The sequence below is a fragment of the Nicotiana sylvestris genome, chromosome 9, assembly GCF_000393655.2.
Source record: "Nicotiana sylvestris chromosome 9, ASM39365v2, whole genome shotgun sequence".
Classification (NCBI taxonomy): Eukaryota; Viridiplantae; Streptophyta; class Magnoliopsida; order Solanales; family Solanaceae; genus Nicotiana; species Nicotiana sylvestris.
The window spans coordinates 177,286,286-177,358,374 of NC_091065.1; the positions used below are offsets into that span (position 1 = coordinate 177,286,286).

General features: G+C 36.1%; 3 protein-coding genes and 1 non-coding gene across 7 annotated transcripts; 2 read left to right on the forward strand and 2 right to left on the reverse strand.

Moving 5' to 3' along the window:
- Positions 1 to 14,589: 14,589 nt before the first annotated feature.
- Positions 14,590 to 14,750, reverse strand: LOC138878866 (U1 spliceosomal RNA). The gene has a single exon (XR_011402638.1). It is a non-coding gene; the product is annotated as a U1 spliceosomal RNA (small nuclear RNA).
- A 719-nt stretch (positions 14,751 to 15,469) lies between these two features.
- Positions 15,470 to 22,849, forward strand: LOC104244659 (probable metal-nicotianamine transporter YSL7). The gene is made up of 6 exons (XM_009800133.2): positions 15,470 to 15,979; positions 19,367 to 19,530; positions 20,698 to 20,795; positions 20,881 to 21,015; positions 21,147 to 21,336; positions 21,460 to 22,849. Exons 1-6 carry the CDS (start codon positions 15,535 to 15,537, stop codon positions 22,564 to 22,566), a joined length of 2,139 nt encoding a protein of 712 aa, XP_009798435.1. The 5' UTR covers positions 15,470 to 15,534; the 3' UTR covers positions 22,567 to 22,849.
- A 13,942-nt stretch (positions 22,850 to 36,791) lies between these two features.
- LOC104240059 (uncharacterized) lies at positions 36,792 to 43,568 on the forward strand. Of its 4 annotated transcripts, XR_011402290.1 has the most exons (12): positions 36,792 to 36,902; positions 36,996 to 37,047; positions 37,127 to 37,252; positions 38,215 to 38,787; positions 39,186 to 40,565; positions 40,651 to 40,975; positions 41,119 to 41,380; positions 41,474 to 41,690; positions 41,976 to 42,337; positions 42,614 to 42,760; positions 43,034 to 43,221; positions 43,345 to 43,568. XR_011402290.1 is itself a non-coding variant. In XM_070156272.1 (10 exons), exons 2-10 carry the CDS (start codon positions 37,136 to 37,138, stop codon positions 43,140 to 43,142), a joined length of 3,492 nt encoding a protein of 1,163 aa, XP_070012373.1. In that variant the 5' UTR covers positions 36,792 to 37,047; positions 37,127 to 37,135; the 3' UTR covers positions 43,143 to 43,568. The 4 variants fall into 4 exon arrangements, 1 of the variants encoding a protein (XP_070012373.1); XR_011402289.1 differs by having other exon boundaries at positions 36,792 to 37,047; positions 43,034 to 43,229; XR_011402288.1 differs by having other exon boundaries at positions 36,792 to 37,047.
- A 1,422-nt stretch (positions 43,569 to 44,990) lies between these two features.
- Positions 44,991 to 46,586, reverse strand: LOC138878644 (uncharacterized mitochondrial protein AtMg00810-like). The gene is made up of 3 exons (XM_070158334.1): positions 46,330 to 46,586; positions 46,130 to 46,224; positions 44,991 to 45,910 (listed from the first exon to the last, which is right to left on the reverse strand). The coding sequence occupies exons 1-3, from the start codon at positions 46,584 to 46,586 to the stop codon at positions 44,991 to 44,993; spliced, it is 1,272 nt and encodes a 423-aa protein (XP_070014435.1).
- Between the last annotated feature and the right edge of the window lie 25,503 nt (positions 46,587 to 72,089).

Sequence of the window (72,089 nt, forward strand, 5' to 3'; positions counted from 1 at the left end):
GTAGCGACGAGGCTAAGACCATACTACCAAATAACTTGTGCAATTATATAATATACATCGAAAAATAAAACAGAAATAAACAAGTAAACATGGGAGGGGGGTACATGCTGCAGGGTATACCAATATCAACAGTAAATCAAGAGTAACAGCACAAGAACAACTTAGATTTCGTAGAAAAACAATAAGAAATTTGTATCCAATCTATAAACACTTTGTATCAGCAATTTTTGCGACGCGCAACCCGATTCCAATATATATCAACACTATTGTGGCGTGCAACCCGATCTACACATAATATTGTTGCGGCGTGCAACCCGATCCACACATAATATTGTTGTGGCGTGCAACCTGATCCAAATATCTCATGTTGCAGCGTGCAACCCGATCCAAATATATCATTGTTGCAGCATGAAATCCGATCCACATATACAATCAATGACAATCATAGCTAAAGTCCCGACAAGGGATCAATAAAGGACTACACTATCCCGACAAGGGAATCGACAATATAAGTAACAACATCCTGGCAAGGGAGAAACAACTATAACCAAACTTGTTCCAACATCTAACTACCTCAGCTAATACCAATACTCAGTCATAAGTAATTTCCACGAGAATAATCACGATCCTTGCTCAATCAGAGAGTCATCAACTTAAGCATCTGTAGTATTATTTAAGAACATAATAAATTACAATTCAAGACTCACGGTCATGCTCGGCACCAACGTATAGATACTCGTCACCATGCCTATACGTCATACTCAACAAGAAACAAGTAGGAAATAGGAAACAACTCTTAATCCCTTAAGCTAAGGTTAGACCAAACACTTACCTCAAACTTCCACGGCCAACTCAAGCCTCAAACACCGCTTTTCCTTTTAAATTCGGGTCCAAATCAATTGTATCTAGACATAATCGACTTAATAACATCAATAAACGCTAAACAATCCACTTTCATAATTATAACTTCCCCATCATTCTTCCCAAAAATTCAAAAATTGACCCCGGGCCCGCTTGGTCAAAACACGAGGTTTGGACCAAAACCTGGTCACCCATTCACCCACGAGTTGTGACGACCCGGCCGGTCGTCTTAACAGTTAATGCCCTGATCCCCTATTAACTACTTTCCCCAAGTTTAATTTTGCTATTTTGATTTTCTGGGATATTCGGCTTAGAGTTTTGGAGAGTTTTGGGACACTTAGTCCCTAAATGAGAGCTTAAGTGTTGGGAAGTTAACCATAGTCAGAACAGTGTGAAGACGGCCTCGGAATGGAAATACGATGGTTCCATTAACTCCGTTGGGTGATTTTGGGGTTAGGAGCGTGTTCAGATTGTGTTTTAGAGGTCCGTAGCTAATTTAGGCTTGAAATGCCAAAAGTTGAATTTTGGAATTTTTCCGGTTCGATAGTGAGATTTTGATCCGAGGGTCGGAATGGAATTCAGAGATTTTCAATAGTTCTATTATGTCATTTGGGATGTGCGTGCAAAATTTCAGGTCATTCGGACGTGTTTTTGTTGGGTTTTTGATCGAAAGCAAAATTTGGAAGATTTTAGAAACTTAGGCTTGAATCCGATGTGTTTTGGTTGTTTTGATGTTGTTTGAAGTGTTTTGAAGATTTGTACAAGTTTGAATAAGGTTTTAGGAGATGTTGATGCCTTTGGTTGAGGTCTCAGGGGCCTCGGGGTGATTTCGGATGGTTAACGAGAAAATTTAGAAATTGTTGCTACTGCTGTATTTTTTATGCTTCTGGTATTTTCGCATCTGCGGTTTGGGGACCGCAGATGCAGCGCCGCAGAAGTGGCTAAGGGGCCGCATAAGCGGATTTTGGTCCTTTCTTCAGGAACCACAGAAGCGGTACCTCATCTGCGGATTTAGAGTCGCAGATGCGGAAGCTGGCTCGTTAAGTGAAAGTCGCAGATGCGACATGTGTTTCGCAGAAGCGGGACCGCATCGCAAATGCGGAAATCGCTGGGCAGAGCACATAAATAGTTGCCTTCGTAAATTTGAGGGATTCTTTCACCATTTTCATCCGGGTTTGAAGCTTTTGTGAGAGATTTTTGAGGAAAACAAAGGGGAATCACTTGGAGGTAATATCCTTGACTTCATAACTCGTTTTTATATGATTACAGACCTAATTAGTGGTGAGAAATTTGGGAAAAATGGTTAATTAAGGCTTGAGTTTAAGAGGCCTTTAAATGAAGATTTGAGGGGTCATTTGACTCTGATTTCAGTGTTCTTGTTATGTATAGACTCGTGAGAGTACGAGGTTTCTGAAAATGTGAATTAGACACGATTCCGAGATGTGGGCCCCAGGGGCATTTTGGTCATTTTATATAATTTCGCGTATTAGCTTAGAATTTAATTGTAGAATCAGTTACTTGAAGTGTTATTTACATTATGCAATTGAATTGGATATATTTGGGCCATTTGGAGTCGAGTAATCGTGGCAAAGAAGTGGTGTCGGATTGATTTTGAGCTGGTTCGAGGCTAGTGACTTGTCTAACCTTGTGTGGGGGACCTTCCCCTTAGGTTATGATATATTTGGTAATTGAAATGCCTTGTACGTGAGATGACGCATGCATACTTGAGCTAATTGTTGAAAATCCAGTTTTACTTTGAGTATTTCAATTGACTTCTTTTTTCCTGCTTTACTCTACTTGCGAATTTAGCCTGTTGTAGTTTAGAAACGCATGTTTAGTTGATTTAATTGTCTATTTGCTTAAACTGCCTTAATTGCATTACGTGAAGCATGTTAGGCTAGAATTAATTATTTACTTGGTACGAAATTTTGCATTTAATTGAGTATTTTTGTGTTGCTTCTATGTGTTTTAATTTGGGACTACGGGACGGCATCCCGGGAGATCTCCTGTACGCATTTATGATCTAGACTGAGGTGCAGGATACCAAGAGATCCCTGACACGTATATTGAGGATACCAAGAGATCCCTAGCATATATTGAGGATACCGAGAGATCCTCGGGATACCAAGAGATCCCTAGCATATATTGACAATACCGAGAGATCCTCGGGATACCAAGAGATCCCTAACATATATTGAGGATACCAAGAGATCCCTAGCATACAGTGAGGATACCAAAAGATCCTCGGGATACCAAGAGATCCCTGGCACGTATATTGAGGATACCAAGAGATTCTCGGGATACCAAGAGATCCCTAGCATATATTGCAGATATCAAGAGATCTTCAGGATACCAAGAGATCCCTAGCATATATTGAGGATACCAAGAGATCCTTGGGATACTAAGAGATCCCTAGCATACATTGAGGATACAGAGAGATCCTCGGAATACCAAGAGATCCCTGGCATATATTGAGGGTACTAAGAGATCCTCGGGATACTGAGAGATCCCCGATTATCATCCTTGTTATGAGTGGTACTTCCTGGTGTTTGCCATTATTTCTGTTTCCGTTATTGTACTCCTTATTATCCTGTGTAGATTTTTATTGTAAATTTTCAACTGTACTTCTTATCTTATACTGTCATGTCTCATATTCCCTATATTTATTTAATCTCAGTAGGGCCCTGACTTTCTTCATCACTACCCAACCGAGGTTAGGCTTGGCACTTACTGAGTACCGTTGTGGTGTACTCATGCCTCTTCTGTGCATGTTTTTCATGTGCAGATCCAGGTACTTCTACTCAGGCCTACCATCCTTGAGGGAGGCGACTGCTTAGAGACTTCGAGGTACATCTGCCGTGTCCGCAGACCGAGAAGTTCCTTTCTATTCCTGCTTTTAGTATTTAGCCCTTTTGCACTTCTGTTCTTATTAGACAAAATTCCGGAGTTAGAAATATGTAGTATTTCTTTTTCTTAGCTTGTGACTCGTGGGTTTTCGGGACTTGGATTTGGATATTGGTTTTAAGATCATCCCATTCCTATCAGTCCCGGAGGAATTTAGGACTATTATTCCTATAAGATGGAGGATTTTAGGCTGACTCTTAGGTTTAAAGGTAAAAAGGCTAAGGCGACATACAAAACACATAGGACTACATTTTGAGGGGAACATATAAACAATTAGAAGGCTCATATATATACCTCCGCAAACAATGCATATAAATAGCATGACTTAAACACAGTTAAGGTCTAATTTTTAAAATCCTAAAGCAGCATTTGAGTCATAACCATATTCATTACATAACTCAGAAAAGAAGTCCAAATCAGGCCTGCCTGCTGGTTGTTGTATGGTGTATGCCGAGCGGCACATTTAAACACTGTTATTGCCTTATTTCTGTTTTTAAATTGTTTATTTCCGCAAGTTTTGGTTATCTTCCTCAATTTAGGCTTACCTAGTCGTAGAGACTAGGTGCCGTCACGATGGTTCATGGAGGGCGAACCGGGGTCGTGACACGAGCCCGAATATATAATTATTTCCAAAACTCGACCCCAAAACGAGGTCTAAATCACAATTATATAGAAAGCCCTAACTCTACCCAAATCCCTAATTTTCTACCCTTAAGAATTTAATGGGTGTTAATGAAAATTGAAGAAAATGAGTCTAAGATTACATATCTATGAATTGGTGGTGAAATCCCCTTTCAAAAATCGCCCAATTTGGAATTTGGAAGAAGAAGTTATGAAATTTTGGCTAAATCCCATTTTGGTTCTGTTTTAAAATCAGTGGATAGGCCTTCATCGCGTTCGCGACAGGCCTGTTGCGTTCACGATGGGTCAGGCCAAATAAACCATCGCGTTCGCGACGCAAGGCTCGCGTTCGCGAAGCTTTAGCCCCCAGAGCCTTCGCGTTCGCGTTCGTGTGGACGCGTTCACGTAGGGTAAAATACCCCTCCCCCTGCCCAGGCCCATAAGCCTTCGCGTTCGCATTACCAGGCTCGCGTTCGCAAAGGGAAAACCCCCAAAGCTTTACGTTCGCGACCTGGGTCTCGCGTTCGCGTAGAAGGAAATCTCCTTTAGCCTAACTAACTCATCGCATTCGCGAGGGTCCTCCCGCGAACGCGAAGAAGGACATACTAGAACATCAGAAACTGAACAACCTGCAACTTTTTATGAGTTCAAAACCTTCCAAAACCCACTTGAAACTCACCCGAGCCCTCGGGGCTCCAACCCAAATAGGTACACTAACTCAAAAACATCATATGAACTTATCCGTGCGATCAAATCGCCAAAATAACCCCTTAAACAACGAATTAAACCTCAAAATCAATGAAATATTTCAAAACTTCTTAAAACATCAAATTTTGCATTTAAGGTCCGAATCACGTCAAATGACATCCGTTTCTTACCAAATTTCACAGACTTATCTTATTTCACATATAAGACCTGTACCAAGCTCCGGAACCAAAATGCGGGACCGATACCATCAAATTCTGAAAGCATTTAATTTCCAAAACTCATAGAAATTTTCAGAAAATAATTTTCTTTAAAAATTCATTTATCGGGCTTGGGACTTCGGAATTCGATTCCGAGCATACGCTCAAGTCCCATATTTTTCCACGGGCCCTCCGGGACCGTCAAATCACGAGTTCAAGTCCGCTTACCCGAAATGTTGACCAAAGTCAACTTAAATGCATTTTAAGTCAAAATTTTAACTTTTTTACAGATTTTCTCATAATAGCTTTTCGGTTACGTGCCCGGACAGCGCATGCAAATCGAGGTGATGCTGAAAGAGGTATTTAAGGCCTCGGAACGCAGAATTCATTTTAAAAAAATTAGTGATGACCTTTTGCACGAGAACACTCAAAGCACGGGAACACTCAAAGCACCCACCTGAATGTTGTGGCTGAGGAAACTGAGACTGACCCTGGCGACCTGAATGACCACCCCAAAAAATCTGGAGCAGCGGTGTAATGATAGAAGCTGGTGGTGCACTATTGGACTGCTGATCAGAATACTGCATGTGAGAACCACGATCACCTGAAGTGTCGTGAGAAACCTGAAGTGCTGACTGAAAGGTCCTGGGATGATGGCCTCTACCAAATGAATCCCTACCTCCAGACGAGGCACCACTGAATCTGCCTGAATGATGAGGCCTCTTGTCCGACCTATGACCATCTCCCTACGACAGAACTATCTCCACTCTCCTGGCCACATTGGCCGCTTCCTAGAAAGAAATCTCACTCCTTGTCTCCCTAGCCATCTAAAGACGAATCGGCTGAATAAGTACATCAATGAACCTACTCGCCCTCTCTCTCTCGGTGGGAAGTATGATAAGAGCATGACGAGCCAAGTCGATGAATCTGGTCTCATACTGGGTAACAATTATAGAACCCTGCTGGAGACGCTCAAACTGCCTCCGATAGGCCTCTCTCTGAGTGATGGGGAGAAACTTCTCCAGAAATAGCTGAGTAAACTGCTCCCAAGTCAAAACTGGTGATCCGACTGGTCTAGCCAAGAAATAATCTCTCCACCAAGTCTTGGCGGATCCAAACAAGCAAAAAGTAGCAAAATCGACCCCATTGGTCTCAACTATCCCCATGTTCCTGAGAACCTCGTGACAGCTGTCTAGATAATCCTGGGGATCCTCAGAAGATGTGCCGCTAAAAGTAGTAGTGAAGAGCTTGGTGAACCTATCCAATCTCCATAAAGCATCGGCAGACATAACTGCTCCATCACCGGTCTGAGCTACCACACCCGGCTGAACCGCTCTAACTAGATGAGCTACTAGAGTCTGAAACTGGGGAACCACCTGCTCCAAAGTGCGAGTAGCAGGAGTATGGGCTCCTCCTCCAGCCTGAGAGATGGCTGGTGCTACAGGAAGCAAACCTACTCGGGTGACACTCTCCATAAGGCCCACTAGATGGACCAGAGCATCCTGGAGTACCGGGGTAGCAATAATCCCCTCTAGGACCTGAACTGGGCCCACCGAAACTGCTGGGGCCGGAACCTCATTATCAAAATCAACCTAAGGCTCTACCGTTGGTGTTGCTGCTCTGGGTTGAGCTCTACCCCTGCCTCGGCCTCTAGCACGTCCTTGTCCTTGTGAGGCCCGTGAAAGATTTTTACTCTAAACCTGAAAGCTCGTAGTGGCAAATTAGGGATATGTGTTAGAGATGCGTAAATTAGGGTTCGGACCCTTTTGAACTGATCTATGCATTAAAAAGTCAAGGAATAATGTGTTCTAGAAAAGTGTGGTTCTGCGGGTCGAAAATGCGGTCGCATAACAGCTGTGTAAAACGCATAGTTGCCGCATAGTGAAGTAGTGTGTTGGCCAATTTGAGGTCAACTATGCGGCCAATTATGCGATCGCATAATCGATATGCGGGCCCCAAAGTCATTGCGTATTTCCCTTGGAATTTTGTGAAGGGCAGTTCTGCGGTGCATTATGTGACAGCAGAATGGGTATGCGGACCGCATTTCTGCTGCATACCTCGTCAGTGTGTTCAGGTTTTGGGGAGCATTTTTGTGGTCCATTATGCGCGCCACATGTCAACTTTGCGATCGCAAATGCGATCGTAGATCTAAGTCGGGGCTCCAATTAATTTTAAACCCGACCCCCTGTCGTTATATCCTGTGCAATAGCTCATTTTGAGCCTATTTCCTGACACTTTTAAAGTGAGAGAGATGGGGGGTCTAAGAGAGGGAAAGTGCTTCCCATCAAAAGTACTCCATGAATCCTTGTTAAATCACTGAAGATAATCAAGTGAGGGACCTAAATCTTCATCCCAAGAGGTAAGACTTCATCACCTCAGCTCTTATTCTTACACATAGCTACAAGGGGTCATTAGTGAGGTAATTCATGGAGATAAGGGGGATTGCATTGCATGCATGTGTTCTTGAAGAGTATGAGGAATTATAAATAAAGAGGCATGGGTAATGGGCTAGTGTAATCTTGCATAAAAGAACCATAAGGCCTTAATGAACACTAAATGCTCGATAAAATGCTCAAGAGAGCTTAGATTATGATCTTTTCTTGATTATGAGTTAAATTGTGCTATATTACTTAAATATATTGAAGTGCGAACATTCCGGAACGTTATAGGATTAAGGAAAGTTCGGTTGAGGTATGTATGGCTAAAACTCCATCTTTTAGAAATTGAGCTTTATCGGTGGTTGTGTGAATACGGTAAGATTAAAATTGAATTGTTATATTGATTGTTATTTCACTTGAACTAATGTTGCAACCTTATATGCGTGGAAAGTGTGTCTCAATATGATCAATATGTTATTCTTGATAACTTGAAAAGGGACAAGGACTATGAATCATGAATTGAAATGCTTTGACCTTAAATTGAAATTGAAGCTGTATATGTTGTGCCATCTATGTAAAGTCTCCTCTATGTCTATAATTTTAATTGCTCTTGTGTGCACTCATTATCCTAAATTACAAATCTAACATTGAACTAGGAATGATGTAAAATATGGCCTAGTGGCAAATATACGACATGATAGTTGTGGCCCCAAGTGCCTATGGAATGATATATGTGAAACAAAGATTGAATTGACATGATTGATGGATAAGGGAAACACCTTGGTAAGGAGGCCTAGCCCATCGGGCCGAGATCGGACGTCATGCCGCACACATGGTGGTAATATGTTGATATTGAACCCCGGATAAAAAGGGAAGTGAGATTGTGATTGAAGTGTATGTCTCAAATGAGGCAACCTAGCCGATCGGGTCGAGATCGGACTCCGCTCAAGATAGCGGTGGTATAGCGAACAAGGATGAATAACATGAAATGCCTCAAACTAAAGGCTATGGAAACATAATGTGAAAAATTGCATGATTCTTCTACATTGATAATGTTGTGATCGTTTAAAGCTATTGAGTTATACTTGTGATTTCTTTATGTTTGGTATGAAAATTCTTTCTATCTAGATGGTGTTTAGTTATACATACTAGTACTATTCTATGGTACTAACATCCCTTTTGCCGGCGGCGCTAAATTTTTAAATGAATATAGGTGGCTCCATTGCAGATAGTGTCGATCGCGCGTAGCGGAGTACCTTCTTCTCGAAGTCTTGGTGAGCCCCTTTATCCTTCAAGGGGTTATATTGCACATCTTTTGTTGTAGACTTCTACTTTTGAGGTATAGCCGGGGCCTTATTGTCGGCATTGTCATACTTGTCTTTTACATCCTTAGAGGCTCCATAGACATATGTGTGGGTTATGTACGGGCATTGGATGGGTCTACGAACTATGATGTAATTCTAATTCTCGCTTTCTAAAGTGTATTTGTATGGAATTTTGGAACTTATCGACGGTTTAATGTTGTGATTTAAAAATGAACTAACATTGTAGAATGCACTATCTTTCCTCGTCTAAATAAATGAATGAAAGCATGGTTTTCTTATTCGTATCGAGTTGGGTAGGAAGTGTTTGATAAGGCCTGCTCAGTTGGGATTGCTCGAGTGAGCGCTGGTTGCACCTCCCGAGGTTGGGGCGTGACAGGCCTCGCCCTCTACCCCTTGTTAGAGCTGCTGCTGGGGGCTCGGGCTGCTGATCGGTGGATGAGGAAGCGCGTGTTCTCGCCTCTGCGAAAGAACAAAGTAGAAATTCAATTAGCATTGAGAAACCAAACCGCACGACAAGAAAGAACAAATGTGAAGTTTTTCCTAACTCTGTAGCCTTTGGGGGATAAATACAGATGTCCCGTATAGATCCCTCAGACTCTACTAAGCTTGTCCGTGAATTGTGAGACTTATGTAACCTAGAGCTCTGATACCAACTTGTCATGACCTGAATTTCCCACCTTCAGGAGTCGTGATGGTGCCTACTCGTAGAAGCTAGGCAAGCCACGCAAATGAAGAATCACTAACCCTTTCATTTTACCCTTTTTTAATAATTGAGATTAACAGGTAATCAACATTGAATGTTAATGATAAATAAAACAAGAGGAAGACTTAAACTGATAAAATAACCAAAGCCAGTACTAGAATGCCAACATACGTCTCTACCCAAAATCCGGTATCAAAATATCACGGACTATATATGAGTACTACATACAAGTATATGAAAAAGGAAGTACAGTCTGTTTCGGATACAAGTGAAAACAGAGCAAATAATAAGATAGAAGAGAATGCGGGCCTGCGGATGCCTGCAAGACTACCTCGGGATCTCTAGCTGGACTGAAGGCAGCCACCCAAATGCTATTGTTCAAGAGCTGCTCCGGGATCTGCACATAGTACAGAGTGTAGTATCAGCACAATCCGACCCCATGTGTTGGTAAGTGCCTAGACTAACCTCGACGAAGTAGTGACGATGCTAGGACCAAACTATCAAATAACCTGTGCAGTTATATAATATACAACGGAAAATAAAACAGAAATACACAAGTAAATATATGAGGGGGGTACATGCTGCGGGGTATACCAATATAAACAACAAATCAAGGGTAACAGTACAAGAACAACTTAGATTTCACAGCAAAACAATAAGAAATTTGTATCCAATCTATAAACACTTTGTATCAGCAATTGTTGCGGCGCACAATCCGATCCCAATATATATCAACACTATTGCGGCGTGCAATGCGATCCATACATAATATTATTGTGGCGTGCAACCTGATCCAAATATATCATTATTGCGGCGTGCAACCCGATCCACACATAATATTATTGCGGCGTGCAACCCGATCCAAATATGTCATTGTTGCGGCGTGCAACCCGATCCAAATATCTCATTGTTGCAGCATGCAACCCGATCCAAATATATCATTATCGCGACGTGCAACCCGATCCACATATACAATCAACAATAATCATACCAAGAGTCCCGGCAAGGGATCAATAAAGGACTACATTATCCCGGCAAGGGAATCGACAGTATAAGTAACAACATCCCGGCAAGGGAGAAACAACTATACCAAACTTGTTCCAATATCTAACTACCTCAGCTAACACCAATACTCAGTCATAAGTAATTTTCACAAGAATAATCACGATCCTTGCTCAATACAGAGAGTCATCAACTTAAGCATCTGTAGTATTATTTAAGAACACAATAAATTATAATTCACGACTCACGATCATGCTCGACACCAACATATAGATACTCGTCCCCATGCCTATACATCGTACTCAACAAGAAACAAGTAGCAAATAGGACACAACTCCTAATCCCTTAAGCTAAGGTTAGACCAAACACTTACCTCGAACTTCCACGGCCAACTCAAGCTTCAAACACTGCTTTTTCTTTTGAATTCGGCTCCAAATCAATTGTATCTAGACATAATCGACTTAATAACATCAATAAACGCTAAAAAATCCAATTCCAATGCTTAATTATAGCTTTCCCATCATTCTTTCCAAAAAGTCAAAAATTGACCCGGGCCCACTTGGTCAAAACACGAGGTTCAGACTAAAACCCGATCACCCTTTCACCTACGAGCCCGAATATATAATTAGTTCCAAAATTTGACCCCAAAATGAGGTTAAATCACAATTATACAAAAAGCCCTAACTCTACCCAAATCCCTAATTTTCTACTCTTAAGAATATTATTTAAGCCAAAAATCTAATGGGTGTTAATGGAAATTGAAGAAAATGAGTCTAAGGTTACATTCCTATGAATTGGTGGTGAAATCCCCTTTCAAAAATCGCTCAATTTGGAGTTTGGAAGAAGAAGTTATGAAAGTTTGGCTAAATCCCGTTTTGGTTTTGTTTTAAAATCACTGGACAGGCCTTCATCGCGTTCGCGACAGGCCTCTCATGTTCGCGATAGGTCAAGCCAAATAAATCATCGCGTTCATGATGCAAGGCTCACGTTCGCGAAGCTTCATCCCCTAGAGCCTTCGCGTTCGCGTTCGTGTAGACGCGTTCGCGTAGGGTAAAATGCCCCTCCCCCTGCCTAGGCCCATAAGCCTTCGCGTTCGCGTTACCAGGCCCGCGTTCGCGAAGGGAAACCCCCCAAAGCTTCGCGTTCGCGACCTGGGTCTCGCATTCGCGTAGAAGGAAATCTCTTTCAGCCTGACTAACTCATTGCGTTCGCAAGGGTCCTCCCGCGAACGCGAAGAAGGACATACCAGAACATCAGAAACTGAGCAACCTGCAACTTTTAATGAGTTCAAAACCTTCCGAAACCAATACGAAACTCACCCGAGCCTTCGGGGCTCCAACCCAAACAGGTACACTAACTCAAAAACATCATATGAGCTTATCCGTGCGATCAAATCACCAAAATAACCCCTCAAACAACGAATTAAACCTCAAAATCAATGACATATTTCAAAACTTCTTAAAACATCAAATTTTGCATTTAAGGTCCGAATCACGTCAAATGACATCTGTTTCTTACCAAATTTCACAGACTTATCTTACTTCACATATAAGACTTGTACCGGGCTCCAAAACCAGAATACGGGCCCGATACCATCAAATTCTGAAAGCATTTCATTTCCAAAACTCATAGAAATTTTCAGAAAATAATTTTCTTTAAAAATTCATTTATCGGACTTGGGACCTCGGAATTCGATTCCGGGCATACGCCCAAGTCCCATATTTTTTCACGGACCCTCCGGGACCATCAAATCAAGAGTCCGGGTCTGCTTACCCAAAATGTTGACCTAAGTCAACTTAAATGCATTTTAAGTCAAAATTTCAACATTTTTACAGATTTTCACATAATAGCTTTCCGGCTACGCGCCCGGACTGCGCACACAAATCGAGGTGATGCTAAAAGAGGGTTTTAAAGCCTCGGAACGCAGAATTTATTTAAAAAAATAAGTGATGACCTTTTGGGTCATCAAGTTCAATTGTCAAATCCTAATAGGCGACCAACTATGTGTTCATGTCAAATATAATTGACCATTGAATGGCCTAAGAAACTCTTTTCTTCTTTCATTCAATTGTCCTGGCCAAGGTCTTAATTTGGTCGTTTATAATTCATGACAACATGGAGCTTAAATTCATTACCAAGAGTTGACAGATTCTATCTTGATCAATCACTAATTCTACAAGTATTTAATCGTACCCTATATCCTTTCAACTATCGTCTTAGGGCTATATGTGCCTGGTATCAAAGCACAATAAATAACTTGTCAATTACTAAGACGATCTCAGGTCAAAGGAAATTCTTACATCACATTCTTCAAGATAATATCCTATTGACAGTTTATGGTAATTCTAACCATTAGGAATTATCCAATGAGTCGGTTCAATGATCATATCTCTATATGCATCATCTATCTATGTGATTCAGTTAATGAGATCAACTAATCTTTATCCAATAAAGACGATCACATAAATATTGATCTAACTGGATTACTAATGTCCAAACTAATAATCCTATGATCAATAAAAAATTTAGATTAAATTATAAGAAACTTCACTCTCATTATCATGATCTCCATCACAATGTCAAGTCTCAAAATTTAATCAAGGACCTTATCAAGTTAATCAAACAATTAAAAATAACTATGATAAAAGAATATCAAATGCTATATATTTTTATATCAAATTACATTCACAAAAATATGTTCAAATCATCAAATATGATATTGGATCTTTGGCATATCTACTATATCCCTACCATAATGAACCGCTCAATTAATTTTGACCCTTCGGGGACAGTTAACTTGGAGTAGTACTAGGACATAGTAGGATAAACGAGATTCTTTCAGATTTCTTGCTGGAGTTCTTTAAATTAGAATTTTCGAATTCGTACATGAGAATAGAGAATTGATCTCCGATTAAAAATACTCCTTCATTAATGGATCATAAGCGACTAGAACCGAATTAATCTAGATTCCAAAAGGCTGCTGATGCACTAAGCTCTCATTATGCGCAGAATCTGAAAAAGGGTCGGACCATAAGGGTTTATTATATACAATCTTACCTTATATTTTTGTAAGGAGATATTTTCACGGCTCGAAACCCGTAACCTCATGGTCACATGACAGCAAATTATGCCAAGGCTCCCCAATCTAGTTTTCAGATATCTGATAATTATAAAAATCAAAATAAAAATGTTGGAGTACTGTTGGAGAATAGGGTTAAAAAGAATGAATATTTCGTCCTAGTTATTGAATCATCCTTCACATTAAAAAATTGTTTCTGAGAATAAACTTTCTTGAAAAGTACGAAGTTCAATTTTGGGGTAGCATGATTGGAATCTGGTCTTTTTGACAGTATGACTAATTGCAAGTTGCCTTCTGAACCAAAACCAACTTGTGGAGCCAATTTAGGGTCGGACGTAGTTTAGGAATATCGGGTTCAATTGAATCTAGACTTTCGACGATAACTATAAATTTATGCATAAAGTTTATTATAATCGTAAGAATAGTTAATATAAATTTATAACTTTAAAGTATAATAGATTTAATAATAAAAGTTTTAAATATTAAATTCATAAAGCTTAAATTTTGAATTGGAGCCGAATTTGGTCATTGGGTTAACTCACGCGGACCACCGCCAGCTTAATTGTCAACTCTCACTCTTCATAGAATCCTCAGAATCTCTATCTCAAGAGATTCACCTTTTTCCTCACTCCCCCATCATTGCTCACGTAATAGATATTATTGGCTCTAATAATTATGCTAAATCGCTGAATGCAATAGATTGTTAGCTTAATTATAATTAAATAATGTGTATGCTTTACTTCAATTTATATTCACTCTGTTTCATTTTATGTGACGGGGATATATTAAAGAGGTGAAACTACTTTTTTTAGTAAGGGTTGTGCGAACGCAAGTCTCTGCTGTCACAAATTATAACGTAAGCTCAATGACTTGGATCGATCTTAGGCGAGCACCTCTCTAAAGTACAATAGAGGTCACCAACCTAGGCCATGAGCCTTGTTGATTGCCCATTGACCCCGTCAAGGTAAGTAGTAAAACTACTTATTCTCTCTATCCATGTAGTTATTATTTGGAAAGTCAAAGAGAATTTTTCTTTGAACGTGATTTTTTCATATGTGTTGTGAATATTTTAAAATGTTAATTCTTCTGACTTATATTTTTTTTATGTAATTGCAAATACGTAATATATTTTAAAAAACTTAGAATTATAATTTTGTAAATTAAACAATTTGACCCTCGCATTCCGTATCTCTATCACATAAAGTGCACATAAAGTGAGACAAAAGGAGTAATTTTAATTTGAACTTGATATACCGTTTACGAGTTTTTCGAAATAATTTTATACATTTAAAAACTATATACTTAAAAAAATATTATAAGTCATAGTAGTGAATAAATTAAATATTTAAAAAAGTGTAATAAAAGAAAAACTTCTTTAACTCACCAATAATAATAGTGTCGTAAACTGAAACGATGAAAACAAAACCATCCACATCTCTATCAAGAAAGCGTTCAATTCAATATTTCATATAAAAACATTATAGTAATGCCATATGATAGTCATATTCAGAGCCAACCCCCCCCCCCCCAAACCCAATTCCTACCCACCCACAACCTGATAAGGACAACCATTTCCTTTAATTTGGACATGAAAAATACCTTATTGTATACAATATAGTCGGACCCACTTAGTAGCACGCATTATTATTCATATTTCTTTCTTCTTCAATAAATACCAATCCTCATTTCAAGAAAACAAAGCAAAATTAAACAACACCAAGAAAAGAGTATACTTTTCGTATACACCACAAAAACCATGGATAGATCCAATAATAGTGTCAATAGAAGAGAACCATATCCTTCTAATGAATACTCAACAAATAATACAAATTCTCAAGTTGATTTTCTTACCAAAAAAACCAATGAATCCCATTTAGAACAAGAAGAAGAATCTACACAATCTGTAGAAAGAATTTTTGAGTCAAAAGAAGTTCCAACATGGCAAAGTCAATTAACATTCAGAGCATTTTTTGTGAGCTTTATATTGGGAATTCTATTCACTTTCATTGTTATGAAATTAAATCTCACTACTGGAATTATCCCTTCTCTTAATGTTTCTGCTGGTCTTTTGGGGTTTTTCTTTGTCAAAACTTGGACTAAGTTTCTTGAGAAATCTGGTTGGCTAAAACAGCCATTTACTCGTCAAGAAAATACAGTTATTCAGACTTGTGTTGTTGCAACTTCTGGCATAGCCTTTAGTGGTAAGTAATTCTTTAGTTTAATTTCATCCTCTCTTTATCCTACTCAAAAAATTATGCAAGTTAAACATGATTAATTTTTATAAGACTCTGCTTTTTTGAGCAGATGGTCTATCAGAAACAACCTTTCTACCTTCGTAAGGTAGGGTAAGGCTGCGTACATACTCGTCTCTCTAAACCCCACTTATAAAATTACACTGAATTTGTTGTTATTGATGTTCCCGTAACTTTTACGAGATTTAACTGATAGTGTAATAATATTGTCAGTGTAGCTTAACCAACTTATTTTTCGAGTTACTTATAATTGTAATTGTCTTTTTAATTTACTAATATAATAATAGTACTACTATTATTAGTGTATAGCATAAATAAGGTCTGCGTACACATTATTCTCTCCAAAACCCACTAATAAAATTTTATTGGGTCGTTATTGTTCTATTACTGTATAGAAATAGTTAAACTTTTAGTTATATTCACCGACATGTATTAATTTTTTTTAATATTTTCTTATTATAACCTGGTCGGACCTAGTCAAGAAAGTATAATATATCGATGTAATTTTTTTTCTTCCTATAAGCGTTGTTTACTTGAGTGAAGGGTGTAGTAAAATTTTAATAGTAGCAAATAATCTGTCTTTTGTTTACGTTACTAATTTTACTTTGACGGTTACCTTTAATTATCTTTTAAGTGATTAGATTAAATTTAAAAGAGAAATCAGTTTAAGTTTGACTTCACAAAAGAGTTTGTTTAGCTGATGAGAGGTTTTTACTTAACGTGGAAATCACTTTCCATGAAGATGGGGTTGGAAATAAAGTTTGATTTGTATTTTTTGTCAAAGCATATGTTTATCTCATTTTGCTATTAAATGGAGAAAGAAACAAAGTGACATCGCCATTAATGCATGCTGTAATTTTGGAAATCTACTATGTCACTATTTGGTCCACGGGATATTTGTTTATTTCTCTTTAGGCTTCTTGCTTTGTGCTGGCTTTGTGGACTCCACAGTGTATAAAAATCACCGAATTTAGGCATCAGTATTTGTAAATATTAAATTTCAATATTCAAAATATAAAATATTCTAAAAAGAGTTTTTAAGTAAAATACATACAGCCAAACCTCTTTATAACAACCTCATTTGATAGAAATTATTTTGACTGTTATAACAAAGTGTTATTCTATAGAACATATATTATAACATAATATGAAAATTATTTCAATAAAAAACTTGACTTTTATAGTCAATGGATGTTATATATTGTTATAGAAAGGTCTAACTGTAATTATTTCACTTACGTTATTTTAGCTTGTTCAAGTGAAAAATATTTTAAATAAAATAATAATTTTTTACTACTAAAAATAATGTTTTTTTCATATGAAAGTCATGTCCGAAAATGAATTGTTTAAAAAAAAAAAATCAACTTTAAATTTCAAATAATATTTTCTTAAAATTTCTATCAAATATTATCCAAATACTTACTTTATCCTTTACGGGTGTGAAAATTAAAGGTGTGTGGGGTTCTATGGAGGTGGTCTCATCTCGTTAGGCTAAATGTCAATTTCTAGAATAGCCGTAAAAGCCCTTGTCATTATTCTTCTTTAATATTTTATCAATTTTGTTAAATTTTAATTTGATTGGACATAAATTTTTAGATTATATGTAAAAGGTACTTTTCATTCCTGTGGTCATAAATTAAATAAAATGTGTATAACAAGTAAAAGATTTACCCTTTCAATTTGCATGTCAAGTTAGTAAGTGACATTAAGAATGAAATGAAAATGTTAGAATCAAAATTTAATTTAAATTATAGAAATATAACATTCACTTTTAAGCAAAAAAGGTAAAACACTTTTACCTATATATCTTAATTTATTTAAAACTACTCTTATTACACTTTGCACTTGTACGTCCCTTTCTAAGATGACTTGTGATTTAAACTTTGCGATCAATTTCTGTATATAATATTAAAAAAATAATTAGGTTGATGAATTAGTATATTCTTGGATTCTGAAAAATAATAATTAATGAGTTTAGTCAATAGTGTGAATTATTGACTAATTTAAAAGTCATTGCAACAACTGGAGTGTCATTTACTTGACTTGTTGGACTAGTGTGATTACCATTTACGCAAGCTGGAAATTTGCTACACACATTATTTTAGATCTTTGTTATCATCCCCGCAAGTGGTGGGTCAACCTAATAATGTTGATCATCATTTTCCACAATTATATGCGTGATATTGTATACAATGGGATCCGGGAAAGATAATGTATATACAAACGCCTAGTATATTATTACAGTGTGAGTTTTGGGGAGGGTACTGTATATGCAAACCACCAGTATATTCTCACAGTGTGATGTGTGGGGAGGATAATGTATACGTAGACGTCCAGTATATTCTCACAGTGTGGAGTTTGGGAGGGTAGTGTATATGCAGACAACCAGTATATTCCCACAGTGTGAGGTCTGATAAGGGTAGTCTATACCTTATAGAGATAGAAGTTCTTTCCGATATGCTATATCCGAGATATATATAGTATATCCAGAAGAACTGCATATATAGGAGAATTATTATTGCTTTAGAATATTGGCAAAAAATAACCCTTTTGTCCATACTACTGACATGGCTAGATCCAGATTAAGGATCTTAATCTTAAGTTATATGTCCACTACTACTGCATAACAGCATGTCGAACGTTTAATATAAAACACACAAAGAAACTCGTATTTAAAATCATTTAATTATCTATAGTCCAACTCGAAAGAAGTCGTCGTGCTATGTCCACCGCTGAACTTCAATACTTGAAATACTTTTGAAATTTTCAAGATTTTTTTGAAGAGTATTTCAAGTGAAATAATGGTTGCTAAAATTGGAGAAATTGCTAAAATTGCTTAAAGAATTATATGACAATTTTATGCCTTCTGTAATGTTTCTTAAATTGTTTGTTATTGGAACCTAGGCTATAATCTCTACAAGTTTTTGAATTTTAATCAAGTATTTTCCTATTAGCTGATGAATTTAAAAAATAATTAAGAAGTCCAAACTATAAGATGGAAAAGAAGATTGCTCCCACTGATTTGAAATATGAGCAATAAATTTGTTGAATGTGTGAACAAAGCCCTATATGGAAAGTAAAAAAAAAAGTCAGTCCGCTCCATAAAGCATCATGCATTCACGCTAGCTCCGGGAAGGGCTACACCCAACCTCACACCATTGGATACTCTTAATGGTGTGAGGAGTGCGCGCAAGCCCTAAAACGGATAGTATCACATCATATTAAACCATACGAGAAATTAACCTCTTCTCTTCCAGTTCTTTTTAAGGTGCTAAAAGCAGCTCAGAATGCAATAGCTCATATTTGGTTTATTTGCATATTACCTTTGATGAGCAGGAGGTTTTGGAAGCTATCTTTTTGGCATGAGTGAAGTTATTGCTAAACAATCAAATGAAGATAATGCTGCAGATAATATCAAGAACCCTTCTTTGGGATGGATGATTAGTTTCCTTTTTGTTGTTAGCTTTCTTGGACTTTTCTCTGTGGTTCCTCTTCGTAAGGTACATTCTTGACTCAGGACATCTCTAATCCATATGTTATACTATCATATTTTCTAGCACAATGAAACTTCTATCTATAGTCAATACTTTGTTCAAACTTTTATATGGGAAAAAGGTTCAAATTTGCCCCTATAATACGAGACAGTTTGCGCCTATAGGTCAGCCTGAGCCGAGGGTCTTCCGGAAACAGCATCTCTACCTTCTCCAGGTAGGGGTGAGGTCTCCATATAGGGGTGGCAAAATGGTTAAAAGAAAACAGTTAACCACCCATATTATCCACTAAAAAATAGGTTGGATAATGAACTTTTTAAAAACGGGTCAAATATGGATAAGAACCATATTATCCATTTAGAAAATAGATAACCATGGATAACCAGTGGGTCTAACTTTTACATTTGTAAAGCCTCAAATTGGAGGTTCCTCAAGTTAGGGAGACTAAGAATTCTACCAAAAGTGATCATATACAAGAGGTTATGGATAATATGGGTAACCCATATTATCCGCCGGTTAACCCGTTTTTTATCCGTATTAAATATGAGTGGGGTCGGATAATTGATCCGTTTTTCATTACCCGTTTTCGACCCGAACCATATCCGACCCGCCCGTTTGCCACTCCTATCTGCATACATCCTACCCTCCACATACTCCACTAGTGAGATTACACTGGACTGTTGCCGTTGTCGTCGTTGTTGTTGTTGTTGTTGTTGTTGTTGTCGTCGTCGTCGTCGTCGTCGTCGTTGTTGTTGTTGTTGTTGTTGCCCTTATAGATCGAGTTCAAGTTGCGGAAGCAGCCACTAATGCTTGTATTAGGTAGGCTGTCTACATCACATCCTTTGGGTGTGGCCCATCTCCGAACTCTGCGTAATGCGGGATGCCTTGTGCATTGGGATGCTTTTTATCTTGCTAACGACAAGGATATGAATGGACTTAAATTGTAATAGAGGACAAAGTGAGGAAATTTTGGGGTAGTACAGGGCAAATTTTGACCTTTTTCCTTTTCATAAGACATGACTTTCATCTGTTCTTTTTTTGAGAGGTAGAGAAAAGATTCAAAGTTTGGAGCTGTGCGATAAGTAGTTTGGAATGAATGGCTCACAACTGATGATGCAGTTATTCTTCTTTTTTCATATAAATTGCAGTATTGAGATAATGTATTATATGTTTCAGATTATGATCATAGACTTCAAACTAATTTATCCAAGTGGAACTGCAACTGCTCACCTGATCAACAGTTTCCACACACCACAAGGAGCTAAGCTAGCAAAGTGAGTGTTTCATACGTATTTTACTAGACGGTCGTTTCTTATAAATGACAGTACTAATTCTTGTTTTCCTTATTGCTAACTGCAGGAAACAAGTAAAAGCTTTGGGAAAGTTTTTCAGTTTCAGCTTCTTATGGGGTTTCTTCCAATGGTTTTTCACAGCAGGAGATGGCTGTGGTTTTGTGAATTTCCCCACATTCGGCCTCAAAGCCTACGAGAACAGGTAATATTTGTTTGCTCTTGATATCTGTCTCTCAGTAGGACCTCTCAACTCGTTCTTTTTCTACACGAGATAACTTATTTTCTTCCTGTTTATCATTTTAATCGTTTGACCTTATTTCTCCATTCGACCAGGTTTTACTTTGACTTCTCGGCAACATATGTTGGTGTTGGGATGATATGTCCTTATCTGATCAACATATCTTTGCTAGTTGGAGCTATCCTTTCATGGGGTATAATGTGGCCTCTTATTCAAGACAGAAAAGGTCATTGGTACCCGGCTAATCAAAGCGACAGCAGCCTTCACGGCATACAAGGTTATAGGGTAATCTCCCTTTTTCGCCTTCTCTTTTGGAGCAGAACGATGAATATGAGTCGACAATTTTAATTCTTTTATAAAAATTAAAAGAGGCTTATCGTGTTTCCATAATGCTCTTGTATATTGCAGGTCTTCATAGCGATTGCCATGATCCTTGGTGATGGTCTATACAACTTTTGCAAAGTACTTGGACGAACGTTATATGGTATATATTTCCAAATCCGTGAGAAAAGAGCAGGGTCCGTCCTTCCTGTTGGTGCCCGTGGATCTCCTATAGAGCCTTCTTTATCTTATGATGATCAGATACGAACCGAGCTTTTCCTTAAGGATCAAATCCCTACGTGGGTCGCAATAGCTGGTTACGTTAGCATTGCCATCGTCTCCACTGTAACACTTCCGCATATTTTCCATCAACTTAAATGGTACTACATCGTGGTAATTTATATTTTTGCACCAATACTAGCCTTCTGCAATGCTTATGGCTGTGGTCTCACCGACTGGTCATTGGCATCCACGTATGGAAAGCTGGCCATTTTCACAATTGGAGCATGGGCCGGGGCCGCTCATGGCGGAGTTCTAGCAGGATTAGCTGCTTGTGGTGTTATGATGAACATAGTCTCCACTGCATCCGACCTAACACAGGACTTCAAAACCGGTTACATGACGTTGGCTTCTCCTAGATCCATGTTCATAAGCCAGATAATCGGAACAGCAATGGGCTGCGTTATCTCCCCTTGTGTATTTTGGCTCTTCTACAAGGCTTTCCATGACTTAGGTGTTCCAGGTTCGGAATATCCTGCCCCTTATGCTCTCGTCTATCGTAACATGTCTATCTTAGGGGTCGAAGGTTTCTCGGCTCTACCAAAAAACTGTCTCACCCTTTGTTACGTATTCTTCCTTGGAGCTATTGCCATCAACGCCTTAAGGGACGCTGTAGGAAAGAACAAGGCAAAGTATATTCCTCTTCCAATGGCAATGGCTATACCGTTCTATCTTGGATCCTACTTTGCTATTGATATGTGTCTCGGGAGCCTGATCTTGTTCGTCTGGACAAAGATAGACAAGGTTAAGGCTGATGCATTTGGACCTGCCGTTGCATCTGGACTAATTTGTGGTGATGGAATCTGGACCTTGCCAAGTTCGATACTAGCTTTAGCAGGGGTGAATCCGCCTATTTGCATGAAGTTTCTATCGCGGAAGGATAATATTAGGGTAGACGGTTTCATAAAACATTGAAGTCCCTTGCACCAGGTTTTATCGCTTTCTAATTGTTCTGTTGGCTTTGTATGTCATCTTTTCCACTAAGATTGTTCGATGTCCATAGTGCTATGAACTGCGATAAAGCATCTCTGCTCAAGATAGGAGTTTACTTAGAGAATATGTTGATTTCCATCAAGATAGAAGTTTACTTAGAGAATATGTTAGATCTCCATATCAAGTTGTAAATGTGATATAATTTAAGTACTCCATAAGTTTATTGTACTTCAGTATGTTTTGATTAAGTGTTGATCATTATTTAGGTATGGAGTGAAATGATATACTGCTTTGAACAAATGTATGCACTTTGTAGCTGTATATGCATAATGTTGTAGTGCGGCGGAATATCTTCTGTGAGGAGATTGTTCTGCTTTTCCTTGAATTGCTGCAGCTAAGACCCGGGCTGCTGTTGGTTTTGGTTTGAATGAATCAAGTTTTGGTTCTGATTTGAGGCCTTTGCATTCGGCCTTGGGGACCGAGCAGTGGCGGCGCTAGGTGGGCGGAAGGGGATTTATCCGAACCCCCTTCACCGAGAGATTATATTGTATATATAAGGTTAATTTTTTTTAAATATATATAGGAGATGTTGACAAAAAATAAGATACAGTTCAGTGATTATACGTGATATATGTTCGGAGCTAGCCTATTAGGTGCGGGTTCGGCCAAAACTAGTCACTTTTGCTTAAATATTGTATTTGTACTGGAAAATTCATCAAATATATATATATATATATATACAAATTTAATTACGAACCAGTAATTTAAACAAACTATGAGTTTCAAAGTAAATTTAGAATCCATAAACTTGGCTCTGCCCCTCTATATCATGTGTCTGTAATCTCCTCGTTTGTATCTTTTCCCTTTTTCTTGCTCTTTTCAGCTTAAACTAATGCGGCCAGGTAAACTAATTTTGAGAATATTATTCATATACATATTTCTGAATCTAGTCTAAAGTTAATGTCCCAAAAAATTTAAGACGTGTGCATAAATTTGTGTTTAGTTCAAAAGTTTTATATGCTGCTCCAAAGAGAATTATTTTGTTCCCTTTCACGGCCACATCCCGTGCAAATAAGAGTCGTGATGGAGCGGTAAGTATTCTTTCATTTTTAATCAGAGGTCTCAGATTCAAGTTCTGGGTATAGAGTCGCCTTTGTTATGGAGCACTTTACCCCCTAATATGGAACTTCCCGGTGCAATCTGGATTTAGTCGGGTCTTAATGCGGGTACCGGACACCAAATAAAAAACAAAAAAGAAGAAAAAATGATACTGTACAGCCGCTCTCAAAATAATCGCCGAAAAATGTATATTTTTTGTACATTTATATATTATGTATGTTATATCCAAAAATTATACAAATTTTATACTCCCTCTGTTCTACTTTATGTGAACCTATTTTCTTTTTGGTCCGTTCTAAAAAGAATGACACATTTCTAAATTTGGTAATAATTTAGCTTAAATTTACAATTCTACCCTTAACGAGAAGCTTTTATACCAAACAAATACTCTGAGCCCCTTTTTAACTTGTTTAGGACCACAAATTCCAAAAGTCTTATTTTTTTCTTAAACTCCGTGTCAAATCAAACAGGTTCACATAAATTGGAACGAAGGGAGTATATTTTTTCGAACTACGGAATGTAAATAGTTTCTTACACGTGCTATAAGTGAAAAAAGCCCAAAGAGTGGCCACAACCCGTGAATTTTTCCTTTCCCTATCCTAGTATTCATTTTGGGGTTGTACAAGAACTTCTCACGAATTTCTATTGTGGTGAAAGCTTCCAAGGATTTGTAATATTTCAATTTAATTTCCCTTCTATAATTATAAATATTTTATATTTCCAATTCAACAAAATAATCGCAAAAGTCAAATAAATTACAATATTCCATAATAATATAAGTACTTGCATTTGCTTGAATATACTTGCATTTTCAATGTTCTTATTTGGCATTATTCCCTCCAACCCCAACAACTCTTTTAATTTTGTTAAGACCCAACAATTAAACTAGTCATTAAATCTAAAGAAAATATTTGATGCCCTTATTCTCTATTTTATACTTTGTTAATTTCTTAGGCATTTCGCACAAATATTTTACTCTTTCCTAATTTCTTAGGCATTTCGCACGAATAATTTAGTCTTTCCTAATTTCTTACTGTTTACTCTTGTCTCTCATATTACCATACTTTGTCTTTCTTCTTATTTTCTTTGTCCAAATTAAATTATACCTTTATCTAGAGTCATCACAGAAGTATTTACGGATGCAATTGGCATGACTTGATTATTGTCTTTTATGACTTCAACTTGATTAATTTCATTCCTTTTTTTTTCGATGATTAATTTAATTCGACTATGTATTTTTTTCATTTAAATCAAGATCAAAATGCTTATAGGAATAGCTCTAGTTGATTTCCATTAATAAATATTGATCAGCTTTTAAAAAAGTGAGGCATTTTACCTAGTATAAAGTGCACCATAAACCTCAGGGTATTTGACTTAAGCCCCGTAATTTTTAAATTTTAGTAGCTTATATATTAATAAAATAGCAAAAAAAACTACAAAAAACTTAAAAATAATTTTAAAATACTATAAATTTGGAAAATATAAAAAAGTATAGTTTGGTATCATTAAAATTAATTTAGTGAATCTTTTGGAGCGCAAAAAGACAAATAAAATATTTTCTAGAAGAATTATTTTGTAGTTATTTATTTAACGAGTTATATTGTGTTATAGTAGGCGTTTGGACATAAAAATTAAAATTTTGAGAAAAATAGTATTTGGAGTTAAGTTGAAAAATGGTATTTGAAATTATGTTTGGACATGCATTTTATTAGAAAAAATATTGCAGTTTTGTAACTGGGAAAATTTGTTTTGAAAATTTTGACAAAACGATCAAAACCACTTTTCATTTTTTGAAAAACTTATTTTCAAATAATTTTCAAAAACTTGTAAAATTTTATGGACAAATACATTTTTGATTTTTTTTTTGTTGTGAAAAAAGAAAAAGAATAATTCGGACAAAGGGCCTTAGTCCGAATTAAATTTACTAAGAGAGAAATGGACGTCGGCTGGAACAAGTTCACTCGTCTAAGTCTTGGCAAATGAGAAAAGAATATAAAGGTGATCGAAAAAATTTAAAATCTCTTTAATTCCCAACGAAGAAAACGAAACGACCCCAAAAAAGTCACTTTCACGTCGCCTATTAAGGTTAATTTCTTTTATATATATATACGAACCCAGTAATTGAGACGAACTATGAGTTTTCAATGTAAATTTAGAATACATAAACATCAAATGGCTCTGCCCCCTCTATATCATGCGTCAGTAATCTCCTCCTTTGTATCTTTTCCCTTTTTCTTGCTCTTCTCAGCTCAAATTAATGGCTTGACCTTCGGCCAGATTAATTAATTTTGAGAATATTATTCATATACATATTTCTGAATCAAGTCTAAAGTTAATGTCCCAAAAAATTTAAGTTTTATATGCTGCTCCAAAGAGAATTATTTTGTTCTCTTTCATGGCCACAGCCCGTACAAATAAGGGTTATAGTGGCGGGGTAAGTACTCTCTCATTCTTAATTAAAGGTTTCAGGTGCAAGCCATGGGTATATTAATCACGCCCAACTATGCCTTATAAAAAGGACAAAGCGGTCGCTGCAAATATATTCCGGTTAATAAGTTTGGAGCCGAATCCCACAAGGAATTAACCTATCAATCACAGTTATTGGACTCACAGAAATTCACGTATTCAATCTTCAGAGATATTTGAGTAACAAATTGGGTATTTATTAAATAAATATTACATAGTAAAAAATGCAGTATTTAAGAACTAACTATAAACGATTTGTAAGCAAGAATGGGAATGATCTAAGGTTCTGATTTCCCATGTTGTCGGAATCCTTTCCACTATATTTGCTATAAATTTGTCTAAGTCTTCTCTATCGATCATGAACACGCTGACTGTCGTAACTCTCTCCCGAGTAATTACAACAATATACTAGACATATTCTCCCGAATTACTCTAGCTAGCTTTTAAGTACAGTTCACTTAGATCGCACCCAAGGTTTTGTTATCCCTAATCCCACCTTTAAACCCTTTGTATTGATCCCTTATATATGTTAGGAGTGATGATGTTCAACAACTACCTAAATATGCACTCTCTCCCGAGTAATGCACACTAAATAGGAGCAACTAATTGAGGGCCCTTCAATCAACAACAATAAGCATATAGTTGAACAAATAGAGATAATACTACGGCAAATCTATATTAACATAACGAGAAAATCATCCTTCAACAGGTTCCATCAAAATCCAAGATTAGGTATTTAGCTACTCATGCTCATAGTAATAATTTTCCAAATAATTTGCATAATTAAATTACAAAGTAAAGATGAAAGAATGAAGAATTCGATGATAATCTCCTCCGAAAATGGCTCCAAACGTTTTCTCCCTTCCGAAATAGTCTCCCTAGGTCTCTGGTGTGTCAAAAGTCCTCAAAATAGCGTTTTTACATGTATTTATACCAAGAAGGGTCGGCCCAGACAAAACACCCTTTCCCGCGCGAAATAGGACTTGGCTCTGTAAAATTTGTAGCAGCGCCGCACACTGCGGCGCACAGTGCGATACGCTTGTGGGGAAGTTCAGAGAGATATTTTCTGACGACTGTTGGAAAATTGCACAGATGTGGCGCACTATGCGGCGCACTGTGCGGCGCAGCAGAGTAAATTTCCCAGAGTGAAATTATTTCATCCTCTTTTGACATCCAGACTTGGTACATGACCTCCAAACACGATCTCGGCTTAATGTATTAGGCTTTTACTAAGACTTCAAAGCTCCAGATTGATCGATTTAGCTCCAAATTAACTTTTGAACTCGGGCACTTCCTGCAAGGCATACATTACGTACTAAGTGTAATTCACTATCGTTTGAGCTTAAGCACACGTAAAAATGCAGTAACTGGAATGTAATACTACGGCTAAAATACGAGTTTCTAGCCTCACATCATATATAATCGCATTTATTATTTATTAAGGATCTCTGTACCTCCCCTCCCCCCCCCCCCAATATGGGACTTTCCGGTGCAATTCCGGATTTAGTCGGGCCTTAATGCGTATCGGACACCGAATGAAAAACAAAAAAGAAGGAAAAATGACACCATACAACCACTCTCAAAATAATAGTCGAAAATGTATATTTTTGTATATTTATACATTATGTATGTTATATACAAAAATTATACAAATTTTATTCATTTTTCGACTATCGAATATAAATAATTTCGGACGCGCTAAAAATGAAAAAAGTCACGGCCCGTGAATTTTTCCTTTCCCCATCCTAGTATTTATTTTGGGGATGTACAAGAACTTGTTCAGGAATTTCTTTTGTGGCGAAAGCTTACAAGGAGTTGTAATATGTCAATTTAATTTCCCTTCTGTAACTCTAAATTTTTTATTTTTCCAATTCAACCATATAATCACAAAAGTCAAATAAATTACATTCCATATTAATATAAGTACTTGCAATTGCTTGAATATACTTGCATTTCAATTTTCTTATTTAGCATTATTCCCTCCAACTCCAACAACTCTTTTAATTTTGTTATAAGACCCTACAATTAAACTAGTCATTAAATCTAAAGAAAATCTTTGGTGCCCTTATTCTCTATTTTATTCTTTGTTAATTTCTTAGGCATTTCGCACAAATATTTTACTCTTTCCTAATTTCTTAGGCATTTCGCACAAATATTTTAGTCTTTCCTAATTTCTTATTGTTTACTCTTGTCTCTCACATGACCATACTTTTGTTATAAAATAAAGACTATAAAGTAAAGACAAGTATAGAGAGAAACTGTTATATTATTCGAATTCAAACTTATGTACATAATGAACTGAAATCTCTTCTATTTATAGAAGAAAAGAAGCTGCTGTGTAAGTTGCTACTATACCAGATATGGATAATCTTCTACTAAGAGCAATGTTTATCCATAACGGAGTACTGAAAGGATAAGCTTATTATACCCGATATGGATAATCTTCTACCGGGGGTAATGTTTATCCATAACTGGATACTGAAAGGATAAACTTATTATACACGGTATGGATAATCTTTTACCGGGGGTAATGTTTATCCATAACTGGATACTGAAGTGATAAGCTTCTTTAGGAAGCTTATTTCCAATAGAGTACTAAATGGATAAACATATTTACGGTGGAATCCCATATGGATAAGCTTCTTCAAGAAGCTTATTTACAACAGAGTACTAAATGAACATCCATAATATAATATATTTATAACACTCTCCCTTGGATGTTCATTAAAAGATAATGTGCCTCATTAAAACCTTACTAAGAAAAACCACGTGGGAAAAAATCCTAGTGAAGGAAAAAGAGTACACATATTTAGTAAGACGCATTGCTAGGTGCCTCATTAAAAACCTTATAAGGAAAACCCCATGGGAAAAAAACCTTAGTAAGGGAAAAAGAGTGCATCGCGTATTTTACTCCCCTGATGAAAACCTTGTTTCAAATATTTGAGTCTCCGCATTCCAATCTTGTATACCATCTTCTCAAAAGTTGAAGTTGGCAAAGATTTAGTGAATAAATCTGTTGGATTAGCACTTGAACGGATTTGTTGCACATCAATGTCACCACTTCTCTGAAGATCGTGTGTGTAGAATAATTTTGGTGAAATGTGCTTCGTTCTATCTCCTTTTATAAATCCTCCCTTCAATTGGGCTATGCATGCAGCATTGTCTTCGTATAAAATTGTGGGTCTTTTCTCACATTCCAAACCACATTTTTCTCGAATAAAATGAATTATTGATCTCAACCATACGCATTCCCTACTTGCTTCATGAATAGCTATTATCTCAGCGTGATTTGAAGAAGTAGCAACAATAGATTGCTTTGTGGAGCGCCATGATATGATAGTACCTCCATATGTAAATACGTAGCCGGTTTGAGATCGAGCTTTATGGGGATCAGATAAATAACCTGCATCTGCATAACCAACAAGGTCTGCACTATCTTTGTTAGCATAAAACAAACCCATATCAAGAGTTCCCTTTAAATATCGCAATATATGCTTAATCCCGTTCCAATATATCCGTGTAGGAGAAGAACTATATCTTGCTAGTAAATTAACAGAGAATGCTATGTCAGGCCTTGTAGCATTAGCAAGATACATTAGTGCACCAATTGCACTGAGATAGGGTACTTCGGGACCAAGGAGTTCCTCGTCCTCTTCTGGAGGTCGGAACAAATCCTTATTCACTTCAAGTGATCGAACAACCATTGGTGTACTCAATGGGTGCGCTTTGTCCATGTAAAAGCGTTTTAAGACCCTTTCTGTATAGGCAGATTGATGGATAAAGATCTCGTCTGCTAAATGTTCAATTTGCAGACCAAGACAAAGTTTTGTCTTTCCAAGATCTTTCATCTCAAATTCTTTCTTAAGATATTCAATTGCCTTTTGGAGCTCTTCTGGAGTTCCAACAAGATTTATGTCATCAACATAAACAACAAGTATAACAAATTCTGATGCCATTTTCTTTATAAAAATACATGGACAAATAACATCATTTATGTAACCTTCTTTCAGCAAATATTCACTAAGGCGATTATACCACATGCGCCCAGATTGCTTTAAACCGTACAAAGATCTTTGTAATCTGATTGAATACATTTCCTGAGATTTTGCTTCAGGCATTTTAAATCCTTCAGGAATTTTCATATAAATTTCATTATCAAGTGAACCGTACAGATAAGCTGTAACTACATCCATTAGATGTATTTCAAGCTTTTCATGTAGTGCTAAACTGATGAGATATCGAAATGTTATGGCATCCATAACAGGTGAATATGTTTCATCAAAATCGACTCCAGGTCGTTGTGAGAATCCTTGTGCAACAAGGCGAGCTTTGTATCTTTCAACTTCATTTTTATCATTCCTTTTTCGCACAAAAACCCATTTATGACCAACTGGTTTTATACCAGCAGGTGTTTGGACTACTGGTCCAAAGACCTCTCTTTTAGCAAGTGACTTCAATTCCGATTGAATTGCCTCTTGCCATTTTGGCCAATCAGATCTTTGTCGACATTCTTCGACAGATCGAGGTTCAAGATCCTCACTATCTTGCATAATATTAAGTGCAACATTATATGCAAAAATATTATCCACCACTATTTCAGATCGATTTAAATTAATCCCATCACCGATCGAACTTATTAAAAGTTCCTCACTCACATGAGCTTCGGGTTCATTGATTTCTTCAGGAATCTCAGAACTAATCAGATTTTGGGTCTCTTCAGGAGATCCCTTCATAGTATCGTTTTGATCATTTGTCGATTTTCTTTTTCGAGGATTTCGATCCTTAGAACCCAAAGGCCTACCACGCTTCAGGCGTGCTTTAGGTTCACTATCTCTCATGCTAGTAGATGGTCCTACTGGGACATCAATTCGGATAGGCACATTCTCTGCTGGGATATATGACTTAGTTTTCCTTTTCAAATTAGTAAATGCGTCTGGCATTTGATTTGCTATATTCTGTAAATGGATGATCTTCTGGACCTCCTGATTACATATAGGGGTACGGGGATCAAAGTGAGATAATGATGAAATTTTCCACACAATTTCTCTTTTGATTTCCTTTTTCTCTCCCCCTAATTGTGGAAAATTTGTTTCATCAAACCGACAATCTGCAAATCGAGCAGTAAATAAATCTCCTGTCAATGGTTCAAGATAGCGAATAATAGAGGGTGATTCAAACCCAACATATATTCCTATCCTTCTTTGTGGTCCCATCTTACTACGTTGTGGTGGTGCTACTGGCTCATATGCATCACATCCAAAAATTCGTAGATGGGCAATATTTGGTTCATGACCAAAAACTAATTGTGACGGAAAATAATTATTATAATGTGTCGGTCTGAGACGGATAAGTGATGCTGCATGCAAGATAGCATGGCCCCAAGCAGTAGTGGGCAATTTTGTTTTCATAAGTAGTGGTCTTGCTATCAATTGCAGGCGTTTAATAAATGACTCTGCAAGGCCATTTTGAGTATGAACATAAGCTACATGATGTTCAACTTTTATCCCAACGGATAGACAATAATCATCAAAAGCTTGAGATGAGAATTCTCGAGCATTATCAAGGCGAATAGCCTTTATAGGATAATCTGGAAATTGTGCCCTTAATCGAATTATTTGGGCTAATAGCTTTGCAAACGCCAGGTTGCGAGATGATAGTAGGCACACATGAGACCATCTTGAAGATGCATCTATTAGGACCATAAAATATCTAAACAACCCACTTGGTGGGTGAATAGGTCCACATATATCCCCATGTATACGCTCTAAAAAGGCAGGGGATTCAATACCAACCTTCATTGGTGATGGTCTAGTGATCATTTTTCCTTGATAACAAGCATCACAAGAAAATTCGTCATTTGTAAGAATCTTCAAGTTCTTTAATGGATGCCCACTCGAATTTTTAGTAATTCGTCGCATCATTATTGATCCGGGATGGCCCAAACGGCCATGCCAAAGCACAAAAATATTTGAATCCGTAAACTTCTGGTTTACGATAGAGTGTGCTTCAATTGTACTAATTTTTGAATAGTATAAGCCAGAAGATAAAGTTGGTAACTTTTCTACAATGCATTTCTCGCCATAAATATTCTTTGTAATACAAAGATATTCCCTATTCATTTCATCTATTGTCTCAACATGATACCCATTTCGGCGGATATCTATAAAACTCAACAAGTTTCTTCGAGACTTGGAGGAGAACAATGCATTGTCTATAATAAGTTTTGTTCCCTTAGACAGAAATATTATGGCTCTTCCGGAGCCTTCAATCAAACTTATATTACCAGAAATTGTTGAAACATTTCCTTTTTAAAGTAAAGACAAGTATAGAGAGAAACTGTTATATTATTCGAATTCAAACTTATGTACATAATGAACTGAAATCTCTTCTATTTATAGAAGAAAGGAAGCTGTTGTGTAAGCTGCTACTATACCAGATATGGATAATCTTCTACTGAGAGCAATGTTTATCCATAACAGAGTAATGAAAGAATAAGCTTATTATACCCGATATGGATAATCTTCTACCGGGGGTAATATTTATCCATAACTGGGTACTGAAAGGATAAACTTATTATACCCGGTATGGATAATCTTCAACCGGAGGTAATGTTTATACATAACTAGATACTGAAGTGATAAGCTTCTTCACAAAGCTTATTTCCAATAGAGTACTAAATGGATAAACATATTTACGGTGGAGTCCCATATGGATAAACTTCTTCAAGAAGCTTATTTACAACGGAGTACTAAATAAACATCCATAATATAATATATTTATAACAACTTTGTCTTTCTTTTTATTTTCTTTGTCCAAATAAAATTATACCTTTATCTAGAGTCATGATAAAAGTATATACGGATGCAATTGGCATGACTTGTTTATTGTCTTTTATGACTTCAACTTGATTAATTTGATTCTTTTTTTTTTCGATGATTAATTTAATTCGACTATGTATTTTTTTCATTTAAATCAAGATCAAAATGCTTATAGGAATAGCTCTAGTTGATTTCCATTAATAAATATTGATCAGCTTTTAAAAAAGTGGGGCATTTTACCTAGTATAAAGTGCACCATAAACCTCAGGGTATTTGACATAAGCCCCGTAATTTTTAAAATTTAGTAGCTTATATATTAATAAAATAGCAAAAAAAAAACTACAAAAATATTAAAAATAATTTAAAATACTATAAATTTGGAAAATATAAAAAAGTATAGTTTGGTATCATTAAAATAAATTTAGTGAAATTTTTGGAGCGCAAAAAGACAAATAAAATATTTTCTAGAAGAATTATTCTGTAGTTATTTATTTAACGAGTTATATTGTGTTATAGGAGGCGTTTGGACATAAAAATTAAAATTTTGAGAAAAATAGTATTTGGAGTTAAGTTGAAAAATGGTATTTGAAATTATGTTTGGACATGCATTTTATTAGAAAAAATATTGCAGTTTTGTGACTGGGAAAAATTTGTTTTGAAAATTTTGACAAAACGATCAAAACCACTTTTCATTTTTTGAAAAACTTATTTTCAAATAATTTTCAAAAACTTGTAAAATTTTATGGACAAATACATTTTTGATTTTTTTTTTTTTTTGTGAAAAAAGAAAAAGAATTTATGGACAAAAGGCCTTAGTCCGAATTAAATTTACTAAGAGAGAAATGGACGTCGGCTGGAAAAAGTTACTGGCTATTAATTTGTCATTATAACAAGTTCACTCGTCTAAGTCTTGGCAAATGAGAAAAGAATATAAAGGTGATCGAAAAAATTTAAAATCTCTTTAATTCCCAACGAAGAAAACGAAAAGACCCCCAAAAAGTCACTTTCACGTCGCTATTTCGTTGTACATTTCCCATATATATATGACTTCGCTTCTTTCACAGCCTCATGACGTTGGTTTGTCGACAATATTTTTCGTGTTTTCAAATGACTTTAATCCTTTCGATTCTTTTTTGTTCTTGGTAACATGGAAAATAAATTAATAAGTAATTTATTACAACAAGTTAAACAACATTGAAGGATCATTCGGTTGAAAAAATAACTTATTTCAGGATTAATTATCCCATGATTGTTATTTCATCCTCGCATAAAAATATAAAAATAATATTACAATCCCAAGATTAGTCATTCCGTAATTTTCTCAACCAAACGTAAAATAAATTTACCTCAAATTTAATCACATGATTAATTCCTTTATCTCTCGTACCAAACGAACTCTGATAGTATAAACGTGTTGTAGACAATTAGGCAATCATGTTAGGGGTCATGAAGCGAAAGAGCCACATCAATAGTTTATCTAGGACGAATTCTTACTTACTTTTCTTAGTAATGGTAATGCAGGTATGCCGTATGCCAAGGGAAACTCGGGCCAACTTATGTCTCAATAGTGGCCCGAGAAAGGACCACTTAATCCAGATATATTCTCGCAACTACTTTTTAAACAGGACTCCAAAAGACAAGGGGAGAAATTCAAACATAACCAGATTTATAAGTGGTCATTGAAAAATAGCCACAGTTTCAAAAGTAATCGAATTTTAGTCACTTTTCATGTAAAGATAGATCTGAACGAAAACATTGTTCAAAATTCGGAAAATATTCGAGCATAATATACTGGAGGTCTAGCATAATATACTGGTCCAACATAATATACTGGAAGATCATACACATGTGCTCCAATCTCCAGTATATTATGCTGGAACTTTCCGTGTGTTGGAGTTCCAGCATAATATGCTGGAAGTTCATACACATGTGTACCAATATTATATTGGAACTTTTCGTGTTGCAGCAATATAGTGGCTATTTTTGAATGACTTTGCAAACACTGATTATTTTTTAATTACTAGTCCGAAAAATGGTTAGCCCTGCTATTTTCACAAAGACAAGCCTTAGAAATACTGCTAGAGCCCCTACACCATAAAAGGTGACTTTAAATTAAAAAACAAGAAAAAACTACATTAATAGTATAAAATAATGTCACCACTGTCTATATAAATTAAAATCATTTTGGATCATATATGAATTTAAGTTATACGTATTGACAGTATAAAAAAAAAGTACATACAAGTATGAGTGATGTTTGACATCTTATAATATGTATACTTTTGTGGAGAAAAATAAGAGAAACCAAAGGAAAAAATCTAGGGGAGAATGGATTATGAGATCTTGAGTTCAAGCTTTGGGTATGAAAAAATTCTTGGTAGGGAGCGTTTTCCCCGAATGGGGCCTTACGCGGCATGAATCCGAATATAGTCGGTCTCCAATGCGGGTACCGAACACCGGGTGGGAAATTAAAAAAAAGGATTTGTTCCATTCATGCAAAATAAAAGAGGATATCACTATTTATAGGTAACCAAAGAGAATAAAGTAAGGAGAATATGTTATTTTCCTCATAAGTTATAAACTAAAAGAAAATAAATATTTTACAAGTAATATAGATCCTAAACTTAGAATTGAAAATAAATATTCTACCAAAATATTTCTAAAATAAAAAGAAAATAAATTAAATATTATACAATTAGTGTAGATCCTAAAGTAGAAAGAAATTAATTATTGTTAAAAATTTCCAATATATTTTAACAATTTTACTATTTAGTTTAAGTTATTAAGTAATATTTATTTAATAAAATTATTTGTAATTTCTTTTTAGTAATTTGCTCGTGTGACTAATTTCAGATTCCAAGTAAGTTTTTCCTCTTTTCTTTGGCCTAACTTCGATTCTAAGTCTTCCTTATAACTTCTCATCATCTTCCTTTTTCCTTCGTATATTAGCCTTTGGAATCTTTTACTTTTGCTACAGTATGAGACACTGATGATATTGACACCAACATGGAATAATATTATCAATATTTTTAAGCTAACTACAACGTTAGAGTACATAAGCTTTTACAATATCAAATCACCTTTACCTATCATAATAATATGTAATCTATTTTATTTTTAAAATTACAAATTCATATTTTAAGCCGGGACAACCAAATTTTGAACATTATGAGTTTTAAATTTTAGGATAAATATATTTAGTGTTGGTAATTGGATTATGTATTTAATTTTGTGCATCTTTAGTGTATTCTTTAATATAAATACAATCAAATCTCTCTATAACAACCTCATTTATTTCGATATTTTTTGGTTGCTGTAACAAAGTGATGGTATAAAGGACATATATTATAATATCGCATAAAAATTGGAATCAATAAAAACTTGACCGCCATAGTGAAATGATCTGTTATAGATAAGTTTGACTGCACAGGTTTGGACTAAAGCTATTGCCAAACCCTTACTTTCTAACTTCGCCCGACACTCATAGCATAAAAAATTCCTTACACTAACGGTTCATGAAAACTTGGCCGTCGTAGTGAAATGAGCGTTGTAGTAACAGTCAAATGATGACCGTTATAGAAAAGTTTGACCGTACAAATTTGGACTAAAGCTACTGCCAAACCCGTAATTTACCTTCTAACTTCACATTTTAAGGAAACCTACATGGTTTAAAATATTTTTATACTGACAGCAAATATAACTTACACTTTATTATTATTACTTTCCTTAATATGTGGGTAAGCAAAATATATAGTACATGTTTCTATTTTTCTTCCATTTAAGTTATTGACTCCTCGTCAACCTTGGTGCTGGGGTCTCGTCTCTTTATTCCAAACACTTTCTCTTTTTCTTCGTATGATTGTACGAAATCTTTTTCAAGGAAACCATTCTCATATTTCATTGGAGCTCTGCTACGTAAAGTTTTCTGTCATTTTCCTTATTCTGCTTTCATCATTTTGGTGCAGAAATGCAGCAGTAGTATTAACTTAGTTGCATATAAAATCACAGACCTGGAAAATTTTCTTAGCTAATAAACCCCAGAAGAAAGAAGAAAGACAAGGTAAAAACTTTTTTTTATTTTCCTTCCATTTGTTCTTACATGTAACTTTGAGTTGATGTTTGTTTATTTTGATGATTAGGGAATTAAAATGGCAACTACTACTACTACAAAGAAGAAAACAGAGAAAACAGTTCCGGGATTGGTAGATTTGGTGTTTTCTTGGTCTCTAGGGGACGTGCTGAACAGAGATCTTTACAAAAACAAGGTTTTGAACGATTGGATTTTTCATCTAGTTCATTTGCATGCCTAAAAAGTATTTTTGATTAGTAGTATTTAACGATAGTATAATCTGTTTTATGCTATGGTATGCGATCAGTGTATTTTAACTTGTTGCAGTGGTGGATGTAGCATGCAACCCAACATTTTGTTTTCATATGGGTTACAGATATACATGTTAAAAATTACCAATATTTCAAAAAAATTGAACCCATAATTTCAAAAATGTATATGGGTTCTGATGAGACCCCAGCTTGTTCGGTATTGAGGCTTAGTAGTTGTTGTTATAATGGGTTTTGATGAGATCGCAAGTTGTTTGGGATTGAGGCATAGTAGTTGTTGTGATGGGTTTTGATGAGACTTCAACTTGTTTGGGATTGAGACATAGTAATAGTTGTTGTTGTTGTCGTAATGGATTTTGATGTGACATCAACTTGTTTGGGACTGATTGTTGTAGTAGTAGATGTTGTAATGGATTCTGGCGAGACCCCAACTTGTTAGGGATAGTTGTTACTGTAATGGGTTCTGATGAGACACCGACTTGTTTGGAACCGAGGCATAGTAGTAGTTGTTATTATTGTAATGGATTCTGATGAGACCTTAACTTGTTTGAGACTGAGTGTAGTAGTAATAATAGTAGTTGTTGTTTTAATGGGTTCAGGTGACCCCAACTTGTTTGAGACTAAGACGTAGTAGTAATAGTTGTTGTAGTAATGGTTTGTGATGAGAACCTAAAGATTGAATCCATCAAATTTAAATCTCGATATGTCTCTTTACTAATACCACTTTCTACGGACGATTACTAGTAGTTATGTTTAGGTGATATGATATCAAGATGCAGCTCTATCTTCCTCTTGTTTTTATGTTGGTTAGGACAGATATTTATTTCCATCTTGAAATATTTTTATATTTTCAAGTTATGTGTCCTAACTTTCAATTCCAATGTGTTAGGTTAAAGAAATTCCAGAGACGTTCTTGTCAACTGATCATTACATGAAGACATTCATTACTCCCCTTGTTGAAGAAACACATGCTGATTTGCTCTCAAACATGTTCACAGTTTCACGAGCCCCGGCTCTTGAGGTTCTTGATGTTAAAATATCAAAAGATTTTAAGCCTCCCAAAGGTTTATATTACAATATATTGTTGAAAAGAGCTACAGAGGGAGAGAACAACGAGTCGAAAACTGAATCAAAATATGAACCTGAAGTTGGTGATCTTATTGCACTAACAGATGTGAAACCAAAAAGAATTGAGGATTTGAACAGGCCTAAGAGATCTTATCTCATTGCCATAGTTCAAGGAATGAAAGACGACGGTTCGGATAGGGTACCTATCCTCTCTTCGCAGCCTATTTCGTTTAAGAAACCAGACAGGGCAAAGGGTGAACAAGGAGACAAGCTTTTTATTGTGTATCTTTCTAATTTGACGACAAATATCCGAATATGGAAAGCTTTGAATTCTGATAAAGAAAATGCAAACCTGAAGATCATTAAGACTGTGCTGACAAGTGATGCAAATATTGTAAGTAAACCTCTTCTTTCCCTCTTGAACTTTGTCCATAGTAGAGTTTTGTTACTTTAATGTGACAATAAATAGTTTGTGACTTTAATATAGTGAGTAAAATTTAATGTGACAAAGTAGTTTTTCGACCTTACTGTTATAGTGTTTAAACGTGAAATTCCTTGTTGTTGTTATGGTTGGTTTCTTCCTTGTCACTGTGCCTTGAGCCGAGAGTGTATCGGAAATAGCCTTTCTACCTTCACAAGGTAGAGGTAAGGTATGTGTACACATTAACCTCACCAGACCTCACTTGTAGGATTATACTGGGTTTGTTGTTGCTGATTATACGTGAAATTAAACAGTTAATCTAGCTTCCAGTATATATTTATTGAGGTTTAATGTATTTCATTTGTTTGCAGGGTGAAGTAGACTGCTCCCTTTGCCCCTTTAGAGAAACTAAAACTAATGCTATATCAAATACAAGGGCGATCATTCGGACCTTTGGGCTAGATAATGCTCAACAAAAGGCTGTTATAAGTTGCGTAGCAACAAGAGAATGTGGTCACAGGAACACGGTTAAGTTAATTTGGGGTCCTCCGGGAACTGGAAAGACTAGAACAGTTGCCTCCTTACTCTATGTTCTGTTAAAAATGAAATGCAGAACTCTGACTTGTGCTCCTACGAACATTGCTGTTTTGGGAGTTACAAAGAAGCTGATGCAACATGTACAGGACGGCCAGGAGTATGATACATATGGTTTAGGAGACATAGTTTTATTTGGTAATGGGGAAAGAATGAAGATCGATGATCATGAAGATTTGTTTGATGTGTTTCTTAGTAACCGTGTTGATGCTCTTGCAAGCTGTTTGTCTCCGAATAATGGTTGGAAAGTTGGTATACAATCCATGATATGTTTGCTCGAGGATCCTGAAGAGCAATACCGTAAGTACTTAGAAAAACAAAAAGATAAGGAACATGACACTGATGATAATCAAAATACAGATGACGAGGAAGAGGAAGAAAAAGGAAAGATTACTAGTGAAAAAGATGGCAATATCAATGATCGAGGAGTAGACAAAAATAGGAAGAGTAAGTTGTTGAAAAAATTTGTCCTTGAAACATTAAAAGAGAACAAGAAGAATGATAAACAAAGTTCTCAAAGGAGGAACAACTCGAGAGCTGCTGGCGAGGCGAACAAGGTCAAGAATGAAGGGGAGGCAAGCAACAAAGAAACCAGTGTTTGGACATTTGAGGAGTTTGTTATCAAAAGATTCAAATGGATACAGAACCAGTTAATATTTTGTCTGACGAGCTTGTACACGCATCTACCTACTTCTTTCATTTCACTAGAAGTAGCTAAGGAAATGATCAGAGTACTTGAGATGCTTCAAACTCTTGGAACATTGTTTGCTGCTGTGGAAACATCAAAAGGGTTAAGAGATATTTCACACAGAACTGTTACAAGGAGTAAGGCGAGATGTTTTGCTAATTTGTATGCAAACAAAACGGAATGCCTTAAAGTATTGAAATTTCTTAGTGAGAGTATCTCTCTTCCAAATTTTATCGATGACTACCAAATTAGAAGTTTTTGTCTGAAAGGCGCATGCTTGATTTTCTGCACTGCTTCTAGCTCATCGAAATTGCACACAGAAGGAATGACACCACTTGAGATGGTGGTAATTGATGAAGCCGCTCAGCTGAAAGAATGTGAATCCACTATTCCGTTACAACTCCCAGGTCTGCGCCATGCTATACTCATCGGAGATGAGAAACAATTGCCTGCAATGGTTCAGAGCAAGGTTATCAGTTAATCTTTTCACAGCTTGTTTTTAAAATTACTGTGCTGATCTTATGTCATTAACAACTAGTATCTGTTATATACAGATCTGTGAGAAGGCTGAATTCGGCAGAAGCTTATTTGAGAGGCTGGTAATCTTAGGACACAAGAAGCACCTTCTTAATGTTCAATATAGGATGCATCCAAAAATAAGTTTGTTCCCAAATAGAGAGTTTTATCAGAAGAAAATTATGGATGGTCCTAATGTGAAGTCAGCAGAATACGAGAAGAGATTTCTTGAAGGAGATATTTTTGGCTCCTATTCATTTATCAATGTAAGTAGCGGAAATGAGGAGATTGATGACAAGCACAGCACGAGAAATATGGCAGAAGCTTTCGTTGTAGCTGAGATAGTTGCCAACCTTCATAAAGGTAATACACTTTATCTTTCATTTACTTAATCTCAGATTAAGATTATTTTACTGTGCACTTGATTTGGCAATACACTTGTCTATTGTATCTTGGTTTGCATGGCAATTGATTTGGCAAACCTGATATTATTACCTGAATTACAGAATCTGTCTCTTCGAAACAAAAGGTCCGTGTTGGCTGCATATCTCCTTACAAGGCCCAAGTTTTTGCTATTCAACAAATTCTTGACAAGAAATATAGCACAGATGTTAAGAGTGACTTCTCAGTGAATGTTCGTTCTGTTGATGGTTTTCAAGGGGGTGAAGAAGATGTTATAATTATCTCCACTGTTCGTTGTAATGGACGTGGATCAGTTGGTTTCCTTTCTAATCTTCAGAGAGCAAACGTAGCACTGACTCGAGCAAGGTACTAATTTGCTAGCACTGGTTTGTATTGGCTATTCTTATTTATTGTCATCTTTCAGCAAGAAGATAATTGTTTCCTTGGCTTCTTATGCAGATACTGCCTTTGGATATTGGGGAACGGCACAACTTTGGTTAACAGTGGCTCCATTTGGAGAAACTTAGTCCTTGACGCCAAGGCTAGACGTTGTTACTTTGATGTTACTCATGACAAGAGATTAAGTCAAGCAATTTCAAACGCAACCATTGAGCTTGACCAAATAGAAACATTACTTAGAACGGATTCCCCTATATTCATAGCAGCTAAGTGGAAGGTATGCTGCTTCGCCTTCATTTGGCATATGATGAAATTTTAAGTTTTCTTTCACTACTAACACCTGTTTAATTCATGGTCAAGAAGCAGCTTTCCCATCTTTGATTTTGTTTGTTCAACATTGATGGCCAAAGTATACATCTTTAATATTTGGATTTTGCTAGTTAAGTAGGCCAAAATTTACAAAAGTGTTATGTTTTGGTAGTTGTTTGACTTGGGAGCTTAAATCATTTGTTTTGTTTTCAAATGGAGAGCTAACAGGCTGTTTTCTGTTACAAAATAACAGGTTTTGTTTAGTGAAGATTTCTCAAAATCCATGGCCAGAATTAAGGATGTGGAGATTAGTAAAGAAGTGATTTCCCTTTTGACGAAGCTTTCAAATGGCTGGCGTAAATCAGAAAACAACAGAATGCTCAGCAACAAGGGTGGGAATTCATCTGTACTGTTGGAGGTGTATAGTGTCAAGCGCTTAAAATTGATTTGGACCATAGATATTTTGGAGCAGAATTCTACATACTTTCAAGTGTTAAAGATCTGGGACATTTTACCAGGCTATCATATACCAAAGTTGTCAAAGCAGATTGACATCCATTTTGGTAATTATACAGTGGATTTGATGAATCGTTGCAAATGCAAGCATGTTGAACGGTACAAAATGTCTACTCTGATCTAAATTGTCTTGTCGGCTGTTTAACTTCTATGCACTAACAGTATAAAGGAATTTTTACATTATCACGTAATCTAAAAGATAAGTAACTGCAAGTAACTGGTCATAATGAGTGGAACTAGTTAGCTAGAAAATAAGGCATACAACCTGCTATAACGACAATATAAAAATTCTTTACACTTTCAGTGTATTATAAACTAAAACCGTACAAAAAATACCATTTAAATGGCGACTTTACAAGTCTTGTTGTTCTGTAGAGACTTAATACTTCCAATGAATTGGCCAATCGATGGAAATGCTGTCTCAAGAACTAGCTCAGCTCATGGTGATCGAGATGAGAACTTGGCACGTCAACTGGCAGCTATGAGTTTGAGGGATAAAGCAGGATCTTCAAGAAGTTCCAAGTAAGTGTTGGTTGTACATTCAGAAAGTAAGTCTATATCACACCCCTTAGGGTGTGGCCCATCCCTGGACTCTACGTAAATGCAGGACGCTTTGTCCATCGGGCAACCTTTTTTTGTCTAAAAGGGAAATAATGCATGAAAAATATAAAACAGAAGTTTGTGCTATAGCCTATGCGCTTGTTTTTCTGTTGATGTCTTGTGCTGCAACCAAAGAACTACTCCTTTTTTGGGTATCAGATCAGTCTAGTTACTAACTCTACTTATTTTTACCAGTAATTTTCAGAAGTCCAAGATGAAGAAAGTAGGACTGTTCCATGAAGTAAAACCAAACCTAATCGCCGAAGATTTTATGGAACGGTTTATGCGCAACAAGTCCAAATAGGAGACCTTAAAGTTACAATCGAAAACACAATTGCACAAGAGAGGATACAATGAAATAAAAATACAGGCAGTTCTACCAGGTATAGAGGTAGACTTGTTTATGTATTTGTCAATATCTTTTGGATGATACATTGAAGCTCAACTACAGATTACTTCAGATCTAACACAACAAACTTCTGAACATTAAATTCTGTTTTTGGCAGTTTGGAAATGGGGATGGATCTTGGTATTATTTAGTACCTTTATATCATGTCATTTACTGCAACACTGATGCTTCTTGAATCGGCGCATTTTGCTGTCAAGTTTGATCCTTAAGTGTTTGATTGAGTTTTACAGCTACAGTATGTACATATATTATTAATGGTTACATTGTTGAAGTTATATTCAATGGAAATATAACAATGGTTTATATATATGGTTTGCAAAATGTACCTCCTTTCCTTTCACAAGTATCAAAACCCCTTGTAATATTTTTCAAGTGCATGTTTGTGGTTTGAGATTTGAAACTTTCTTTTATTTGTTAGAAAAATTTACAGTATGTGTATTCATAACCATATGTCCCACATTCGCAATCCAGAATTTAGACCCTGTGGATTCTAAGTTGAAATGTAAATTTAACTTGAGCTATACTTGTTTTTCACACATGTTAAAAGGGTTCTACCTCGTATCACTAGGTTCTGCTGAATCCGCGAACCCATTATTGTATATCCTCCAATATCCACAATGGCCAAAAGGCTGAGATTAGCTTTTGAATAGTTGATTGTGCCTCTTCCTTTTCTGGAGGCTCAATCTAATCTCTATGTTGTCATGATATTCTTGTACCACAAGTGCATAGGTTTATAAATCAAAATATACTTCCTAGAATTATGACATAGTAAATATTAACGCAAGGAATGGACCAAAGAAACATGACATAGCAAAAATGGTCCTAAGTCCTTGAAAAAGTAAATATCTATGTGCAAAGGGCGGAGCTAGAACACATGTTACGAGTACAATAATTTTAATCAAAACTCTATATTTGTTTTAAGAAATATAATATGTGCAAATTATTAAATTTAGAACTCACTAACTTAAACAGACTTCCATAAATTTCAAATTCCGGCTCCACTTCTGTCTATGAGTCACCAATGAAGTGAAAACACTTACGGAAATAAGGACACAAGGAAAACAATAGAGCTTGAGGGGACTACTTAATTCTTCTACAAATAATTGTTAGATGTTATTTAGTGTTTCTGAAATCTTTCTTAACTAAGTGACAATTGTATATAACAAGAAGAAGAGGATAAAGAAGTGGAAGCAGAGATGAGGAAGAAGAGGACTGGAAGTGACGAGAGAGAGAGAGAGCAAATAGAGTGAATTAGATTTTATTATCTCAATAATCAGATCTCCAATGTGTTACAATGAATTATTTATATAATCTAACTAATCAGCTTAACTAACTAAGATGATCTTAACAACTATTTAACCTCCTTAACTAACTTTAACTAACTCAGTGTGTAATGACTAAATTACCCCCTGTATTCTAACAGTGCTATTTCTCAACACTCCCCCTCAAGCTAGGTAGTGTAAATATGTTGTAAACTCATAGCTTGGAACTTAGATAGTTGTGTTGAACTTTACATAGCCCCTTAGTAAGTAAATCTGCTGGTTGATCTTTGGTGTTGATGTAATTAGTAGTTATCAAACCTTGTGTGATTTTTTCTCTAATAAAGTGACAATCTATCTCAATGTGCTTATTACGTTCATGATATACTGGATTAGCTGCAATCTGTATAGCAGCCTTGCTATCACTGTAGATGTCAATTGGAAGATTGATTTCTATTCCAATTTCTTTCAGTAAACCTTGTAATCAAACTATTTCAGCAACAGTAGCTGCAATACTTCTGTATTCAGCTTCAGCAGAGCTTCTAGATACAATTGTTTGCTTCTTAGACTTCCAGGAGACTAGTGAATTGTCAAGTTTGATAAGATAACCAGCTACAGATCTTCTAGTATATGGGCATGCAGCCCACTCAGCATCACAATAGGCCAATATGTTGTTGTTGCTTAATAAGAAGCCTTGACCTGGTTGATTTTTGATATACCTGACAACCCTTAATGCTGCCCCCATGTGAGATCTTTTTGATTGTTGAAAAAATTGACTTAGTGTTTGAACACTGAATGATATATCAAGTCTAGTCATAGTTAAGTAGAGAAGTTTTCCCACTAACCTTTGATAAGCTTTCTGATCTGCTAGTTGTTCACTTCCTGAATTCTTTGTCTTGTTGCAGTGATCATCAAATTCCTTTGTTGTCAGTTTGATGTTTGTGTCTAGTGGAGTGACAGCAGGTTTAGCAGCAGACAACCCAACTTCTAATATAAGTTCTAATGCATACTTCCTTTGATGCATTAGTATACATTGTTTGGATCTAGCAAACTCTATGCCCAGAAAATACTTCAAGTCTCCTAGATCTTTCATTTTGAATGTTTGATGTAGTACAATTTTTGTTTCAACTATCAGTTTTAGGCTATCCTCTGTTATTAACATATCATCTACATAGACTAATACAATAATAATTCCTTCTGATGTTCTTCTGATGAACAAGGAATGATCAAATTGACTTTGTTGAAACTGATTATTCAAAAGTGCTTCAGTTAGCTTTGCATTCCACTGTCTAGGGGCTTGCTTCAGGCCATATATGGATTTAATAAGTCTGCACATAGGTTTATTCTCCCCCTGACTCTTAAATCCTTGTGGTAGTTCCATGTAGATTTCATCATATAAGTCACCTTAAAGAAAAGCATTGTAGACATCCATTTGGTGTATGTTCCAGTTTTTTACAGCAACAATAACTAGGACTGTCCTAACTGTTTTCACCTTAACTAAAGGAGAGAAAGTTTCTTGATAGTCAATACCTTCCTTTTGAGTATATCCCTTTGCAACTAGTCTTGCCTTAAATCTCTCAATTTCTCCTGTTGATTTGTATTTGATTTTGTATATCTATTTACATCCAATAGGTACTTTCCCTTCAGGTAATGATACAATGTCCCAAGTATGGTTTGTTTGCAAAGCATCTATTTCAGTTTTCATTGCCTCAATCCATCTAGGATCTTTAGTAACTTCTGCATAAGATGAGGGTTCTGTCTCTACAGAAGTTTCTGCTATGTAAGCTTGATATGTAGAAGAAAGTTGATCATAGTAAATTTACCTTGAAATAGCATATGGAATATCCTGATGAACATTTAGAGATACAAAGTCTTTCATCCAAATTGGAGGATGTTTATCTCTATTAGATCTTCTGTATTCTGGTTGTCCTGCATTCATAATGGGAAGACTTTGTGTCTGATCATTTATTTGATACACTGCATTTGGTAGTAAGCTATCAGCTCTATGTTGTTGCAGTTCTAGTGAAACATCATCATCTGCCTGATATATATAATCCATTGGATCAACTAGTATTTCCATATCTGTATTAGTAGGAGAATATAAGCTTTCTAGGTTACTTTCATTTATTCTAAGTTGATCTTGATGTTTAGAATAACTTGGAGCTTGCCTTTGTTGAGCTTCTAAATACTAGCTATGTTGCAGTTCAACTGGTAGTTGATTTACAAATATAGGTTGACTGCTTGTCTTTTGATATTTGAATGGGAATACATCTTCTTTAAAAATCACATCCCTGTTAACAAAAAACACTTTCTCTGTTAGATCATATAACCCATATCCTTTTTGAACTTCTGAATAACCTATGTGAACTGCTAGTTTTGTTCTAGTCATCAGTTTATCATCTTGATTTATAACTTTAGCATATCGCATACAACCAATGACCTTTAAATGTATGATATGTAGGTTACCTGTGATGTAGCCTTTCATAAGGAGTTTGATTGTTAATCACAGAACTTCGAACTTTATTTATAAGATATACAGCTGCTAGAACACATTTTTCCCAAAATTTAATTAGTATGTCAGCTTGAAACCTTATGGCTCTTGTGACCTTTAGGATATGCCTGTACTTTCTTTCTGCTACCCCATTCTGTTGGGGAGTATAAGCACAAGTTCTTTGATGAACAATCCCTAGAGTTTGAAATAGATTACTACAGGCAGAGTTTAGAAACTCAGTTCCATTGTCAGTTCTTATAACTCTTACATTCTTATCATACTGAGTTTTTATATAGGTAAAGAAATGTTGTAGAACAGTACAATCATCTGATTTCAACTTAAGCAAAAACACCCAAGACATTCTGGAGAAATCATCCACTATTGTTAAGAAGTACTTATTTCCATCATGAGTGGCAATCCTATAAGGACCCCATAAATCCACATGAACTAAAGCAAAACACTCAGTTGTTTTTATGCTACTGGTAGGAAATGGAATCCTTGTCTGTTTTGCATATGGACAGATTGTGCACTTATTTAACTTGCTAGATATTATATCTATCTTTACATGAATGATTTTATTCAGAATTTTAGTAGAGACATGGCCAAATCTTTTGTGCCATAAATCTACATCTACTATATTTGAACTTGATTGAATATCTTCACTTCTGGCAGCCAACATAACATCTTCTTTCCTTATGCTGTCTGAGCACTCAAAAATGTATAATCCACAATCTTCTCTACCAATCCCCTTTATTTTCCCAGTGAAGAGTTCCTGAAAAATACAGAAATCAGGAAAGAAAGTGGATGAGCACTGTAATTTCTTTGTTAGTTTAGCAACAGAGAGCAAGTTGTATTTAAATTGAGGAATATGAAACACATTTGACACTGATATACTGTTTGATAACCTGCTAGTGCCAGTATGTGTAACATAAGCTAGATCACCATTTGGCATATACACTTTCTTAGGACACTGAGTTTGCTTGACAGTAGAACTGTCTATCAAATTTATATCTGCTACCATGTGATTAGTAACACCAGTGTCGATTATCCATTTTGCCGAAGTAGTAGCTATTAAGGCATTACATATACCTGCTACATTTGCTGAAGAATTTTCTTCTGAACTGACAACAGGCATTTTATTGAGTAGCTGTAGGATTTGATCATAGTGTTCTCCACTAAGAGTGCATGTACCAAGATTCCCTAACCGATTCAAACTAGTACTGTTAGCACCCATTTGATCTGCAGATTTTCTTTCATTTTCATTCACAGAATTGTTCTCATTTGTTTCATTGTATCCCAATTGATCAGAAATCACACTATAAGCAGCAATATTATTTCCAGTACCTTTTCTCCCCTTTGTCTTAAAATCAGGAGGATATCCTACCAGTTTGTAGCAGTTCTCCTTACTATGACCTTTAAACTTGCACTAATCACAGAACAAATTATAGTTTTTCTTGAATTTCCTAGTAGTTCTTGTATATAGAGTAGTATCAAACATTCCTGCATTTGTACTTGGATTTGAACCTAGAATTCCAGTATTTGCAGCCATTGATTTTTGGCTTTCATCACTAACAATTATAGCATAAGCTTGATTGAATGTTGGGAGTAGACTTCTCATAAGAATCTGACCCCTAGCCTGAGAATATGACTCATTTAACCCCATCAAAAACTAATATAGTTTCAGTTTCTGCAGATACACAACAAATCTCTAGACTTAGGACAATCACACCCTAGTAAAGGCACTAATGCTTTAAACTCTTCCCACATATCCTTAAGTTTGGAGAAATACACGGAAATAGATGATGTTCCTTGGCTTAGATTTGCAATTTCTCTATGAAGATTAAAAGATCGTGTGCCATCAATTTTGTTAAACCTCTCAAAAAGATCATCCCTCACTACTTGAGCACTAGAGGCATACATGATTTCTCCTCACAGTCCTTTAGACACAGAATTCATAATCCAAGACAAAACTATCGCATTAACACGTTCCCAATGATTCCACATTGTTATTGGAAAAACTTCTTTCTTGCATATTCTATCTACTAGGCCTAATTTATTTCTACCCAACAGAGCAACACACATAGATCTTTGCCAAATTGAATAATTTTCAATCCCAGTCAACTGAAATCTTTCTTAGCTAAGTGACAATTGTATATAACAAGAAGAAGAGTATAAAGAAGAGAATAAGCAGAGATGAGGAAGAAGAGGACTGGAAGTGACGAGAGAGAGAGCAAATAGAGTGAATTAGATTTTATTATCTCAATAATCTGATCTCCAATGTGTTACAATGAATTATTTATATAATCTAACTAATGAGCTTAACTAACTAAGATGATCTTAACAACTATTTAACCTCCTTAACTAACTCAGTGTGTAATGACTAAATTACCCACTGCATTCCAACAGTGTTATTTCTCAACAGTTTTTGCATGTCAAGTTCAATAAAATTTTCTTTTTTAATGGAATCTTCCTTTCATTCAACTAATGAATCAAGCTATAAAATTATATGCGTAGAGAAATAGGATTACGAGCTCGTTTGGATTAGCTTAAAATAATGGCTTTAATTTTCAGCAAAAATAGCTTTTAAGTCAAAAAGTAATAAGTTGAGGTTGTTTAGCTTCGTGCTTTAGGCTTGTTTTAAGCCGTTTTAAACTTATTTTAAGCATTTTTTGACTTTGTCGAACACTAAAAAAAACTAAAAAGAGCTTAAAAGCAGATTTGACCAGTTTAAAAGTCAATCCATACACCCTCTATATAATTTAAACTATCAGTAATTGTTTAGTCATAGGTACTTTCAAGTTCATCTAAAAAACTTCTCTTTCACATACCATACTATGGGCAAAATGCTATTTTTTGGAGTAAAAGAAGTTCAAGAAACAATAGTCTCATATATTAGCCTGGGTTGTACATAAGCCAGGTGGGTTCAGATTTTTCCATCATCAAACCAAATCAGTTATCTCGGATTTTTAAATTTATAAACCAAACCAAACCAACAAAAACCGGCTTTTTCAATCACGATTTTTTTCGGATTTTTCGGTTTTCTCGATTTTTTCGAGTTTTTTTCCCGACAAAATCTTCATAGCATAAAATTTATAATTTGTGCTCTAATATTTTTTAGGTCCTAGTAGGATAAAACTATATAATATGTTACCCAATAAAATAATATAAAATAAAGTGAGACGAGTCATGATTATACTAAAATACTCAACAAATCCCATAAGATAAATATTGCTAATTAATAAGTTATAATAAAAATAAACATAACCTAAGAGTACTAAGCCATGTTAAAATAAGTACGACTAATAAGTACTAAGTATTAATTACATGACTAAACAATATTAAAAGTGAGTTATGCATTTCCACTATCTAAATCAATGCAAAACTAAAAAATAAATATCCAATAGTATTGTCATTTCTAGTATTGAATTGAATTTTTTTTTGTTAGCATTAGTATTAATTTGATTTTGCTTTGGGCTTTATTTGGGTTACTAACTTTTATGGGCTATAAAACATATTTGACCATTCAATAGTTCTAAGCCCAAACTTGAAATAATACATTAAAAGAGATAACTATTAAAGAGTTTAAATTATATTTATAAATTACATTACAATAATTATTTTTAAGTATAAAATATTTTAAAACTTGTATACATGTAATGTCGGGTTGGTTTGGTTTCGATTTGACACTTTTTAATTAAAACCAAACCAAACCAATTATGGTCGGATTTTTTTTTTCTAACACCAAACCAAATCATAGTCGGATTTGTTTTCTTGATTTGACTCGAATTATCGATTTGGTACAGTTTATCGGTTTCCTTTATACACCCCTACATCAGCCTCATATAATACGAGGAGATTGCTAGACCCTTTTCATAGGAGGAGAAACGTGGGTACCTCCATTTCTTCGGAGATTAGGAGTGCTAATAAAATCCTGGTTAAATGATAAAGTCATGGCCCAAAAATCGGGAGATTTGCAGCCATACCTTATATTTGTGCCACCTTTCAACCTGTACTATATTTTTAAAAATTATTGATTTGATAGTCAGCTAACAAAAAATTTGTAATAATATGACAATTACACCCTGACAAAAGATATAACCATGCATGATATAAATGAAGAATCAATGTTATATTTTATTAATTTTGGCAAAGATCATGTTTTAGAGCTCAAGTCCAAACATATAGACTTATTTTCAAGAAGCTCAAGAAGTCAAAGAAGCTCAAGAGTGATTTTAAGAAGTCAAGATTCTCTCCTTCTTAAAATAGGATTTATTTTATTCCTTTTAGAACAAGATTTTCCTTTTAGTAGGATTTGAGTTTCTTTTCTTTGTAGAATAAGGATTTTACTTTCCTTGTCTTTATTTATTTTATATTCTTATTAGAATAGGAATTGTAGTCATCAAAGAAGAGATCTAGGCCTATATAAAGGGTTCTCTTGCCTTGTAGAAAGCAATCCACATTTTTAAGGTTTACCTAGTCTTACAATAGAGTGTTTTCTCTATTTTGTCTACTTAATCCTTGTTTTTGGTTCCAAGCAAGGTGGTGATAGTCTATATCTTATTTTCAATTGCGTGTGATGTTTTTTATCGCGTTAACTGATTCCAAGTAGTGACTTTAGGAACTTGTTTAGTTCTTGATCTTTCAAGAACACGTTTCTTTATCTAAATTCGTTCTTTTGATATCATAGAATCATAACTATCATTGAACTGGTGCAACACTGTTATTTACTTGTTTTGAACGAGTAAATAGTCTTTCATATATTTCAGATCGTCATCTTTCACCTCGTTTTTAAATCATCAGATTCTGAGTCCTAAAATTTGAGATACTTTGTTTCTTGAAATCGACCCACAATCCACGTTTTCGTTTCAAGATCTTGATCTTGGTCGGTTGGTTTTTTGTTAACTCGAAGAACCACATCACTATCCCTCATTCCTTCTCTTGTTAGCTTCTCAAATATGAATACCTATAGTAAATGAGATATAAATTTTGGCCATTAAAATGATATTCACTCTTCGATATTCTCAATTAGTAAATATATAATACTATGGCTCATTATTTTAAGTTAATCTCAATCTTCGTATTTCTATAGATGAATAGACTTTAATTACTCATTTGTTAAAGAATTTTGAGTGTCAACAATACTAATTAGGAAATTCGATGCATGATTTGCACTAGGAACTACTGGGTGAGCCCCGAGCGGTGAGCGTTAGGCGCGTTTCGGATGTACAGTCGTGCACTTAAGGCCAAGTCTCACAGAACTAAGCCCCACACATGAGCCTCGAGGCGTTTTAATAGTGCCCCGCTCTGAAGTGAGCCCCGAGACGAGTCCTAAGAAAGCCTTTTAAAGCACTGATACATATAACTCAAACTCTTATTTCATTATTTATGGAGACATAACTAAAAAGAATAAAAGATCATTTAAAAATAAATGTGCAAAGCTTATTTTTAGATCGTTTGACTTAATTTGAAAAAAAAAATCATTTTAAATTTTTATTTAAAATAGATTTGTAAGTCAAGAAGTTCCTTATCCCTAATACGAAACGATCCCGTTAAGTTGTTAAAATCCATTCATGTTGGTTGAATAGGAGGAAGACGAGTTTAGGAGGAAATTTTCTTGAATTCTGATTATAAAAATTATGGTAAGTATCCAACTACTTATAAAAGCTATTTCACAATGCAATTCTAAAAATTTATTTAAAAATTCACAATTTTTCGTACTACTAAACTTGACATATTACCTACATTAATGAGTTCAGACAAATCCAAAGTAGTTTTTGCATGAACTCTTAATTGCAATACGTGCAATATTATTTGGGGTAGGGTATGTCTTCCTAACACCTATTGTGTGCCAAAATTATTTATTACGTCAATAGGATCTTGTTACAACATTTCTCAATTTTTCATTTCTTGGAAATTTATAGATATAGAAAACTTTTAACACGCACATGGGGAAGCGAAGTGATATAGGCTTAACTTAACCATTACTATAAGTGATCCGAACAACCACCTAACTAAAGGCTACAGCTCCAGTTTGGCCAAGCTGCAAAAGTTAGCTTATTTTGAGAAGCATTTTTTCTCAAAAATGCTTTTATCAAAATTATTTTTGGTGAGAAACAGTTTGTGTTTAGCTAATTAATTTGAAAAACACTTCTGAGCATCAATTAGTGTTTGTCCAAACTTTTATAAACTGCTTCTAAGTGTATTTTTCTCAAAAGTGCTTTTCAAAAAAGTGTTTTTGGAGAGAAGCTATTTTTTCTGCTTCTCCAAAACCTTCTGCTTCTCCTCAAACACACTTTTTTTTCTTCCAAAAGCTTGGCCAAACACTTCAACTTTGAAAAAAAAAACTTTTTTTTTTAAAAAAAAAGCTTAACCTAACACTTATCAGTATTGCACTAAAGTCAAAAAAGAAAAATAGTTTTTTTAAGGCAGAATACATAGTTTACCCCCGGAACTATGGACCAAATCCATGTGACACACCTTTTGGGAACAAAAATTACCTTACACATTCAACCTTTCCAAAGTGTATCTAATACACACTACTTTTACACACGTGATTTACACGCTTAAGAGGCGAGTGAAGAGTTAACATGTTGTATCTAAATCGTCATCTGGAAACTATTTGTGCAAATTTCTCATTTTTTATTTTTTTATTTTCTAAAAAGATTTCATCAATTCTTTTCCAGGTTCTTCTGTCACAACACCACACCCCCCACCAGATATTTCCCCCAAGATCTAAAAGGGAACGAGAAAATACAAAGAACCAGAGTTTCCATATTTGAACACCAATATATTTTGGTTATGACTCGCGATTCAAATCTCCAAATTGACAATTGTTTTTGAGATTGAGTGTTTTTCAGATTTAGATTTTGATTAGCTTCTTGAAATAATAAGGAAGGTGATTTAATCCCAGAATGATTGCTCTTTTTCTAGTTTTGATAAACTAGATACAGAATAATCTCAATCGAGTTTTATTTTTTTCTCTCTAACAACTTTGATATGCAGTCCTTTTTCTGAAGTCTTATTTATATATGGCAATGACGAAGACCTTGTCTATGATCTCATGAACTGGAAGAGACACCACCAGTTTTCAAAATTATAGCACAGACAAATCTGAGTTTTATAATTAAATGGGTGGAATGTTGAACATGGCAAAAAAATAGAGTAATAGTGAATTTAAACTGTCGGGGCGTTGAATGGGGCAAAGAAAATGAAGATTAGCGGGGAATTTATGCGGTTGGGGTGGTGGGTCTTAAATGTGATAGGATGAGGTAGTGGTATTTTTTTTCTTCTTTTTGCATCGGTGTTTCGCTTTGGAGAGTTAGCAGCCATGGTGGTATAGCTTGGGGAAGATGAAGAAGATGGAAGAATATTTTGGCAATTAAGACATAATTATAATTTCAAGTATTTTTTATTTTTTACAAAAGGTTAATCACACGTGCCACATTATTATTAGTGCGTGATTACACTTGCTGAGAAAAAAATGATCAAACACTAAAGATGTGTGTATTAGACACACTCGGAAAAAGCTGAGTGTGTAAGGTAATTTTTGTTCCCAAAATATGTGTCACAGGGATTTGGTCCATAGTTCCGGAGGGTAAACAATGTATTATGCTTTTTTTTAATGATATTTGACAAAGTTGATTGACGTATTTTATACAAATTTTTATTTTATTTTATTTACTTTAATGCAATAAATTAAAAGTTGAATGACCATCGAAATAAATCTTTATATAACACTCTTGAAAACTCAAGACAGCCTTTTCTCTTAGTCCAAATGTAACTCATATGTTTAGATTTGAAACTTGGACCACATTATTTCATTTTCCTCTCTTCTATTTTCTTCTCCTTTTAAAAGCCTTTATGATTGAAGAAGGAAAGTTATGTGCCACAAAGTTTCTCTTTGTTTCGCCTAAAAGGTTTGCACAGGCTCACCAGACCAATGGATTAGAGCACTGGGCCACTTACTGCTATTTCATAATTAGAATGTGGAATATTTTTATTATAGTAAATGTCACCTAACAAGTATACCTTTTGCCCAAAATAGCTAATTTTAAAGGCTAGCATGAGCTAGTCTTATTTTTACTAAAAATTGCTGATTCCGAGGAGCCATTGTGCATTATTCACTCACATCATCACGTCGCTAAAAGCAAGTACACATACTCCTATAATTTGCCAAAACATGGAGTTTCGGAATGAATCTAGTTATGAGAATGGTATAATTATCAATGGCGATGTAGATATTGGCATGGGATTACACCAAGCCATCTGCCTTGCTGTGATATGGTAGCATCCCTCATTAACTAGCAAAGTGAAAAATGAAACGCGAGTTTCGTTGATGTGAGAAACGTTATTGGTCTTTCAGTGATCCACAAATTGATGAAGTTGGCCATGGCACTCATATTCAACTCTTTAAGCATTGTTGTGAAAACTTTTGTACAGTGTAAACATGTCCATAGTAGCCACCGACATGATCACTCTTGCTCATAGAATTGTATTGCTTATAGCTACATGGTGCTATGAAGAAGTACTCCCATGAAAGCAGTAAATATGGTAGCATCTCACAACTTCCGTTATAGTTGGAGATGGTCCTTTGCCAATAGTAGGTTTTTGGCTTTGTCACTTGCACAGTCTTTCTTTCTTAGTGAGAACCCGAGGTTACTCATTAAGAAAAGACGTATGGAGGAGGCAAAAACATCCCTTAAGATGTTAAGGAAATATGAAGCAGAAGCAGAGCTGTCGATGTTGGCAGGCATGATGAAAAGGAAGAAACTGTCACACTCGCCCATATTACTACTTAACATAGTGGCTCAAATTTTCTAGCAAGTGTTGGGATTAGACTCAATACTATCCTTTGGACCATTACTTCAGCAGTAAGATATATACACCTATAATGCCTCCTTCGTCGCTCCGCTAATTGCCGGAGTTGTTCGAGCTTGAGTTGCTGGACTCACATATCTGAGTTACAACTTCTTCTGCAGACGGAGGACTCTAGTCTCAGCATGTTTAGGCATGATTTTCACACAAGTACTTCATCATTTTTTTCTTATTTAGTTTTTCTTTATATAGATCAATTTTACTAAAATAATTTACGCAAAAATAATACCTCACCTTAGTAGTGCTTTCACATGGAAAAAGATGCACATAACATGCACATGACTCATTTGTTAACTTCTTTAAGAACTAAAATCTCATATTTATTTTATTATTGTGAAAAACTCATCAAATAACATGAATATCTCTAGTATGCACATAAATTCTCTTAATATAATATTCGTAATAAGATTTATTAACTTTGAAATATATTTATGGCCTGGTCGTGGAGGATGAGTTAATGTAGGTTTAATTTTTTCTCCTTTGGCTTATGCCAAATTAGTTGCTGGAAAATGAGTGTTTGAGATTAATATTATCTAACTAACCATTATTATCATTTTCTATGCTGTGAAATAGGAAATATCAGAATATACAGTTTTAATCTTTTGTGCTTCATATTGCATGTCACACTTAAGTAAGTTACAATCTTGCAGGTGATTCCCATTATATTGAGTGAGATCAATGTTGGAAAGGCACCAAAGTGGATTTTCCTTACTTATAGCTCCATGGTGCTATGCGGAAGTACTAGCATGAAAGCAATAAACATGGCAACATCTCACAATTTCCGTTATGGTTGGAGATGGTCCTTTGCCAGTAGTGGGTTTTTGGCTTTGCCACTTCTTGTACTGTCTTTCTTTCTTAGTGAGACCCTGAGGTTTCTCATTATGAAAGGGCGTATAATGGAGGCAAAAGCGTCTCTTAAGACGTTGAAGAAATGTGGAGTAGAAGCAGAGCTGTAGATGTTGGCAGGCATAAAGGAAAATGAAGGCAAGAGAAAAAGGAAGAAATTATCTCACTCCCTCATTTTACTGCTTAACATAGTGACTCAAATTTTCCAGCAAGTGTTGGGCTTAGACTCAATGCTATTCTTTAGACCATTACTTCTCCAGTCAGCTAGATACACCTATAATGCCTCCTTCGATGCCCCGCTCGTTGCCGGATTTGTTGGAGCTTGAGTTGCTAGACTCACTTATCCGAGTTATAGTTTTTGGGCCGACGGAGGACTCTAGTCTCAGCATATTTTGGCATTATTTTAGCATAGGTACTTCTTTATTTCTTTCTTATTTAGGTTTTCTTTATATAGATCAAATTTACTAAAATAATTTACACAAAAATAATACCTCACACTAGTAGTGCTTTCAGATGAAAAAAGATGCACATAACATGCACATGTCTCATTTGTTAACTTCTTTAAGGAATAAAATCTCATATTTATTTTGTTGCTGTGAAAAAAACTTAGCAAGAAACATCAGTCTCTCTAGTATGCACATAAATTCTCATAATATCATATTCGTAATAAAATTTATTTACTTTGAAATATATCCATGCCCTTGTCATGGAGGATGAGTTAATGTAGGTTAATCTTTTCTCCTTTGACTTGTGCCAAATTAGTTGATGGAAATATGAGTGTTAAAGGTTAGTATTATCCAACTAACCATTATTAGCATTTGCTATGTTGTGAAATACGAAATATCAGAATATGTAGTTTTAAATCTTTTGTGCTTCATATTGCATGTCACACTTAAACAAGTTATAATCTTGCAGGTAATTCCCTTATATTGAGTGAGATCAATGTTGTAAAGGTATCAAAGTGGATTTCCCTTGCTTATAATTCCATGGTTCTGTGGGGAAGTACTAGCACGAAAGTAGTAAACATGGCAGCATCTCACAACTTCTTTTATGGTTGGAGATGGTCCTTTGCAAGTAGTGAATTTTTGGCTTTGCCACTTGTACTGTCTTTTTTTCTTAGTGAGACCCTGAGGTTTCTCATTAAGAAAGGGCGTATGGAGGAGGCACAAACGTCCCTTAAGATGTTGAGGAAATGTGGAGAAGAAAAAAAGTTGTAGATATTGGCAGGCATGATGGATAAAGAAGGCAAGAGGAAAAGGAAGAAACTGTCACAGTCGCCCATTTTACTGCTTAACATAGTGGCTTAAATTTTCTAATAGGTTTTGGGCTTAGAATCTATACTATTTTTTGGACCATTACTTCAACAGTCAGTTAGATACACCTATAGTGCTTCTTTCGGTGCTCCGCTTATTGTCGGAGTTGTTCGAACTTGAGTTGCTGAACTCACTTATCCAAATTACAGCTTCTTCGGCAGACGGAGGACTCTAGTCTCGGCATGTTTAGGCATGATTTTAGGACAAGTACTTCTTAATTTCTTTCTTATTTAGGTTTTCTTTATATAGATCAATTTTACTAAAATAATTTACGCAAAAATAATACCTCTCCCTAATAGTGCTTTCGGATGGAAAAAGATGCACATAACATACACATGACTCATTTGTTAACTTCTTTAAGGACTAAAATCTCATATTTATTTTATTGTTGTAAAAAAAACCTATCAAGTAACATTAATCTCTCAAGTATTATCATAAATTTCCTTAATATAATATTTCTAACAAGATTTATTTACTTTAAAATATATTTATGCCCTAGTCGTGGAGGATGAGTTAATGTAGGTTTAATCTTTTTTACTTTGGCTTGTGCTAAATTAGTTGCTGGAAATATGAGTGTTCAAGGTTAGTATTATCCAACAAACCATTATTAGCATTTTCTATGTTGTGAAATAGGAAATATCAGAATATATAGTTTTAAATCTTTTGTTCTTTATTTGCATGTCACATTTAAACAAATTACAATCTTGCAGGTGATTCCCATTATATTGCATGAGATCAATATTGTAAAGGCACCAAAGTGAATTTTCCTTACTTATAGCTCCATAGTGCTATGGGAAGTACTAGCATGAAAACAGTAAATATGGTAGTATCTCACAACTTCTGTTATGGTTAGAGATGGTCCTTTGCTAGTAGTGAGTTTTTGGCTTTGCCACTTCTTGTACTATCTTTATTCCTTAGTGAGACCCCGAGATTTCTCATTAAGAAAGGCGTATATAGGAGTAAAAAGCGTCCCTTAAGATGTTGAGGAAATGTGGAGCAGAAGCAGAGCTGTAGATGTTGGCATACAAGATGGAAAATGAAGGCAAGAGGAAAAGGTAGAAATTGTCACACTCGCCATTTTACTGCTTAACATAATGGCTCAAATTTTCCAGTAAGTGTTGGGCTTAGACTCAATAATATTCTTTGGACCATTACTTCTATAGTCAGCTAAATATACCTACAATGCCTTCTTCATCGCTCCGCTCAATGCTAGATTTGTTGGCCTTACTTATCCGAGTTACAGTTTCTTCTGCAGACGGAGGACTCCAGTCTCGGCAAGTTTAGGCATGATTTTAGCATAGGTACTTCTTCATTTCTTTCTTATTTGGGTTTTCTTTATATAGATCAATTTTACTAAAATAATTTACGCTAAAATAATACCTCACCCTTGTAGTGCTTTCAGATGGAAAAAGATGTACATAAGATGCACACAACTCATTTGTTAACTTTTTTACGGATTAAAATCTCATATTTATTTTATTGTTGTAAAAAAATATATCAAGTAATATTAATCTATAGTATGCACATAAATTCTCTTAATATAATATTTGTAATAAAATTTATTCACTTCGAAATATATCCATGCCTTTGTCGTAAAGGATGAATTAATGTAGGTTTAATCTTTTCTCCTTTGTCTTGTGCCAAATTAGTTGCTGGAAATATGAGTGTTCAAGTTTAGTATTATCCAAATAACCATTATTAGCATTTGGTATGTTGTGATATATGAAATATCAGAATATATAGTTTTAAATCTTTTGTGCATGTCGCACTTAAACAAGTTACAATCTTGCAGGTGATTCCCATTATATTGAGTGAGATAAATGTTGGAAAGACACCAAATTGAATTTCCCTTGCTTATAACTCCATGTTACTATGGGGAAGTACTAACACGAAAGCAGTAAACATGGCAGGATCTCGCAACTTCCGTTATGGTTGGAGTTGGTCCTTTGCCAGTAGTGGGTTTTTGGCTTTGCCACTTCTTGTACTGTCTTTCTTTCTTACTGAGACCCCGAAGTTTCTCATTAAGAAAGAGCGTATGGAGGAGGAAAAAGCGTCCTTTAAGATGTTAAGGAAATTTTGTGCAGAAGCAGAGTTGTAGATGTTGGAACCAATGATGGAAAATGAAGGCAAGAGGAAAAGGAAGAAACTATCATACTCGCTCATTTTACTGCTTAACATAGTGGCTCAAATTTTTCAGCAAGTATTGGGCTTAGACTCAATACTATCCTTTGGACCATTACTTCAGCAGTAAGATATATACACCTATAATGCCTCCTTCGTCGCTTCGCTAATTGCCGGAGTTGTTCGAGCTTGAGTTGTTGGACTCAGATATCTGAGTTACAACTTCTTCTGCAGACGGAGGACTCTAGTCTCAGCATGTTTAGGCATGATTTTCACACAAGTACTTCATCATTTTTTTCTTATTTAGGTTTTCTTTATATAGATCAATTTTACTAAAATAATTTATGCAAAAATATTACCTCACTCTAGTAGTGCTTTCAGATAGAAAAAGATGCACATAACATGTACATGAGTCATTTGTTAATTTCTTTAAGGGCTAAATTCTCATATTTATTTTATTATTGTAAAAAAACTCATCAAGTAACATTAATTTCTCTAGTATGCACAAAAAAATATTAATATACTATTCATAATAAGATTTATTTACTTTGAAATATATACATGTGTGGTCAAGGAGGATGAGCTAATGTAGGTTTAATATTTTCTCCTTTGGCTTGTGCCAAATTAGTTGCTAGAAATATGAGTGTTCAGGGTTAGTATAATCCAACTAGCCATTATTATCATTTTCTATTTTGTGAAATAGAAAATATTAGAATATATAGTTTTAAATGTTTTATGCTTCATATTGCATGTCACATTTAAACAAGTTACAATCTTGCAGGTGATTCCCATTATATTTAGTGAAATCAATGTTGGAAAGATACTAAATTGGATTCCCCTTGTTTATAACTCCATGGTTCCATGGGGAAGTATTGACACGAAAGCAGTAAACTTGGCAGCATCTCACAACTCCCGTTATAGTTAGAGATAGTCCTTTGCCAGTAGTAGTTTTTTAGATTTGCCACTTCTTGTATTGTCTTTCTTTCTTAGTGAGACCCCCGGAGTTTCTCATTAAGAAAGGGCTTATGGAGAAGGCAAAAACATCCCTTAAGATGTTGAGGAAATGTGGAGCAGAAGCACTATAGATGTTGGCAGGCATGATGAAAAATTAAGGCAAAAGGAAAAGGAAGAAACTCTCACACTCGCCCATTTTACTGCTTAGCATAGTGGCTCAAATTTACTAGCAAGTATTGGGCTTCGACTCAATACTATTCTTTGGAACATTACTTCTGCAGTCATCTAGATACACCTATAATGCCTCCTTCGTCGCTCCGCTCATTGTCAGAGTTGTTCGAGCTTGAGTTGCTGGACTCACTTATCCGAGTTACAACATCTTCGGCCGACGAAGGACTCTAGTCTTGGCATGTTTAGACAAGATTTTAGCACACATAATTCTTCATTTATTTCTTATTTAGGTTTTCTTTATATAAATCAATTTAACTAAAATAATTTACGCAAAAAGTATACCTCACCCTAGTAGTACTTTCAAATGGAAAAAGATGCACATAACATGCACATGACTCATTTGTTAACTTTTTTATGGACTAAAATATTATATTTATTTTATTGTTGTAAAAAAAATTCATCAAGTAATATTAATCTCTCAAGTATACACATAAATTCTTTTAATATAATATTCGTAATAAGATTTATTTACTTTGAAATATATCCATGCAATGGCCGTGGGGGATGAGTTAATGTAAATTTATTCTTTTCTCCTTTGGCTTGAGCCAAATTAGTTGCTGGAAATATGAGTGTTCCAAGTTAGTATTATCCAACTAACCATTATTAGAATTTGCTATGTTGTGAAATAGGAAATATCAAAATATATAGTTTTAAATTTTTTATGCTTCATATTGCATGTCACACTTAAACAAGTAACAATCTTGCACGTGATTCCCATTATCTTGAATGAGATCAATGTTGGAAAGGCAAAAATGGATTTCCCTTGCTTATAACTCCATGGTGTTATGAGGAAGTACTAGCATGAAAGCAGTAAACATGTCACGGCCCAAAATCCACCAAGGGTCGTGATAGGCTGGACACCGCTGTCAGGCAAGCCAACCAAGATACTTAATTAAATTCTCGTTTTAATAATTTTGAAAACTATAATTTTCCTTCAATTTTACCAGTAAAAGATAATCGTTTCAAATCAAATATATATGTTAAGAAGTTAATACAAGATACCCCATAATCATCTCAGAACCCGGTGTCACAAGTGTATGAGCATTTACTAGTAATGAAATAAAAAATACAGTAACTGTCCGGAATACAAGTGGACAGAAATGAAAATACAGTACAATACTCTGAAGGAGACTCTGCTGGCTACGGTTGTCTCGATAAATGCAACTCACCTGAGTCTCCGTATCAACCATGCCGCTATGCCACTAGCCACACATAAACCCGTGCAACAAAAATGCACAGCAAGTATAGTATGAGTACAAAAACATGTACCCAATGAGTATCCCGTCTAATCTCGAAGAAGTAGAGACGAGAGGTCGACTTCGACATTTACTAGTGGTCCAATGGTAATATATTATTAATACGAATAATCATGGATTTATTAAGAACGACAGAAATTTCAAATAAGTCCCGAACAGGTAAAAGTTCCTTTTTATATTAAAAGTCCCCGGATTCATAATCTATTAATTTTCAATTATCTCAAGGCTAGGAGGGAAAATATCAATATCAATAAACTTCAAGGCAAGCAATACCAGCATGCACAAATCCTGCCGAGGTCGTACGGCCCGGTCCAACAGAAATGTAAAATGTGCGTTGTCGTGGATCGAGCGGCCTGAACCATAGATGTATCTATTACCTCGCTCGCGAATCATCCATGTGATGTGGTCAACAAAAAATAAACAAACACCCTATTCGTGAATCATACATGCGACGCAGGTGTAGACATGTGATTTTTGACCTTCCCCAAAAATTTTATATTTTTAGCACGTAAATATTTAATTTAGGCCTAATATAGCTATTTCAACTCATTTTAACTCTTTTATTTTATTTTCTTACAAGAAAATAAAAATTGCAAACAAGTATTTTAGTTTATGTACTTTTCATAAAAAATAATTTTAAAAAATAGTACTTTATTTTTATCTTTATATAATTTCGAAAACACAAAAATAGTTTATATTTAGTTTAATTAATTAGGATTAGTTTTGGTATTGTTCAATATTTCTATATTATTTTAAAATGCATTATGTAGTATTTCAGATTATGAAAAAATACAAAAACAAAATATATATATATATATATATATATATATATTGCATCTGCATTTTGGATTTTATTTTACATTTTTAGATTAATTAAGTAAGTTGTTGTTGAAAAAATAGAAAAAGATCATAAAAAAATAGTCATGTTACATTTTACTTTTTAATTTTCAAATTTTGGTAATTTTCTTTTAATTTGGTTTTTAATTAGTTGTAATAATTATTAGGGTTAATTAATTTAATTTTCTAAGATAATTTGGGGATAAAAATTAATTTAGGTTTTATTTTAAAAAAATAAAAAAAAAGTCTTACCTAACTAATTAGGAAGTTTCTATATTGGTAGGGTAAAACTAACACTAATGAAAATTAAATAATAACACTAACTAGTGAATAATTAAAGAAGTTAAAAATATAATTTGTAATGGAAGATGCACTAATTTGATGCCTATTTAGAGATTAGAGAGCTGGAGAAAGAAGGGAGAGGGGAAGTTCAAAAGATAGAGAGAAAAAAAAGATGGCTTCTTCTAAACGGAGACAAGGGGTATACACTCAATGTACAATCAATATACATTCGATATACACTAGAGATACCTTCGATATACACTGGATATACACGGACAGCCAACGAAAAGAGGGTCTTCTTCCTCCTAAAAATTCTACATCTAGAGCTTAACATCCACCATGAAAGAGCCATGAGAGCTCATCTTCTCCACCTAAAAAACACCCCATAAAACGTCCCAAATAGTCCACTTCCAAAACTGTTCCGGCGAGTTTCGAGGTCGTCGAAGAACGTAGTTCTGAGGTTTCCGGTTCGAGGTCTCGATTTTGCTTGCGGTTCCTGTTTGACTTTGCCGTCGTTGTTTTGTTTGAATTTGGAAGATAAGGTCAGCTCCTATTTTCTAGCACTTTGATAATACTACTGTATCAGGGTTGATCTTCTCAGCTAGTTTGGTTATTGTCGATTTTGCATCCCTGATTTTGTTTGACGTAAAAATATTTTATTATCTTTGGTTAGTTGGAAACGTGAGTTTAAGTTGAAGCCCTCGCAAATTTGAAAGTGCGTAGTTGCTTTAGGCGCGTTATTTAATAATTTATCTTCCTAAACTCGGGTGCGCATTTATGTGACCTAAATCTAAATCTCAACAATGTTGGATAAAATACGTCACGGACCGCGGGTGCATTTATGTGATGGGGTTCAAGACGTGTTTTAGATGACGTTGAATTTTTCTTAAAAAATTAAATAAAGAAAAACGGTTTAAGTTAAAATTTTCACACTGGTTTAAACATGTACTAAAATCAGATAATAGGCCAATTATAACGGTTGAGCGACCATGCTAGAATCACGGAACTCGGGAATGCCTAACACCTTCTCCCGGGTTAACAGAATTCCTTACCCGGATTTCTGTGTTCGCAGACTGTAATACAGAGTCAATCTTTTCCTCGATTCGGGATTTGAACCGGTGACTTGGGACACCATTAATTATCCCAGGTGGCGACTCTGAATTTTAATTAAAATATTCCCGTTTCGATTGTCACTTAAATTGGAAAAAACTCCCTTTATTATACCCCTCCCGGGGGTATAGTGAAAAAGGAAGTGTGACAGCTCTGACGACTCTGCTGGAGACGTTAACCCAGAACCACTGGTTCAGGGTTAGAAATTTGAGCTTGGAATAATTGTTATATTAGCTTTATTTATTATCTGATTTTATTACATATTTTCATCTAATGTGCTAAATGTTGCTTTTACCGCTTTGTTATTCTGTGAATTGTATATAAATTGTTACGAAACCCATCTTCTCTCTGAGTCTTCTAAATCATGAAGAAGGGTGCACTTCGTGTGACTTCTTTTCTGTTTAGAGTCAATCCCATTTTTAGAACGAGGTTCGGATAAGTTGATAAGCCGGTGAAGCTTCTGTATTCCCGGTACGCTGCCTCCTCCTCGGCTCGAGTTGTCCGCTCGGGTAAGCCAGGTTTAGAACAATACACTCAGGTTTTAAACCTAGTATGACAAAACCACATGCCGGATCCCTAGTAGGAACGTTTGTTTACATCATGTGCATTTGACTTTGGAGACTCAACACAGGGGTTGGGTCTGTCTAGGACAGGTGTACCTGACTATCATGATGCATCTTACTTGCTACATGTGCATTTATATGCTTTGGACTCGCATGCTGACCGACTTTTAAATATTGGGAAAAATGAAAAAAAAATGGAAAAAAAGAAGAGAAATAACAGTGTAGAGGGTTAAGAGAGTTAATCACTAGTTTTGAAAATACCAATGCCCGAATAGTGTCGAAATTCTGCCAAATTTTTTTAGAAAATGAAAAAAAAAGTTTTTATTTTAAATAGTTTGTTTTATTCAAAAAGCAAAAAAAAAGTCTTTATTTTTAGTTTGTCTTGTTTTCAAAATAGTTTATTTAGGAAAAAAATAGTTTATTTTATTTGGTAGAACTACGTAAGTTTGATTCTCACAGGATGTGGGATACGTAGGCAACCCATATCGAGTTCAACTATTTTGAAAAATAGGGGCAAATAAATGTGTTTTTCCATGAATTAAGGTGATGCTATTCTTGCCAAAAATAACCGAATGTCCCTAAAAGGGCGCCGGAAGGCTGCTTTTGCGAGAACATCCGCCTTTGGTCATTTTTCAAGGTTTTGGTCGATTAACAAATACAACCTTTAAATCTTCTTCGAAGTGCTGAAAGGCCGTATTGACAAGACCAGATATTTTATGAATTTTTTGAGAAACAATGATAATTTTTTTTAAAATAAAAAAAAAAGATTATTTGTGAGTCAAGTCTGTTAGTCTATTTTTAGGCTGTATTACCATTTTGATGATAGTGTCTTTTAGAATCTGTTAATATTGTAATAAAATGGGTCGTTTTAATAAACACGTTTTCTTATGGAAAATTTCAAAAAAAAATCCAATTTTTTTTATTAGTCATTTTGCACTTATCCGGTAGAACTACGCACGGTCTGATTCATGCGGGGACATGATACGTAGGCAATCCACATAAGATTCGACCACCGCTAAAAGAAAAAGTGAATAAAAGAAAGGAAAAGAAAGAAAGAAAAAGAGAGAAAGAGAAAGCAAATAAAGGAAAGTTTCAGAAACACCTAAAGGGCACAAGTAAAATAAGCCGGAATGATGCATACGGAGCAAAGACATGTTAGAAATGGTTAAACTGCCTAGGAACATTGCATTCCCCAACGTGCAAGTGCAATATGTGTTAAACTCTAACGCTAACAAGTTTGTTATTTTTCAGAGATTTCAAACCAGTTAGTTTGTTAGAACGTTCTGGCAGATTACCGTTACCAAACAAGATCCAAAGGGCCCATACCGAAAAGATGACTAACTCAGAAAATAGTGTTGAAGAGGAAAGGACGGAAAGTCAGATGCTGAAAGAGGCAATGGAAAAAATGAGACTGGAGATGAAGGAAATTCAGCTAGCCCTGGCTAGGTACAAAAGGGGCCCGAACCACCCGTTACTCCTACTCTCCCACCAGGACACACGCCGGAATACCCTTCACCCGGCCCTTCGACAAGCTTCCCAAGTCACCACTACTATCATGGAAGAAATCCATATGATCACCAAGCTCCACCACCCAATCAGAACCTTCCCCCACCAAATATTCATGTTTTCGTGGCACCCCCACCAGCCACGTTACAAAGATCATCCAGTGGGCCGTTGTTTCAGGCTCACGATAACCAATATTACCCCCCTGAACCTACCCTCAAAGCACTCGAGCCATATACTTATAATCCTCACTTTGAAATTCCGGTGCAGACTGAAAAGCCGGCTAAGGGCCCGGAGCAGGACGAAGTGCTTCGAAAATTTAAGAGCCTGGAGCAGTCCTTCAGGAATATACATGGGTTAGGCAATCAGGTCAGTGTAGCTTACAAAGATCTATGTCCTTTCCATGATGTTCAATTACCGGCAGGGTTCAAGATGCCAAAGTTTGATCTCTACGAGGGGCACAATGATCCTATGGCACATATACGAGGGTTTTGCAGCAAGATGAGAGGAGAAGGTGGTAAAGATGAGCTGCTAATAGCTTACTTTGGTCAAAGTCTAAGTGGGTCTGCACTGGAATGGTACACAAGACAGGATTCGAGCAGGTGGTACACCTGGGACGATCTAGCACAAGTATTCGCAAGTCACTTCCAGTACAACCTTGAGATCGTCCCTGACCGTCTCACATTGCTGAAACTTGAGAAGAAGCTGGGAGAGAGCTTTAAAGAATTTGGGTTCCGGTGGAGAGAACATGCAGCAAGAGTTGATCCTCCGATGAGAGAGGGGGAAATGGTGGACTACTTTCTGCAGACTCTAGAGCCAACTTACTTTGGTCACTTGGTGACGTCAGTTGGAAAATATTTCAACGAGGTGGTGAAAATGGGCGGTATGATTGAAGAGGGACTTAAGTCTAACAAAATCCTGAGCTATTCGGCAATCAAAGCAACAACTCAGGCCATTCAGAGCGGCACGGGAGGTGCACTCGGGAAGAAGAAAAGAGAAGAGGTTGCAACAATAGAGGCAGGTAATTGGTCCAATCGAGAGGTCATTTCCCCCGCTACCAAGCCAGACCCCATCACCCAAATTACCCACACACTCCAAATTACCCCCACAGCCCTACTACCCACCACAAGAACCACATTTCTCTGTCCATCAAACCTAGACATATACCCAGTCTCCTGCTCGCCCACAGTGGCGCGCGCCGGCTCCCTAAAATACCTATCCACCTCCACAGAATACATATCCACCTCCACAAAACATATATCCACCACCAAGGGCCTACAAGAATCCCGTAGGGCCAGGTTTCCAGGGGAATAAAGCTTTCAGAAATAAAAGGGTACAGAGACAAAGAACATTCACTGAGTTGGGAGAAACCTATACTGCTTTGTTCCGCAAATTAAGGCCGTTAGGTTTGTTGAGTCCTGTTGAGCCCAGATTGCCAAATCCCCTTCCCCAAAATATGGACCACTCGGTAAGCTGTGAGTATTGTTCGGGGGCTCCCAGATATGATACCGAGAAGTGCTGGAAGTTGAAACGTGCAGTGCAAGATCTTATGTACACCAACAAGATCGAGGTTCAGACACCGGAGGCACCAAACATCAATCAGAACCCGTTGCCAGCACACCACGAAACCCACATGATCGAGCTTGTGCACGAAGGAGGGGAGCTAAAAAAACCCTCACAGATGGTGATGATGATCCGTGCTAGTCCAAAAGAAAAGTTGACAGGTGGAAAAGAGGTGGTACAGTTGGAAAAGGTAGACGTCAAGCCAGTAGTGGTGATGGGGAAGAGTTCGCCTGTTGTTGCAAAGAATCCAGAGCCGGTCAAAGTAATGGTGCGAGGGGTACCAAGCAAGCCAGCATACATAGGGCCAGTTGTCATCAGGCCAGTAATGCAGTTGCCGATAACCAGCGAGAAATCCGTGCCATGGAGCTATAGTAAGCGATGGTAATGTACAAAGGGAAGGAGGTTGTAGAAGAAGTATGTGAGACCTAGGGCTTAACTCGTTCGGGAAGGTGTTTTGCTCCCGTAGAGTTAAGAAGGTCCAACCCAGCGGTTGTAAAGAAGCCAGTGACGGAGGAAGAGGCTGAGGAGTTTTTGAAGAAAATGAAGGCACAAGACTACTCCATTGTGGAGCAGTTAAGAAAGACCCCAGCGTAGATTTCGTTACTATCACTGCTGATCCATTCCAACGATCATTGCCAGGCACTGATGAAAATCCTGAACGAGGCCCATATTCCGGATAAATCTCTGTAAATCACTTGGAGAGGATAGTCCACAAAATCATCGAGATAAACCGAGTGACGTTTTATGATGATGAATTGCCAGCAGAGGGTACAGAATACAACAAAGCCCTATACTTGACCGTGAAATGCGAAGACTCGGTGGTCACCCGAGTATTGATTGATAATGGATCAAGCGACAACATCTATACTTTGACTACTCTGAACAAGCTGAAAGTTGATCATGACCGGATTCACAAGAACAACGTCTGCGTCCGAGGTTTCGATGGAGGTGGTATCGACACGGTGGGTGATATCATACTGGGATTGACCATTGGTCCAGTAGAATTCACCATGGAATTCCAAGTGGTAGACGTGGTAGTATCATACAATCTTCTATTGGGGTGACCCTGGATCCATGCCGCCAAACCAGTGCCTTCTACATTGCACCAGATGGTGAAATTTGAATGGGACAGGAAGGAGATAGTGGTTCACGGGGATGACGGTACAGGAATTGTGAGTGACGCCATTGTGGCATTCATAGAAACTGATGACGATAAAGGTCCATGGGTGTACCAGATTTTCGACGCGGTTTCAGTGGATAAAATTTCTGAAGGCGAGGACCTTCCACTTTCCAAGATCGCAGCTGTGACCTTCATGGTAGCCTTGGAAATTCTAAACAGCGGGTTTGTACCAGGAAAAGGTTTGGGGGTTGATCTGCAAGGTATGGTCCAGCCAGTTTCTTTGCCTAAGAACCTGGACTCTTTTGGGCTAGGATTCAAGCCTACGGCAGCAGATGTAAGGCGGGCCCGAAAGTTGAAGAAGAAAGTTTGGGTTCTTCCCAAGCCAGTTCCATGTCTTTCCAGATCCTTTGTCAGAGCAGGTATCAGAAGGTTGTCAGTCCCCAAAATTCTCGGACCTCTGATTGGGTCAGATGGAGATTTGAATTAGGGTTTTAAAAGGCTGTTCGCCGACATCAATATGATAGAAGCTGGAGAAGGTTCCAGTAGGGCAGATATACAGTTTGTGGGGCCTAGGGCCAATATCAACAATTGGACAGCTACACCTCTTCCTACCCAGAGGGAGTCTTGGTAGTAGGCTCTGGATTTTCTTTCTTGTTTTCTGGATTATTCCATAGTTGTAATCCAGTTTTGTTTTATTTTTGTATTCGACAAAAGCGTGAAACTCTGTTATCCCGCATTTTAATAAAGTGAAAGTTTTCTCTATTTATTTTGTTTTAATTCTATTTTCTTCTTTTCTTTTTCTAAATAGTTCTCTTTATACTGGTTCTAATGACATGGCATGCACAACGGATCTTCAACCTAGTCTAAAAAATCAATCTGATTCCGAACTAATTGTATAAGAGATCGATTATGATGATGAATCGGAATACGATGAGGATGAAGCCTTTAAAGAGATAAACAGAGAATTAAGCCAGTTCGAAGAGAAACCCAAGCCCAATTTGAACGACACTGAAGCTGTCAATTTAAGGGATGCAGACGATGTCAGGGAAACCAAAATAAGCATCCACATTGAGCCAAACATCAGGAAGGAACTAATCAAAGAACTCATTGAATTCAAAGATGTTTTTGTATGGTCGTACGATGACATGCTGGGCTTAAGCACCGATTTAGTGGTTCACAAATTGCCCACTGACCCGGCGTGCCCTCCCGTCAAGTAGAAATTGAGGAAGTTCAAGACAGATATGAGTGTGAAGATTAAAGAAGAAGTAACCAAGCAGCTGCAGACAAAGGTTATTCGGGTCACTCGATATCCTGATTGGTTGGCTAATGTGGTGCCAGTGCCGAAGAAAGATGGGAAGATCAGAGTGTGTGTCGATTACCGCAATTTGAATAGGGCAAGCCCTAAGGACAACTTTCCATTACCCAACATCCACATCTTGATCAATAATTGTGCCGGACGTGAGATCAGGTCTTTTGTAGATTGCTATGCTGGGTATCATCAGATTCTGATGGATGAAGAAGATGCGGAAAAGACGGCATTCATTACGCCGTTGGGGACTTATTGCTACCAGGTAATGCCTTTTGTCTTGAAGAACGCTGGGGCAACGTACATGAGAGTAATGACTACGGTGTTTCATGACATGATACACAAAGAGATTGAGGTGTACGTAGATGATGTGATCATAAAATCTAAGCGTCAGGAAGACCACGTGGCAGACCTAAGGAAGGTTTTCCAAAGACTTCGAAGGTAAGACATTAAGCTCAACCTGGCCAAATGTGCATTTGGTGTTCCATCTGGAAAGCTGTTGGGATTCATCGTCAGTCGGTGAGGCATTGAGTTGGACCCGTCAAAAATCAAATCCATCCAGGAATTGCCACCGCCGAAGAACAAAACAGAAGTAATGAGTCTGTTGGGAAGGTTGAATTATATAAGCAGGTTCATCGCTCAACTCACGGCAACTTGTGAACCCATTTTCCACCTGAACCAGGAAGACCGTTGATTCTCTATCTAACGGTACTGGAGAATTCATTTGGTTGCGTACTGGGGCAACATGATATCACAGGAAGGAAGGAGCAAGTCATCTATTATCTCAGTAAGAATTTTACGGTCTATGAGGTTAAGTACACTCAACTTGAGAAGACGTGTTGCGCCCTAACTTGGGTGGCACAGAAGTTTAAACATTATCTGTCATCATATACTACTTATCTCATTTCACGCTTGGATCCACTGAAGTATATTTTCCAGAAGCCTATGCCCACAGGGAGGTTAGCGAAATGACAAATATTACTCACGGAGTTCAACATTGTTTATGTGACGAGGACGACCATGAAAGCCCAAGCATTGGCCGATCACTTGGCTGATGAAGAATACGAGCCATTGAAGACGTACTTTCCTGATGAAGAAGTGATGCATATAGATGAGTTGGAATTATCTGAGGAACCAAGTTGGAAGCTCTTCTTTGATGGAGCCACAAATACGAAAGGAGTTGGAATAGGAGCGGTACTTATTTCTGAAATAG

Bases quoted from the DNA above. Each gene is read 5' to 3' on its own strand.
- LOC104244659 (XM_009800133.2), top strand. From the start codon at position 15,535: ATGGATAGATCCAATAATAGTGTCAATAGAAGAGAACCATATCCTTCT. The intron at 15,980-19,366 runs GTAAGTAATTCT...TTTGATGAGCAG, and splicing joins TTCTGGCATAGCCTTTAGTG to GAGGTTTTGGAAGCTATCTT. The intron at 20,796-20,880 runs GTGAGTGTTTCA...TGCTAACTGCAG, and splicing joins CAAGGAGCTAAGCTAGCAAA to GAAACAAGTAAAAGCTTTGG.
- LOC138878644 (XM_070158334.1), bottom strand. From the start codon at position 46,586: ATGGAAATACTAGTTGATCCAATGGATTATATATATCAGGCAGATGAT. The intron at 46,225-46,329 runs GTAAATTTACTA...TAAAGATCCTAG, and splicing joins ATTCCATATGCTATTTCAAG to ATGGATTGAGGCAATGAAAA. The intron at 45,911-46,129 runs GTAAATAGATAT...CTTTTCTTTAAG, and splicing joins AGGGAAAGTACCTATTGGAT to GTGACTTATATGATGAAATC.
- LOC104240059 (XM_070156272.1), top strand. From the start codon at position 37,136: ATGGCAACTACTACTACTACAAAGAAGAAAACAGAGAAAACAGTTCCG. The intron at 40,976-41,118 runs GTAATACACTTT...CCTGAATTACAG, and splicing joins AGTTGCCAACCTTCATAAAG to AATCTGTCTCTTCGAAACAA. The intron at 42,338-42,613 runs GTACAAAATGTC...GTTGTTCTGTAG, and splicing joins AAATGCAAGCATGTTGAACG to AGACTTAATACTTCCAATGA.